The sequence below is a fragment of the Oncorhynchus mykiss genome, chromosome 17, assembly GCF_057628025.1.
Source record: "Oncorhynchus mykiss isolate SJ-2025 chromosome 17, ASM5762802v1, whole genome shotgun sequence".
Lineage (NCBI taxonomy): Eukaryota > Metazoa > Chordata > Actinopteri > Salmoniformes > Salmonidae > Oncorhynchus > Oncorhynchus mykiss.
Window position 1 is genome coordinate 57,559,870 of NC_143038.1, and position 72,089 is coordinate 57,631,958.

Below are 72,089 nucleotides of genomic sequence, written 5' to 3' on the forward strand. Positions count from 1 at the left end.
TTTCAACCACGTCAAATATGCATCCAAGGTGAACTGACATTTTATCAGAAACATATTGGGTGGTAAACTTCTTTGCTCCGTGAAAGAAGCAAATATGACAGAATTTGACCGATGTCAACAAGATTGAAGGATTCATTCTATCGATTTATGACATTATTTTGGTGAGCAAGGGTTAATTTAGTCTTCTATGGCAACATAATGGCAGGAGATAAACTGCCTGTATCTTATTATAGACAAGTTAAGAAACAAATAGCCTACCAAAATGTCAGAAATTACAAACAGAAACATATCTAAAACATTCTGCATACCTGTGAAAAAATCTTTCCGCAGTCTCTGACGACAACGCATTTTCCATATTATTAACGGGTCCGATGCCAGCCTCAGATTTTCACTTTATCACATTGCCTATAGTCGTGCGGTTGCAGATGGGTTATTAGCAACTGTAGGCAGGTGAACAATCAGCTGACCGCGTACCACTACTATAATGGTATATGGCTACGTGTCTGTTAGAAAGCACTCCACTAGATGTCACCCTCCAGCTTGCCTCATATTAGATACTGTATATTGACAGTTTTGCTATGGACCCCTTGCTGCATTAATAAATCACAACAATCGCATAATGCCTGGGAAAAGCTTTCTTGTGTAAAGGACAGAAAAAACATCCAATGCTCTTAAGGAAAAGGAGGAACATTATCAGTTATTAAGGTATACTATTGATCATTGAAGAGCACTGGTTGACGAGTGCATGTTTTTTTTTCAATCATACTGTATGTAGCCTACTTTACCAATCTACAATCTACATCTCACCAATCCAACCCTATTGGATATCATCCCATAACTACAGAGGAATGGCTCACCCTCTAAAAGCAGTTATCAATTTGAGATAAATTGTCCAGGTGATAAGAAGTGCATGCGGAGTTAACTATAAAAACCGCTTTCTCTGAACTGTCAAGAAAGAAAGCCCAGTGCTATTGCAGCATTCAAATCCCCCTTTCCCCGTGCTAGAAGAAGAACTCACAATATGATGGCCATGATCCACTGTATCTCTATATAGACGCAGGTCAGGGGTGCAGATACATGGTCATCACCTTTGCTCTATATAAAATATTATACATGGCCTAATCCCATGCAATAGAAGCGCTGTGCAGGACTAGTATAAGCCATCTACAGATCTGAAATCAGAAATATCTGACTTCATCCATATGTAGTTAATGGGAAAAGGTTCTATGTGGGGAAATTTGACATGGATGCTTCTCAAACTTTTCTCCAGTGATAATTCAGTTGAAGAGTTGTATTATTTTCTCTATGGAAAATCTTGGCATATATTTAAGGAAATATTGATCATATAGGGATCATTTCCCACTTAATCTACACTGGATGTGTGTCTCCTTGTTTAATTAACATACATGTATTTCAGACTTGTAAGTGTTTTCATTACTGTAGTTTTATTTCATGCAATGATGAAACCTAAAAGCAGACTTACTGTATTCTCACTGAAGTAAACGTTTTTTGAAAGAAGGAGAATGAAAAAAAAAGGAAACCCACACAGTAAAATGTCAGGTGAGTGTTCTGTTGTTATGTAGGCGACCCATGAGATACGCTCAGCAATCATTAACTTGGCAATGATTAAATACTTGTGTTGGAGTTTCACTGACGAGGGCTCTAGAGCAAACCATCAAACACCTATCATTCTGAAATGTTTATATGACTACCTCTATATCAGGTGGATAAAAAGACACTTCTCAAATTGGTTCTGTCTGTCTCTTGCTCTTGCTCTCGCTCTCTCGATCGCTCTCTCTTTTTTCTATGTTAACTCACTCTTCTTATTGAAAATAACCAATTAATTAAATATTGAACATTCTCTGCCCTTTTCATGTGTGATTGCTTTATCTATGCATTTCACAATTTGTTGTATAATTTAATTAATAAATTGTGCACATGTACTGTAATTAGGGCTGTGACGATACCAGCATTTCAAACCAAACTCTTTGGTCCTTTAAAAACATGCTGTATGTAAAATTTTGTGTGCTATAGCTTGGGAAATAAATAAATGTGACTCTGGAAGACAACATAATGATGATTGTTTCCAACATTAGGACTTTTTTCCTAAAGAAGTTAAATCTGCTTCATGTTTTGTTTCCTTTGCATGATACTAACGAGTATCGTTATACTGGTATCATCTTGGCCCAAACTGGAATATATGTCTGTTTGTCATGATCCTAAAGCCTTGAACCTGAGTGCAATTCAAATGAAGTGGGGGAAATCGAGGGGTGAGGAGCAGAGGCACCAGATTGGTTGTTGCAGGTAAAGCAATCTGCAAATACATGAATTATTTGGGGCTATCTCCTGTCCTTACAAACTGTTATCTCCTGTCCTTTCATACTGGAAAGGCAGAGTGGGAAGGGGGTTGGGATGTAGCGTCTCACACTCACTGACAGGGGGGAGGTTAGTTTGTGGTGTGTTGTGGGGGAGGGGGCACAAACAGAGGACCATGGGCCCCCCTTAAGGACTCTGTGGAATGTAATTGAGGCTCACTCTTTAACACACAAGCACCAAACCAGGCAAACAGATAATTCATGATAGCTGTGTTAGCTTTATGGCTGTGGTGATCTCTGTTATAAACACATCATCTCAGTTGAATGCTGTTTATCAAATACAAGTGAACTCCAGCAACATAATTTTATAGGAAAGGATCCATATCAAACTTTCTCTGTCAAGACTAATACATCTGTCGTTCTCAAGTGACAAATAATACTTCCATTTGTGTTTTGAGTTCATGAGCTTAAATACGCATATCAACTGCCTGAAGCAAATAGGTATTTTAGAAGTTAAAATCTGTATAAAAGTGGCTGGACTGCATACATTTCTGTGTGCTTGAAACTTGGGACACAGCTGAGGCTATGAACTTCACAGATTTTTTCAACAACACCCCTTTCAAGGCAACATCAAAGATGCATCGCCACACTGTATTTCAGGTGGGGCATTTTTTCCAGTATATATTCCCCCCTCCATCTTTAGCCCTGACTCCCTCCCCAACAGTTGAAATTCTACGCTGGTGTGCCTGAGAGATCACCATGGAGACAGATTCGGCACTATCTTCCGTGACTCTTCTCAGGAGGGCAGTTGGGCCTCCTTAGCCCCGTCAGTCTCCCATAGGGCGATTGCACTTCATAGTGTTTGCTACACAATTGCAAATTGTACCCTGAACACCGCTGTTCCCCATTCTCCATGTGGCATATGGATATTGGCCTGTTCTTGTGTTAGTGAACAGATGGATAACATGTATGAAAGTCTGAGGGTTGTGTGTGAGTGCATACTTGAGCTTGACTGCCAGTCACTGTGCAATTGTAAGGAGGCTGAGGAAGCACACATTTTGTATCATGCCTATTTATCCTTCTCCATGTTACTGCTCAATTTGAATTCTGTTGATTTTGTATTTTTGTTAATCTTTTGGAGAGGATTATATAAAAAGGTAAACTAAACCCACTTAGCCTATGACTCTTTGAAAATGCATACTTGGGAACCAGCAATGATTTGAGTGTAACAGATAATGTTGAAAAATGTGCATCATACAATCTCAGAAGAATATGTAGGCTTATGTTACAATTGCAGACCTAAACACTTCATTTGTCAATATCAGTATTTGAGGCATCAGAATTATGGCTATATTTAGAAAATAATTAAATTAAAGAGATTCCCTCTAGGGACTGTCACTTTTTTGCTAATGGAGAATAGCACGTCACAACGTCCACGCTCACATAAATCTCCATGGGCTACTTTGGTGAGCTATAAATAAATGCATGTTGATGTATTTCCCCTAATATAATAGCATCGGTATTGCTGGCCGTCTCATCTATATACTTATTTCTAGTCTACGTGTAGTCCATGTTCAGAAAGATCCACACGTCTTAATTCTGAAAGAGGAGGAAGACAACTACTCTACCCAGAAGCCCTATTGCTCTTTTGCAAGCTGGCTTCTTGCGCTTTGGGAGTGTTTCCCATTTAAACAAACACAGTGGTGAAGATGGCGGAGAGTTAATAGGGACAAGAAAGAAACTGGTGTAGCCTACTCAATGAATGTGTTGAAGCGGGTGAGTTTTTCCTGCTAGTAGCCGGTGTTTTGTTGGAAACACTGATAGGGTTTTAAAACATGTGGCACATTTTCCAGTTGACCTGATGTAGTTTAAACGCTTTTCTTGGAATAGGCAGAGGGTTCACCCGTAGCCTACAACCAACCTACCTTGTAGTTCTGAGCTTGTCCGTTTATTTTGGAATTGTTGGCAACATGAAGAGTGCTCTCTCTCCCTGATGATGTAAGTCCATATTTGTCTATTGGCTGTTTTAAATATGTGTGCATTCCTCGTGGAGGTTGCATACGGATTTTATGCTCATCTTTGTTACAAAGTTTATCAGAGGGGCGAATTGATAACATTACATTCAGAAACTATTCCATCTCGACTGTGAGTTAACTCTTCTATTTTGTAGGCAAGATACCTGTTTGGTATTGCAACGGTTCTGTTAAAGTCGAAGTAAATCTATTTTTTTAAGTACTAGTTGGCCCAAATATTTAGGCTCCGTTTTGATACTCTTTTTAAAATTAAGAACAAATATCCATAGTTTGATAACATTGGCCTAAAGCTGAATCTACTGTCGCCAACTAGCCTAGATTCCGAGGTTCAGTGTAGTTCTTTATGGTATTAATGGTTACAAGGAATAACTGTTTTCATCAGTCTGCTACTTCGTAATGATTGTGACAGTTGACGCATGAAAATAAACATCGGCAAAGCGACTCAACCTCAACATGACGTAGCCTAATGGTCAGCTACGATTGAAATGCAGCTAGTGTTAAAATTACAACTAACTTAAGTTGGACAAAACAGCGACATGGTGGTGGTAGTAGCCCGGGCCATTGAAAAAATCCGCACATTTGCTGTTATTTATGGTTCACCCTTGCTAGGTTAAGTAGCTATCTGTGATCAAAACGGCGAAGTTAATGACCTACCATAACGCCGTAGGATTGGATACGTACGTCAGGCCACCGGCTCAACTCTCTCGTAGGCTACATGCAACATTGGTACAGAATAGGCTATTTATGATACCATATGTCTCAAGTTCACATACATTTAATTTACTGCAGGGCATGGTGAGGAGAATGTTCGTGTTCATTCACGTGTGTGTGCGAGAGAGAGGGCTCATGTTTAAGCGAATCGACCGATTTTGTTTTGAAAAAATGGCAACAAAACGAACTACTGATCAGTTTGTATGTTGAGCATTTACTTTGAGGCAATAAGGGAGCATTCTTCGACAACTTGCTCACGTATTCTCGACAGACAATGGAGAGTGAGTAATTTCGCTTGAATTTAAAGGTCTAGGTGTGCAGTCTTTGCTTGGGGGCAAACCACGTGAATCACAAGAAACCTTTCTGATACCCACACATGTGCAGGAGGAGGACCTACTCATCCCAACATGCAAGACTCTCAATAATTGAATTTGCCCTAGAATAATTATTCAATCACAATCAAGTTTTGGGTGTTATTGAAGATGGGTTTCTACCTACCATACATGTGGCATGTAAATCTGGAGAGAACTGTGTGGACACACCTACAAATGAGTGGATTCACCTTTCCAACAAGTCAGTATGTCAAATTTCTGCCCTGCTAGAGCTGTCCCGTCAACTGTAAGTGCTGTTATTGGGAAGTGGAAACATCTAGGAGCAACAACGGCTCAGCCGCGAAGTGGTAGGCCACAAAATGGGACCGATGTGTGCTGAAGCACGGAGAGAGAGAAGAAAAAAATACATTGTTCTGTCCTCGGTTGCAACACTCACTACCGAGTTACAAACTGCCTGTAGATGCAATGTCAGCACTGTTTGTCGGGAGATTCATGAAATGGGTTTCCATGGCCGAGCAGCCACACACAAGCCTAAGTTAACCATGCGCAAGACCAAGTGTCGGCTGGAATGGGGCAAAGCTTGTCGTCATTGAACTCTGGAGCGGTAGAAACGCACTCTGGTGTCATGAATCACGCTTCACCATCTGGCAGTCAGACAAACATATGGGTTTGGCGGATGCCAGGAGAATGCTACCTGCCCAACTGCATAATGGACATGGTCAAGTTTGGTGGAGGAGGAATAATGGTCTGGGACAGTTATTTAGCAGACTGGGCCAGGCCTAATCGCCCAACACCAGTGCCGACCTTAATCATGCTCTTGTCGCTGAATGGAAGCAAGTCCCCTGTTCCAACATCTAGTGAAAAGCCTTCCTGGAAGAGTGGAGGCTGTTAGAGCAGCAAAGGGTGGACCAACTCCATATTAATGCCCATGATTTTAGAATGAAATGATTTTAGAATGAAATGATTGAGCAGGTGTTAACATACTTTTGTCCATGTAGTGTATCAGGTATGTATGGTGTCTGAGCTATGGGTGTGGAGTAAGAATTAGGCCACTGAGCTATCCTGACTAGCGAATTGTCTTCATGGTCTCATTTTAGGATTAGGCATATTTTATTTATCATGAATACTTTTTAATGCACATCTACATTGTCTACATCTTCTCTAGCAGTGCATATGTTTGTAGGAAGGGAACAGTGGCTGCTGTGTGAAACTACCCAATGAACTGCTGCTGCTACTCAGATTCTTTGCAAATTGAACCCCCCCCCCCCCCTTCTCTTTATCTCTCCCTTTCTCTCACACAGGGTGTCAGGCTGCGTTAACAATGAATCAATCTTCTGGGAGATTCTTTGACTGCAGATGGGTTGAAGAAGTGACTTTGATGCATGGCATTTTCTTTGTCCGTTTACTACTGTGTTCTCAATAAGTCATTAACTTATCGCTTCATCTCATGGGCGCAGGAACATCTCTCTGGTGTCAGAGCTTCGTAGCAGATGAACCAATCCATTGATTTCCATGACATATTGAGTGGATATTGTTACTGTTTGTGCATTGGCATTTGTCATTAGTAAGACTTTAGGGTTTGATGATGCATACTTGGCCTAATATTTAACTGTCATATTGTTTTTGCTCAGACAACTGTCTTCATCCTTGTCACTTCTGAAAGTATTCAGTTATTTAAAATCAGGTTGTAGGTATTTTGACTTAAAGCAGAAAGAATGAGTGGGGAAATAAGCAAATGCCTTACCTTTTGTGTGGTGGAGAGGTACTTTATGATAACTCCCTCCATTCTCTTTGTCAAGCTGAATTTCTGCTCCATTGATGTTTGAATAGATTGCTTTGTTTTTGTTTGTCGTCAGGGTTGTGACTAAGGGGGAAATGTAAAAAAAAAAAAAAAAAAAAAAGGTATTTGGTGGTCAACAAGTGAAGGTGAGGTTGTGTGTAGAATTAATCTTGTTAGTGGGGAGAGAAGAGCAGTGGCTGTGGGAGGGCTCTTGGAGACCCACTGAGCTGAAAGGAAAGCCTGATTGTTTCCCTAATTGAAATTTGATTCCTTGGCCTTTGTACCTTTTTTTGTGGGTGATGGTGAGGCGCTGGGTTTGAAATGAAAGCATAAGTGGTCCTTATTACCTTGTTATAAGTAGGCCTTTCCCTTGTGCAGTTTTAAGTTGAATGATTTATGTGTTCAATTTTCTTTTTTGGTTTAAATCACACTTGGGCTACAAAGTTTACACATTTACAATTTAGTAGACACACTTATCCAGAGACTTACGGGTAGCTAGGTATGACAACCACATCTGTAATAGTTAGTAAAACTGTTAGGATTTGTTTTTTACAGCTTTGAATGTTTTTGTTGGAGAGAGCGCTATAAAGTTACATTTCCAAGAAGACAAGCCCACATGACAACCTCAAGGTCATTAACTTGGTGACGGGAAACTCTCTGTGCATGTCAGCTGACATGCACGTGACATACCCGAGGGACCTCAAAGCCACACGCTTCACAAATACCTACAACAGGTTAGTTTGTTGAATCAACTAAAGCAAAACTCTTCTCTCTCCCCTGAAAGGAAAGAGCCCAAGATAGAACTGGAGTGGAGACTTCAGTTCCTGCTGATTAAATATTTAGGACTGACTTCTCAGATGGAGTGTGTTAAAGACCAGAAGAGTAGGAACTGTAGAGCAACTAAAACAGAGGTTTCCCCTTCAATGACACCAAACCCTGGTCTCAATCATTTCATACAGATTGCAGTGTGGCTCCGCTAGTATCACTTCGTATTCATGCATTCCCCTCTCGTTCAACTCTGAGGTAATACCCAAATGCCGGAGTAATTCTGCCATATGCGAGCCTGAGCCATGCACACTTATGAAAGCCAAACGTGCAGCCTGAAGTAATCATTGCACCCAATTCCAATTTATAACCACTAAGGCGTTGGAACAGTTAGTACTCTGTAGTCACTGCTGGTTGGGCGACAGAGGGAATAGCTTATGAGGAAGAGAGAGGGGGGCACAGCTCTTTTTTCCACCAGTCTTTACTTTCTCTCCCTTGGCTGAAGAATGCTCGTTAAACTGGTTCACCTGAACAAGCCAATGGGAGGGTAGCTCCCTGCCCTGGTTTTGTTACTATTGTAAAATGTTAGTGAGACTATTTGTGTTTTGTTTAGGGCCCCCTTTTATAAAGTCTGGGGGGGAAAAAAAGAGGAATAGGAAAAAAAGTTTGGTTTGTGAGATAAATGTTACCAGATGCTTTCTCTGTCAGGCAGGCAGTGAGGAGAGAGCGTGTCAGTTCTGGATGAACTTCTCAACTGCTACACGGCCACCTTGCTTTGATTCTGCCCAGTCTCTGCCCCTCCACAGTTCGGAGGAGAGTTAAGTCTTTCACCCTGAAGTGAGAGGCCTCTGCTATTCTGGGTCGATCAGCGAGCAGACTGCAGATTTACTACACTGTGTTAACACCAAAGCATGATAATACATTTATTGTAATGTTTTTCTGCAGTTAAATAGTCTTAATTGACTTCGGGTTGAGGGGACTATTGCGGAATAGATTAACATTCACTTAGCTGTCACTTATGCCCGTTTGTTACCATGATGTTGCACTTGTTTTATATGGTTTTTCGTTAAGCTAACACCCAATCCAAGGGTTGCTTTCCGATACCTGTCAATCCCTGTTTTAAGAGCAGTGCAGCACTGCTGTCATTTTCACAATACTCAGAGCAATGGGGTGACACACAAGTAAACCCATTTTGATTCTGAATATGGTGTTTGAGTCTTTGCTCTGCATTTATGCACCTCAACTGATGGGCACTACCAAGAGTAAGAGACTCTACCACTGCTTTGATAGGTCCCTGTGGTCAGAAGAGGTTAATAATGTGTAGATGGGAACCCAATTGCAAAAGAATAAGCTCCTGTTTGATCAGATTTTATTTTCTCTTTCCCATATTGATACTAGCCTGGCAAATTAAGCTAGTCTTTCCTTGTGTGTAAAAGAGGCACCCAACATTGAGGCTCCACCCTCATGCTTTATATTACCTAATGAAATGCCATTAACATGTGGAGACAACCTTTGACCTGGGTTGAGGTCAGAGGTTATCTTTCAAAGTACAAAACAAATGTTGTTTACCGCTTCACTTGTCCAAATGGGTGGTGAAAGCTGAATGTTTCTCTGCTGCCTTTTGAAGAACATTCGCTCACCCTGCCACAGGGCTTTTATACAGATAGTCAGGGGACAAGATTCAGAGTCCAGTGTTTGGGTCGTTCTGTGCTAGAACAGAGAACCACCATGGTAGAATGTATATGTTATACTTTTTTACAGTCATATAGTTTGTGGTGTTTTGACCTAATGAGAGCTGTGATTAGCTGGAAAAGCTTGACTTAACAGATGGAGTAGAGCGTGGTGCCGTTGAGTCAAAAACAACCACGTTTGGGTTGTCAGTAGATGACTGCTCAGCCGGGTGGGTTTATGAGTTCATCTTTGAATCTGAGTGTTCTAATACCCAACGTATGGCCCCCTCCCTCCTTTAAAAAGCTTGGTCCTTCTGACCCCTGTATCCACCCTGTCCTCAAGTCATTTAAACAATTTTAATTAGAGGTTGAATTAGACCGATTTTATGATTTGTCAACACCGATACCGATTACTGGAGGACAAAAAAAAAGCCAGTACCGATTAATCGGCAGATTTTAATTTTAGATTTATTTGTAATAATGACAATTACAACAATACTGAATGAACACTTAACTTAATACCTCAATAAAATCAATTTAGCCTCAAATAAATAATGAAACGTTAAATTTGGTTTATATGATGCAAAAACAAAGTGTTGGAGAAGTAAAAGTGCAATATGTGCCATGTAAAAAAAGCTAACGTTTGAGTTCCTTGCTCAGAACATGAGAACATATGAAAGCTGGTGGTTCTTTTTAACAGGAGTCTTCAATATTCCCAGGTAAGAAGTTTTAGGTTGTAGTTATTATAGGACTATTTTTCTCTCTACCATTTGTATTTCATATACCTTTGACTATTGGATGTTCTTATAGTCACTTTAGAATTGCCGTCCCTCTCCTCGCTCCTACCTGGGCTCGAACCAGGAACACATCGACAACAGCCACACTCGAAGCAGTGTTACCCATGCAGAGCAAGGGGAACAACTACTCCAAGTCTCAGAGCGAGTGATGTTTGAAATGCTATTAGCGCGCACCCGGCTAACTAGTTAGCCATTTCACACCACATCGTTACACCAGCCTAATCTCGGGAGTTGATAGGCTTGAATTCATAAACAGCAGAGCTGCTGGCAAAATGCACAAAAGTGCTGTTTGAATGAATGCTTATGAGCCTGCTGGTGCCCACCATCGCTCAGACTGCTCTATCAAATCAGACTTAATTATAACATAACACACAGAAATACGAGCCGTAGGTCATTAATATGGTTGAATCCGGAAACTCATCTCGAAAACAAAACATTTCTTTCAGTGAAATACGGAACCATTCCGTATTTTTATCTAACGGGTGGCATCCATAAGTCTAAATATTCCTGTTACATTGCACAGCCTTCAATGTTATGTCATAATTACGTAAAATTCTGGCACATTAGTTCGCAATGAGCCAGGCTACCCATACTGTTGCATATACCCTGACTCTGCGTGCAATGAATGCAAGAGAAGTGACACAATTTCACCTGGTTAATATTGCCTGCTAACCTGGATTTCTTTTAGCTAAATATGTAAGTTTAAAAATATATACTTCTGTGTATTGATTTTAAGAAAGGCTTTGATGTTCATGGTTAGGTACATGTTGGAGCAACGACAGTACTTTTTAGAATGCGCACTGCATCGATTTATATGCAACGCAGGACATGCTAGATAAACTGGTAATATCATCAACCATGTGTATTTATAACTAGTGATTATGATTGATTAAGTTTAATGCTCGCTAGTAACTTACCTTGGCTTCTTACTGCATTCGCGTAACAGGCGGGCTCCTCGTGAGGCTGGTGGTTAGAGCGTTGGACTAGTTAACCGAAAGGTTGCAAGATCAAGTCCCCGAGCTGACAAGGTAAAAATCTGTCGTTCTGCCCCTGAACAGGGCAGTTAACCCACCGTTCCTAGGCCGTCATTGAAAATAAGAATGTGTTCTTAATTAACTGACTTGCCTAGTTAAATAAAGGTGTACATTTTTATTTATTTTTTATCTGCAAAATCGGCGTCCAAAATGACCAATTTCCGATTGTTGTGAACTTGAAATCGGCCCTAATTAATCGGCCATTCCGATTTAATCGGTCAACCTCTACTTTTAATAGTGTTAATCTGACTCTGTGCAGCATGTGGTGTTGACCCAGTGCTGGACAGAAGGAGGGGAGTGAGACTGGCGTGAGTATAAATTGTGGGCTAATTGGGTTTGCGAATTGCGTTCACGTTGACCACTATTATGCTGTACTTTGATTCAGGACTTTACTGTTTATCTAATACAAGAAATTTAGTAAAAACATCAAATGTCTGACCCAGAATTGCAAATAAAAAATTGTTACACCCTTACGCAGTTCAGCTCCAATGACAACTATTGAGATGGCTTGACACAAATGGTCCTATAAATAAATGTTAGAGGTTTTATTCTTTAACCTCCACTTGTGTAGAATTGTGGTTCCCACTTCCAGTGGAGATGTTATGGAGAGAAATTGAACTTATTTGATCAAGTTGAGCACTTGCACCTATAAATGTGTTGGTGTTAATTTTATTAGTGGAGATTCAGTTTAACTCATGAGTAACCTGATCTGAGTAAGTCCAATCATCCTCTTATTTGAAAGCTACTGGTGCTTCTTTTTCTCTGCATAGCATTTCTGACTATCTGGCCGAGTGGGATTTAAAAAAAATATACACAAAAAATACAAGATTCAGTAAATAAAACATTTGTGGTGAAACTGGCATCAGACCATTTGAGTAGAATTCTTTGCAGGGGTCATAGTTCAGCTGCTGCAATTGGCTGAGGAAAGGTGAAATTAAAACTATGCTAAACTTTTGACCCTGCAGGAACGCCCAGCTCTGGTGTGGAACAGAGACTGTTCTCTTCCTGTGTTTACTCCACCGATTCATGGAGGGAGGAGCGAGTAAGGGGGAAATCTGCTGAGCTGCGGTCTGAAATGAATGTTGACTTTTCAGCTGAGCACCACACTGTGAGCACCACACTGTGAGCACCACACTGTGAGCACCCTACCTGGTTGGTGGGGGTATAACATTAGCACTCCTCTATACATTTTTATTGTTCATATCATTTACCCTCAATTCAAGAGTTGATGGTATAGATTTATGGATGTCTTTTGAAAATATGGTTAAGGTACCGTGTGCTTCTCTCTCCATAGCCTCTTCAATAGGAGACTGAGAGGATGCTGATATGTTATCTCAAAGGCAGAATGGGTCATTGTAGGCTTGACTCTGTGCTGTCAGATAAGTCTCTGGCCATTGATTAATGATCTCATTAGCATAATATTAGCCCTGTGATCATGTTTAGCCATCGTCGGTGTTCTATAGGTTGCAAGATGGTGTGTGTGTGTGTGGGGGGGGGATGGGGTAGTAGTTAATAACAACCTAACTAGCACGTTCAGAGACTGTAGTAATGCCCTAAGGAAGTTAATATAGGGGATTATGATAGTACACTTTCATTTGGTGTTTGTGTAGTGTGCTCGTGTCCAGTCTCGTTCACGCTCTTTGTCTATTTTAATGATGGAAGAGATGTTCCTGCAGGACTTCTCTTTGTCTCTCCCTCTGCTATATATATATATATATATATATATATATATATATATATATATATATATATATATATATATATATATATATATATATATATATATATATATATATATATATATACACACACACAGTGAGTGAGATTAATCTCTTCTCTTTGTCTTCACCTTCATTTATATCCCCCTGTTTTTCCTCCACTCAAAATTAAAGCAGGAAAATGTGTGCGTTGTGCTACTATGGCTCTGGGGATGGAGGGGGAGTGCCTTCTCGAGGAGAAGCTGCTGTGCTTTGAATGTCTGCTCCTTTCAGCTTTGAACTACCTGCACTGCAGCACCAATAATTCACTCTTCAATGTTGATGTGCACACACTCACCTCTTCAGAAAAAACATGCAGAGAAGACACACCTTCACTGTTGGTGCTATGTAGTGGGGTTGTGATTAGTTGAATATCCCTTAATCGTTGCAACTCTCTGAATAAGCCATTGGAGGTTAGTCTACCAATTGTTCCCTTTTCTTACTCTATGCTGTAAACAAGGAAGTACAGGTATGGTTTTCTTGTGTAGAATCTCTGCCCTCCCCTTCCTTTCAGTCCTTGCCTCCTGTTGATAGGAGTGTGGCTATCAACAGCGGTATGAGGCTGGTTTTGATCTGAATTTTAAAAAGAAACGGACTCAACGATTTCAAAGATTTTATTTTAAATCAGTTAGGACCTAATCTATGGATGTCACATGACTGGGAATGCAGATATGCATCTGTTGGTCACAGATCAGTAAACCAATCAGTATCTGGTCTGACCACCATTTATTTGCCTTATGCAGCGTGACATTGGCGTTTTGTATGTTGAGTTGATCAGGCTGTTGATTGTGGCCTGAGGAATGTGCGAAGTTGCTGGATATTGGCGTGATCTTTAACATGCCATCATACACAGTGATCCAGAGCATCCCAAACATGCTCAATGGGTGACATGTCTGAGTGTGCAGGCCATAGAAGAACTGGGACATCTTCAGCTTCCAGGAATAGGGCTGTGGCGGTCATGAAATGTTGTAATTTGGTGATTGTCAAGCAAATAACTGCTGATCTCACGGTAATTAACAAACACATTTAGCATCCACGCGTAGCCTACAAGCCACTGATGCAGACCTTTTTGGAACATCTACAATTTAAATAAGTCTAAATCCATGTAATATAGCATACACCACGATAAGTCAATGTATTGATTACAATACTCTTGAGTTGTCCTTATGTTAGGCCCTGATCTGGCTATGGCTGTGGGCTACGCTAGCTCATTTAGTAGATAAGATTAGCATTCAGTGGCATTATTTTATAGTATGAAGAATACAATTGAACATACAGTAGCTGAATAAAATATATATTTTCTCAATGATTTGAGGGAGAGCGCACATGCGGCTACTCTGTATTGCCTTTTGCATCCAGTGAACGTTGTGCCCTTGGGCTAAATATAATATTTATAATTCCCTTCTCCCGGCTGCATGCTCCGAAGTGCCTCTCACTCACATAGCTCTCTGATAGCTCAATTCTTATTAGCCAATGCCCGTCACGTGATCAGACGCATCGGGGACACAACTGTGAGCCTTATTCAATTCTGAGGCGCATTTTGAAGATACTGGAACTGTCCACATTTCGTTGGCCAACAAGATATAGGCCTAACGAACAGCAAAAACACTGGCCTATGATCTACTCTTCCCCCGTAGTACAAAAGTTGACCTATTCTGTGTAAGAACACAATATTCCAAACATAGTCTGGGACCGTTGTGTAACGCGATAGATCCCAAAGTATTACAACCACTAGCCTCAAATTATGCCAGAGAATTTAGCTTAAAATGTTGATAAAGGATATTTCTTCACATAAGCGCAGCAATGCGCGCACGGCAGTAGGCTATAAGCACGAATGTTCCAAAATACAATCAATTAGCGGGAAAACACTATTCTCAAGTCACTGCAGATGCGACCATGCATTTAATGATTGTATTATAAATCTGCATTTTTATGCTAAATTCTTCCCCCAACTTGAAACGCACTGTGTATGTTTGCCAGTTGAGCTCTACACCCGTTGTAAAGCGGATTAATTTTAAGTTATTTAGCCACTTGTGATACAAACCTTATCAAAACATATAGGCCTATGGGCTATGCTACATGTTGTGTGTATGACTATGATTTTTAAAGTTGAAAAAAAGACATACACTGTTTCTTGCCTTACTGCACACAAGCTGGGCGTGATTCACAAGTGATAGGTGACAATTTTAGCCCATCGGACTTCTTGATTTTAATCTTTACATATACTAAATAATGTGTGAAATTTGATTTAGAATGGACCCTTATCATACACCTCGAAACGGGCAGAGGAAAACATGCATGTAATCAATGCACTTAAATAGCGAATGGAGGATTTTATTTTTTTTGCCCCCCTGGTTCATTTTCATGCCAGTCAGATAGGCTTTACTCCCGTTGTAAAGAGAATCAATGTGCTTGACATTAGGGAAGTTGATAAATATAGTAGGCCTAGCCTATAGAAAGCTGATGGGATCCTCTTTTTAATACAGGCCATCACTCTGTTTTCTCATGCAATTGCATAGCCTATAGAAATGTTGCGCAACATGAGCTCATACTCTCATGAAGTGTTTGATTAGATTTTTGTTTACTTTTGCATTGATGTCAGTGTGATTAGTCCTGAGTACCAGGCAGTTAGCAAGTTTGGTAGGCTACTAATGACCATCAGCAGCATCAGAGCTTGGAGAAGCCTGATTAGCATGACTAAACTGTCACGTGGAATTTGACTGCCGTCATGACTCGTGACCGCCGGTGTGAATACGTTCACAGTAACAGCCCTATCCAGGAATTGTGTACAGATCCTTGGGACATGGGGCTGTGCATTATCATTCTGAAACATGAGGGGATGGCAGTGGCTGAATGGTACGTCAGTATCTCTGTGCATTCAAGTTGCCATCAATAAAATGCAATTGTGTTCATTGTATGGAGTAGGATAACATGTACTGGGGTATTTATAAAAAGCCACGGGATGATTTATCATAACAGTTTATTTTAAGTAATTTTTTTAATACATTTGAACAATGTCACAATATAACATTTTTGCAGACGATACCAGGCGTAGTGTCATGATACCAGGGTGGAAAAAAAATCTGTGGCCTAGCGTCCTGTTTGCCCTGTCTCTCGGATGCTTGTTCATGTTTTCGAAACGTTCTCCAAAAACCTGTCATTGAAATTCACACTTCTACTTAATACAACATATTGAATTTAGCTTCACACTGTTCTGAGTATAATCGAATACTGCATAGAATGACTGATTTGCTCATTTGCAAAAGCCTACCTATGATTTGGCTGGAGGAGTGGGAGGAAGGAATGTACATGCATGTCATTGTCATTAAGTGAAACGGCATGGAACCTTTACTCTTCAGTTAACACACACTCGATATCTCCCTCACAAACACATTGCTCCCAACTTTTAAAACATTAGGCACAAAACAGAATTTAAGGAGCACCAAAAGAAAATATTTTTCATATAGTTTAGGCCTTTGAGTCCTACCATTTTTGAAGCACATCTCATGCGTTGCAGACCCTTTTCCTTTCTGGCAGTGCCCATCAAATTTGCCTAAACCAACTGCCAACTTACCAGGTTGTTAGCTAGCTAGATGACAACATGACTGAACAATGTGTGCTGTCAAACCAATAATTAGTGACATGGTTTGTGAAATGTCTGAAATGCCTGTGAATCTCGGGGGGGGGGGGGGGGCAGGCAGGCATCTCGTAATATGGTTAATATTTGACTGTTTAGGCTGGAGACGAGCTGTTTCTCTGCTGTGAAGCTGCATGCCTGTCGCCAAGCTGTGCTCCATTTTCCCTCTGACACTGAGGCTGCATGACCGTGAACTTGCAAAGTCTACTCAGACTGGTATGTGCTCTTGGGTATAACAGGTAATGAAATTATACAATGCATCAACATTGCCCTCTGCGTGCTTTTCCAATGTAATAAATCTAACAGAAGACTCGTCTGGGTCTGCATCCCTGGTTGCCATCACGGCCAGATTATATATTTTAACTGACAGAGGAATAGACACACATGAGGAGTGAACGGAGAGAAACAGGTGAGTGATGGCTGGTAGGGGATGAGGCTGGCTGATTCCAGCTGCCACACGTGATATGTACATGAAGTGAAGTGGATATTATTGGACATGCCTGTACAAGAGACTAGAGGCTGGTGCTTCAATTCAACTGAGTTTATAAATAAAACTTGGTAAACATTTTATAACAGGCGCCAGCAAATTCTTTAGATCGGTAGGGCTGAAGTCTGTAGTATCATATGAAACTGTACTACAGTATTCTACAATGTCGGTATCATGTTTTTGTACTGTGATATTACCGTGGTACTGGTATACTGTGCAACACAATTCTATGTTCGTAGCAACTTTTTAAGTAAATAACTGCAGTCAACTTGTGTAATACGTTTGGAGATGCAATTCACAACTAGGGTAGCCTAGTGGTTAGAGCTTTGGACTAGTAGCCGGAAGGTTGCAAGTTCGAATCCTCGAGCTGACAAGGTACAAATCTGTCGTTCTGCCCCTGAACAGGCAGTTAACCCACTGTTCCTAGGCCTTCATTGAAAATAAGAATTTGTTCTTAACTGACTTGCCTAGTAAAATAAATTAAGGTAACTCTCTAAAATGTGATAAATGCTCTGCAATTGTGCATTTTTGGTTTGCATGTTAGTTACTTCCAAAATCAAGCATTTTACTTGGTAACAGCAAATAATCCCCTCCTGGATCAAGAAATCAATGAGTAGTATTTTTAGTTACTTGTATAGTTTAGGTCAAACTGTACAAAATGTTCGCTATGTGCTCGTTAGCATTTTAACACAACATGCAACAATTTCAGTTATTTTATATTAATATAAGGAAATCTAATTTATTTAAAATTGACTGATTTCCTTATGAACTGTTTAAAAATGAATAAATTAATTAGGTCTTAATCTGGATTTCATCTATGAACTGGGCAGGTGCGCAGCCTTGGGTTGGCCTGGGAGGGCGTAGGCCCACCCACTTGTGAGACAGGCCCGGCCAATCGGAATGAGTTTTTCCCCAGAAAATGACTATTACAGACAGAATTACTCCGTTTCATCAGCTATCCGGGTAGCTAGTCTCTGACGATCCCGTAGGTGAAGAAGCCGGATGGGCTGGCGTGGTTACACATGGTCTGCGGTTGTGAGGCCGGTTGAACGTACTGCCAAGTTCTCTATAATGACGTTGTCGGCTTATGCAAGAAATGAACATTTCATTATCTGGCAACAGCTCTAGCGGACATTCCTGCAATTAGCATGCCAATTGCATGCGGCCTCAACTTGAGACATCCGTGGCATTGTGTTGTGACAATACTGCACATTTTAGTGGCTTTTTATTGTCCCCAGCACAACGTGCACCTGTGTAATGAGCATGCTGTTTAAACAGCTTCTTGATATTCCACACCTGTCAGATGGATGGATTATCTTGGTAAAGGAGAAATGCTCACTAACAGGAATGCATACAAATTGTAGAGAAATAATCTTTGTGCGTGTGGAAAATGACTGGGATCTTTTATTTCTGCTAAACATGGGACAAACTTTACATGTGGGGTGTGGGTGTGACGGCTCTTGGGATGGACAGAGGAGGAGAGAGCAACCAGATTCAACTCCAGACTGTCCTGCTCTGAAGTGCAGACGAGGAACAGTTCAAGTTTTCCCCCATGCTTTTCTTGCATCAGGGTTTGACTGGAATTTGGAGCTGCCAATGTACTTCATAATAGAGGCTTTCCTAGAGTTTTTTTTATAGCTGAACTTTTTAGAAGTCTGCACATGTACACACACTTGGCATTTGTCTGCCTCGCTGCACTTTAGTCCCATTGTGCATCGTATTTCTTTAACTTTATCTCAAGTCAGTTTTCTGGCTCACTCGCTCTGTTTTCATGAGAATTGTATGTGTTTTCACAAATGGATGAAACGGTTGTTAGGATTCTGTGGTGAACTCTGGCACATTTACAGTGCCTTCAGAGTATTCACACCCATTTGACTTTTTAACACCTTTATAAAACTAATCAGAATTTTAAAATGGATTTCATTTTAGTCTTTTGGGTCACTGCCACGCACAATGTCGAAGTGGAGTTCTATTTTTATACTTAACAAATTGAATAAAAAATAGAAAGCCTGCCTGGGCGGCAGGTAGCCTGGTGGTTAGAGCGTTGGACTAGTAGCCGGAAGGTTGCAAGATCAAGTCCCCGAGCTGACAAGGTAAAAATCTGTTGTTCTGCCCCTGAACAGGCAGTTAAACCCACTGTTCCTAGGCTGTCATTGAAAGTAAGAATTTGTTCTTAATGGACTTGCCTAGTTTAAATAAAGGTAAAATAAAAAGTCTTCAGTCAAAGTATTCAACCCCTTTCAAGTTCAAGAGTTAACATGTGCTTAAGTCATGTAATCAGTTGCAACACTAGTGTTTAACATGCATTTTAATGACTACCTCATCTCTGTACCTCACACATGCAAACAATTATCTGTAAGGTCCCTCAGTCGAGCAGGGAATTTCAAACCGATTCAACCACAAAGACCAGGGAGGTTTTCCAATGCCTTGCAAAGAAGGGCACCTATTGGTTAAAAAAAAAGCAGTCATTGAGCATGGTGAGGTTTATTACACTTTGGATAGTGTATCAATACACCAAAGTGTTGTACAATCCAGGTGTGCAAGGCTCTTTGACTTACCCAGAGACTCACAGCTGTAATTACTGCCAATGGTGGTTGTAACATGAATTGTCTCAGGGATGGGAATATTTGTCACTGTATTTCATTTTCAATACATTGGCTAAAATGTCTAAACATGTTTTCACTTTGTCATTATAGAGTATTTTGTGTGTGTGTGTGTAGGTGGGTGAGAATATATTTAAACCATTTTGAATTCAGGCTGTAACACCGCAAAATGTGGAATAAGTCAATAGGTATGAATACTTTCTGAAGGCACTGAACATGGTTGTGAAAACACATCATTTGTAGATGTGCGCAAGTCTGTCTAGTTCAATTGTATAAAATGGATATGACACTGGGTTGACACGGGAGAAAAGTACCAGCAGTGTGAGCAGCAGCTATTGTATTGTACCTGTCGTCATCCCAAAGTGTGAGAACTCTTAAGCATGCTCCCGAGGTGGAGGTGGGGCTGGTCTTTGAAGAAAAACAGGAAGTAATTCTGTTTCCTTTTGCACTTGTCCTAAAATCCAGTAGATGCCTTTGTTTCTGTAAGACTGTGTGGAAGAGGAAGGGTGTGTATCTAGTAGGTGGGTGAGGGGGTAGCTATACATGGTTAAAGAAAGGCTCCAAATGTTTCTGCCACAATTTTTATATTTGAAGACAAAAGACCGATCCCACTCTCAGGATGGTATCATCAGTGGTTGATGGCTTGTCGGCTTAGTATGTTGTGATTATGTATACATTTGCGCGTAGCTGTGAGTGTGAAAGCTGTGGTATGGTAAGTCCGTTTGTGTGTTTTCTTTGTTTTGGGTGGGACATGTTTGTTATTTAGCCTGCATCTCACAGAGCTCAGATTACAGCCTTGATTTCAGGCTCTGTTGGAATGTCCCCGGCACCTCGCTATTCTGGTCCTGACCAAGGGACACTACAGCTCTAGAGCTCAGCCCAATGCTCTTCCTCCTCTCCTTAATATACCTCCTTTTCCTCACTTCTACTGCACCTCCCCCATCATATTCAGCTGCCTTCAGCTGTACCTTTTTATCTCAGTTGCTGTGGGAGACCCTTAGGATTTGATCTACGTGGAAGATCCCATAGGCACACAGTTTCCACGCTAGCAGTGCCTACTTTCTCGTGTGTCGGCAGGAAGTTGACCTATGAATAATGCAGGTGACCCCCTCCAATGGGGTCTAGGGGATGATGTGGAAATTAAGTGACTAGGTTACCAAGAAAACGGACCGGGGAAAGCTTACCGTTGCTTGGTACTGAGGGTATTAAAGATGCAGATGGAGCGAGAAAGGGACAGATGCACAGAATATGTAAATGTTGTGGATCGGTGGCCACATCCAGGAAGTGATAATGCAGGGGACGATGAGAGGATGCAAACAGGATGCTATCTTCTGTGGCTTCCTGTTTCTTTTTAGAATCGATGTTCCCATGAAGTTCTACCAAATATTAAACATTTTAATTAACCTCTCTGGGATATGTGGGATGCTATCGCCAAATTCAAATAAATTACTATAAAAATCACACTTTCATTAAATCACACATGCAAGATAGCAAATTAAAGCTACACTTGTTGTGAATCCAGCCAACATGTCAGATTTCAAAAAGGCTTTTTGGCAAAGCAAACAATGCTATTATCTGAGGATAGCACCTCCGTAAACAAAGAGAGAAACCATGTTTCAACCCTGCAGGCGCGACACAAAACTCAGAAATAAAAATATAATTCACGCCTTACCTTTGACGAGCTTCTTTTGTTGGCACTCCTATGTCCCATAAACATCACATGGTCCTTTTGTTCGATTAATTCCATATATATATATATATATATATATATATATATAAAAAATGTCCATTGATTTGGCGCGTTTGATCCAGAAAAACACAGGTTCCAACTTGCTCAACATGACTACAAAATATCTCAAAAGTTACCTGTAAACTTTGCCAAAACATTTCAAACTACTTTTGTAATACAACTTTAGTTTTTTTTTTTTACCTAAATAATCTATAAAATTGAAGGCTGGATGATCTGTGTTAAATACAGGAAGAAAACAAACTGAAGCATGCTTTCTGGTCACGCGCCTCTATCTAACAGTACCCTTCAAGTGACCCTTGTTCAAGATGGCTGTACTTCTTCATTACACAAAGGAATAACCTCAACCAATTTCTAAAGACTGACATCCAGTGGAAGCGATAGGAACTGCAAGAAGGTCCCTTAGAAATCTGGATTCCCATTGAAAAGAGTGACCTAAAAAAATCTAAATGGTTTTTCCTCTGGATTTCGCCTGCTACATAAGTTCAGGTATACTCAGATATGATTCAAACAGTTTTAGAAACTTCAGTGTTGTCTATCCAAATCTACTAATAATATGCGTATCTTCTGGGGATGAGTAGCAGGCAGTTGAATTTGGGCATGCATTTCATCCGGACATGAAAATACTGCCCCGTCACCTAGAAGTTTACAGGAAATAGAAGCGTGTGGGTTCTGTTCGAAATAGTATCAGCCAGCTAATGGGGTCGCTCATTACTGTAGTGCTTAGAAGGCGGGACATAGTCTACATTAAAACATCTCTAATAAAAGCAAATTGGTGAACAAACTCAATAGCCAAATTATCTTGCAGTTTGTTACGTTACAATTTTCAGGAGCCACATTGGGCTTGGTTAATTTTGTTCACCAACTCTCACCTTTTTATCTTAGTCCTGTCTGTCAGACTGACCGGTAGCATCCATTGACCCTTTACTGCTCAGTTTGTTTTTTTTGGTCAGAGAACTTGCTTTAGACCTGACAGTGTACAGTGTGTGAACTGGTCTCTTCTCTCATAACAGGCTGTGCTGAGACAGAGGTCATAGACTGAATGGATTGGGATTGGACACAATCAGGTGAAGGTGTGTGAACATGTGCAGTGGAGTCCATGCCATTTACACTGCACCTCATTCTCCAGATTCTCAATCTAGTTCAACAAACTTTGTAGGCCTATGTTGTCTTATAAAACCGTTAACCGCTTTCAATTCCTATCACTTTAAAACCTGCCCCGTACCTGGAACAAACATCTCCCAATCTCTGGGCAAGTTTCACATTGTCAGAAGTGGCTGATTCAGGATCATTTACATAATGCCAGGCGTGTTGTGACTTGTTCATGGTGGGCTTCTGTTCAGACGAGACGACTCTCTGAAATAGAAAGGGTATATCTGTTGTACATTTGTTTCCTTCCTTTTCAGAGTATAGGTCTGTTGAAAAGTTGAAGTAAAAGCGAACAACAAATGGAATGACCTAGCTTTCACCTGGATTCACCATGTCAGTCTGATTTCTTATTAATTAACGTCACCTGTTAATCCACTTCAATCAGTGTAGCTGAAGGGGAGAAGACAAGTTAAATAATGTTTAAGCTGTGAAACAATTGGGACATGGATTGTGTATGCGTGCCATTCAGAGAGTGAATGGGCAAGACAAAAGATTGAAGTGCCTTTGAATGAGTGTCAAGAACTGCAGCATTGCTGGGTTTTTCACACAACAGTTTCCTGTGTTTCAAGAATGGTCCACCACCCAAAAGACATCCAGCCTAATTGACACAACTGTGGGAAGGAAGCTTTGGAGTCAACATGGGCCAGCATCCCTGTGGAATGCTTTTGACACCTTGTTGAGTCAATTCCCCAACAAATTGAGTGTTCTGAGGGCAAAAAGGGGTGTGACTCAATATTAGGAAGGTGTTCTTAATGTTTTGTGCATGTATGCAAATATATTCAGTTTGATGCCACTGGGCAGCATGGTTGTCAAAATATTTGAGGAAACCAATATTCATATGCTTTACCAGCACCACCTTATGATATAGTGCAACGGAAAGATTTGTACAAGGAAATGAAACTTTTCACTGCAGTCTCCTATACAACCACTTTCTTGTTATTTTCCCCCTATATCTTGTATACAGTCAAGCTATATAGCTTGACCTTTTTCTTTCAGTACCGACAAGCGGGACTCTGCTCTTAAGGTAGGTGGGGGGGGGGGATGAGGGAAAGAGATTTTAGAGGGATGGTGAAAAGGAGATTGAACAGGGAGCATGCAGTGGAGACGTAGGGCTTAGAGACTAGGAGTGTGTCCGCGGTGGCGCTCTACAGGAGACTAGGAGTGTTTCTCAATGCATACTACTGTGCTCCTGGCACGGGAGGGTCGGTGTACGAGTCCAGATCAAAGTATGTGAAGGAGGAGCACAAATCAAATGCATACTCCGCTTCAACAAAGTATGCATAGAAATATATGACGCAACCAAGTAAAAAAATATGCACATTTTCTTGAAATCAATGGCGGCCATTGTTTGAGCTGAAGCGAGAGAAAATAAACTGACTTCGGATTGAAATCTTGCCCAATCACATCGCATACTGTATGTTGCCTGGCTACAATATTTTATCTTGATAAGTGAATAAATATGTAATTTGGGCATATTTTTTTTTTTACCTGCCTACAATGTTTTAATTTAAAATAATGTTACTAGGCAAGTCAGTTAAGAACAAATTCTAATTTTCAACAACTGCCTTGTTCAGGGGCAGAACGACAGATCTTTCTTTACCTTGTCAGCTCAGGGATTCGATCTTGCAACCTTTCGGTTACTAGTCCAATGCTCTAACCACTAGGCTACCTGCCGCCTCAATACCCACTGTAGTGTGCGTAGGTCCGGGTTCCCGAGTGGCGCAGCGGTCTACGGCACTGCATCAGAGGTGTCACTACAGTCCCTGGTTCGATTCCAGGCTGTATCACATCCGGACATGATTGGGTGTCCCATAGGGCGGCGCGCAATTGGCCCAGGTTTGGCCATGGTAGGCTGTCATTGTAAATAAGAATTTGTTCTTAACTGACTTGCCTAGTTTAAAAAGAAAAAACTTTTTTTTTTTACCCTTTAAGTCAATAGCGCTAACAGGCTAGCAACTTCTATTAGCTAGCAAGCCAGATTTAGCCACAAATAATTTAGCTAGCTACCCATGAAGAATTGACATCTGCATTAACATTAGTTAGTCATTTCTGCCATCTGGTTAGATTATGATTCTCACATACTTCATAACCATCAGCTAGCTACTGTAACTATTGTTGCCATTGTCCTGGCTGGAAGAAGGTTCAGTGAATGGGGGTGCAGCATGAGGTAATACAGTAGGGGGGGTGTGGGTGCTTCTCAAATGTTTTGTGTGTTCTCCACACTATCTGATCTTCACAAAAACGTCTTCGGAGAATGCACTTGGAGCATGAGCGTGTGGAGTACGGTGGTATGTATGTATATTGAGAAACCCCCTAGGAGTGTCAGAGGTGGTGCTCTACATGTCCAAGCCTGCAGTTTTGGACTGAGGTTGCATAACGGCTCTCATCCATTCTGCAGTTTTCCACTCCAGAATGATGAGTTCATAGCGTGTGTGTGTACGATTGTGTGAAAGACAGTATGTCTGTGTGCCAGTGTGCTTGCCTGCCCATTTCAGTTTGTGTGTGTGTGTGTGTGTGTGCCGTAGCCTACCTCTCAAGCGCTGGAACAATGAACTTGTTTTTTTTCTTTCTTTGTTGTGCGGGAAAGGGAAAGTAGTGGCCGTCTTCCTCTGGTGTGAACCCTGAGTGGGTCAAGGCCCGTCCAGGGGAGGAAAACAAGGGCAGTGTCTACGAAGAAGGGAACAGCAGCTGTAGAGGGAGGATTCGGGGTAAGAGAAGTGGACATGAAGGGAAGAGGTGTGTAGTGGAGGCAGGGGCTGTTGGAAACGTGAATGCAGTATAGTCTAATCTCAGGACCAACGTTTCTATTGCTTTCCATGAACACAATTCAGCTTGTCCCTGTGCTGGTGTTTGACTACTGTACTGCTAGAGGAGGAGGAGTAGAGCAGGCAGCAGCAGGCTGAACGCAGGATGACCCATTTCTCCAGAGGCTTTAAATCACATCATCAGTCCCTCACACTGGAACAGATGTGATTTTCCTCCTATCAAATGCTATGTAGGGAGACTTGTATAGCTACTAGCTAACTCGGCTTACTGTCTGAATCGCCTTTGTTAATATGTCAATTCAAAAGAAATAGCAAAGGGATTTTGGTAGTTAGTATATGGAATAATAGTAGTAAAGGACAAACCTCTTGAACAAGGTGCACGAAGAGGCCTAACACAGTGGGGGGGGGGGGGGGGCTCAGAACTGCTTTCAACTTAATCTTAAAAGTTGTAGTAGTAGAATGCACAAGGTGCAATTTCGAAATTGGCTAGTACATCAGTTTTCCTTTTGTCATATCAGTCATTGCATACCGTAGCTATTTATAACTTGTCAGAAATGTCCAGATCAACTAACCCATGTCAGCTAATGTTTTTTAGCCCATGGATTTTGTTATGTTTGAGTCACTCATATCACATGAATGCACATTAGCAATGGGAAAATGTATAGAATTGCAGGAAAATGACCTTTAAAACCTGCACTTTTTTTTTTTTTTTTTTGTGACATTAACAGTGCATGTGCCCATAGAAATAGATGTGGCGCACATGAGATGTTCCCCAATGCTGGAAGTGGGGCCTGAGTAAAAGTGTCTGGAAACCCTTCCTCTAATGCATAAATTGGAGCGGAATGAAGTACAATAAGCCAGTCAGTAGCACTGGTCACATGTCAGTCAGTGTCTGCGTCTCAGATCTGTCTTGTCTCCCCAGGTGCTGATATGTGCTGAGGATGAGTGGCGTGGCAGACAACTCCATGGCGCCCATGTGCTCCGAACGGAAACGCAAGATCTCCACCTGTGATACACCAGGCCTTGGGTGAGTCACTGTTGGGAGCTGTGCCTCCGTCTGCATCTCCTTCCTTTCTCTCTTTTTGTGTGTGCCTGTCTTAGTGTGTTTACAAGCAAAGAGTTTTCTTTCCTCACTAGCCTCTGTGAAATGCCCCTTTCCTTGGCTTCAATATCTATTTTTCATTCCCATGGATTTCTGTTCATTATGGAGGGATAGGTGTGGTTGTCATGGTGACATTTGACTGTACCCTCCCCCACCCTGCAGGTGTGACAAGCGCAGAAGGGAGCAGGAGAGTAAATACATCGAGGAGCTGGCCGAGCTGATCTCTGCCAACCTCAGCAACATGGTCAGCTTCAACGTGAAGCCAGACAAATGTGCCATCCTCAAGGAAACCGTCCGGCAGATTAGGCAAATCAAAGAGCAAGGTACCAGCTCCCCAATGCTCTACTGATGCCACTAGTGTGCTCTTAATATCAGCATGTTTTTGATTTTAGCTTAACAAAAAAACGTCGGGAGAACATGGTAAGTCATTCATAAATCATTGCTGTAGTATTTGCTCAGTGCATGGTTTTATGATTAGGAGGATGCCGTGTCAAACTGGGCTGTAGAGACTGTCAGTGATGAAGCTGTTAGGTGGTGGCTGCCTGGCCTGGACTCAGTCTTTTGTGTTTGGGAGAAATGAACACCTGTAATTGAGTCGTGATGGCTCAAGGCCATGGTGCTCCAGGCTCATGTGTCTGTTTGCACTGGAGTGGCAGGCCCAGCCTGGGAGACGGATGGGACTGGAGAGCAGGGTGGAAGGGGAGGGCTCTCAAGACAAGCGAGAGATTCCAGCACCATAAACCCCCCTTTGTCCTTTGTTGCTCTGAAGTGGTTGGATCGTGTAAGCAGTATGGTATTAGCTCCACCTAGCCTTCAGGTAAATTATGTGCAGTTTATACCGATGCAATCCACTCGGATTAGACCAGTGAGGAAGGTGAGAAGGAAGGAAAGTTATTGGATTGGTATCCACCCCAGGGCCACAGCTGGCTGCTGCTGCTTGGAGCGTTGTACAGCCAAGTTGCCATAGTTACAGGCAGTGAATGATGAAGGCCCTCTTTTTCTGTTACCTTTTAAGCACACATCTCTTGCCCTCTTTCTCCAATTCATTTACTCCTGTCTAATTTAGTTATACTCTTTCACCTCTTCCCTCACATTACTGTTAGCCTTGTGACTCTAAATAAAGAACCAAAATCTATTGTTCAAGCTCTCCCTTCCTTCCAAGTGAATTTCTCTTCGAATCAGAATATGTTGAACACTGAACTATATCATGATTTAATCTAATGGTATTTTTAGAAGTGTATAAATTTAGTTAATATTGCCTTCTGATGGTGGACAGTTGGTAATTTCTACTGTGACATGGTTGGCTGGATAACTGGTAGGCTAATTTCGGTCTCCTGCAAAACTGTTTTGCAGTTATGTTTCTAATTTATCCTCACAATTCCACAATTGATATCAAGCTGCATGTTTAGAGTTATGTCCTGCAATGTTGCACTATAATAACTGGATATACCTTATCTAATGTGAAGTGACTGTGGATCCTTGTCCCTCTGCAGGGAAGAGTTCATGCAGCGATGACGACGTCCAGAAGGCAGATGTGTCTTCCACTGGTCAAGGGGTCATTGACAAAGACCATCTGGGACCGCTGCTACTACAGGTTAGCCTGTGGACAGGGTGGGGGTCAAAGGGCAGTGGAATTAGGTTCACCTCCTTATGTTGAATCGGTGACATACAAGACTGTGAATACCTCTTATGTGCAGCTGGTCATAAACATTAGTATTGATAGTTATTGACAAACACAATTATCTCCCCCTGTTCCTCTCTCCTCTGCCTCAGGCCCTGGATGGGTTTCTGTTTGTGGTGAACCGGGAGGGCAGTGTCGTGTTTGTGTCTGACAACGTGACCCAGTACCTACAGTACAAACAGGAGGAGCTCATCAATACCTCTGTCTACAACATCCTCCATGAGGATGACCGGGAGCAGCTGCACAAGAACCTGCCCAAGAACAACAGTGCGAGACACACAGTCCCAATAAAACTTGAACATATGACATTTCACTTTTATTTAGTGGCACTGCAGAATGGCATGAAAGTAATTATTGTGTCCCTTTATCTCATCCAGCACCCAATGGTGGGTCATGGGGAGGAGAGGCACTGCGGCAGAAGAGCCACACCTTTAACTGCCGTATGCTGGTGAAATACGGTCACGGACAGAACCATCAGAACCATGGGCAGTCTGAGGGTCCCAACAGGCAGCGCTACGAGACCATGCAGTGCTTCGCCCTGACCCAGCCCCGTGCCATGATGGAGGAAGAAGGTAGCGGACTAGGGGCAGGACATCCTCAATCATGTGTAACAGTTAAATGTGTATTTTCTATTTATGACGCAGACCTGCTGTACTTCTCACATTTACTTTCTGTAAATGTATTATGGGAACTGGGACAGAAGTGTTGTAGAGCCTGATCTAGGTTTATTTGAGAATGATTGTGTATACTGACTGGGCTGTGGCTGTGTATGTCCAGACCTGCAGTCGTGTATGATCTGCGTGGCCCGTCGCGTCAATGCAGTGGAGAGGACTGAGAGGTTCAGCACCCGCCATGAGCTCTCAGGTGAGACGACTGTAAACGCACTACAGTCACGTGTTCATTCTCTATTCAAATGCTCGCGCCATTCGTTCAATCTGAGTAACCGAACACGCTCTCGAACTGTTGGGAATGTCTATTGATCTGCATATATTGAGGACTGGCCCGTTTTAGAACATGAATTTGAGTCTGGGACACACAGATAATATTTGTTTTTCAGAATGAAATAAGAATACAGTTGCAATGTATGTGACCCCTGCCCTTTGGTTGTGTTGTCTGATAGGTAAACTGATAGAGATCGAACAGCAGAGTTCTCTCCACACTACCATGCATCCAGGCTGGGAGGACCTGGTGAGGCGCTGCATGCAAATGTTCCTCCATCGCAGCGAGGGCCAGCCCTGGTCCTACAAACGTCATTACCAGGAGGGTATGTCTCTCTCTGCTATACTCTTCTCTTCTGGCTCCCTGCAATATAACCATGACTTCTCAATGTCTCACCTTGATACTGAGCAATACATGCACAAGTACAAAGCATATCTGCTCCTAATTTATAACAGACCACTATTAGGTGATAAGCATGTTGGTTGGTCAGTCTCATTTTCTGTTGTCATGGTTCTCTCCAGCCTTTCTGCATGGCCGTGCCGAGACGCCATCTTACCGGTTCTCTCTCTCCGACGGCACCCCGGTCACTGCTCAAACCAGGAGCGAACTGTGTCGTAACCACACCTCCAATGAGCCACCCACCTTCCTTTCTACCCACCTGCTACAGAGGTTAGTATGTCAGCTTGGTGCGCTCAGAACCATGGCATCACCATCACCCACTCAGTGTAGGATTTGACTGTTTTCTTTGTCCAGTTGTAGTAGGTCAGATTTAGGTTTTTACTGTATTGTAGATAGTGTTTTCCACTCCTGACCTCTCCTTTTCCCTGCCAGGGAGCAGAATGGCTTCCAAACCAACCAGGGGGGTGTGATGAGGCACCAGGGCATGGGCCTCCCCAACACCCAGATGAACATGGCTCCTGGAGGGGGCATGGGTGGCATGAATAGGGGCTTCGGCACGGGGGCAGAGCAGGGGCACATGGGTCAGAGAGGCGGGCCCCCGTATGCAGCTGGCAACAGGATGAACTGTATTAATCAGATTAACCCTTCGATGCATCAAATGAACTCTCAAAGGAATTCAATGAACAATATGACTCCGATGAATTCCATTAATCCAACAAACTCCATGCATCCAATGAACTCTCAGATGAATTCCATGAACCAGATTAATTCTATGAGTCAGATGAACCAGATAAATCGGATGAACCAGAGGAGTCAGATGAGCCTCCCTGGAATGCATCAGCAGCATCCTCAGCAGCAGCAGACACCGTTCCATGGAGCGGGGTACAGCATGGGGGCCATGACTAGCCCCCCCCAGGGCAGTCCAGGTATGAATATCCCCCAGCAGAACATCATGGGCTCCCCTAGAGTAAGGGGGAGCCCCAAAATGTGTGCTAGCCCCTTCTCCCCAGGAGGTATGCACTCTCCCATGAGCTCGGGTCACCCAGGGGGGTCTGGAGTTAGCACTGGCTTCTCCAGCAGCTCCCTAAATGCCCTCCAGGCCATCAGTGAGGGGGTGGGCACCTCTCTACCTGCACTCACCTCTCCCCCCGCACACAAGCCTGACAGCTCCCCAAGCGTCAACTCCACCCAGCAGGGACAAAGCCAGTGGCAGGGCGCGGTCTGTAAACCAGGCAGTTCAGACTCCAAGAGCCCGAGTAGCTCACTGGCCAGTGGAGGGGAGCAGCAGCAACACACCCCCACCACAGAGGGGACCTCAGACAAGCCAGACAGCCAGGCCAACAGGGAGGGCCCAGCCTGGGGAGAAGCCAACCGACGGGTCCCTGACAACAAGGGGGGCCATAAGAAGCTCCTGCAGCTCCTCACCTCCCCTACAGAGGAGCTGGTGCCCCATAACCCCCAGGCTGGCCCTGGCACCACCCCCATGGGCACTGAGGCCAAGGATGACATGCAGGGTATGCCCAGCCCCTCCACGGGTGTGTCGTCCTCCACTGCTGCAGTGGGACAGCAAGGCCTGGGAACAGGGGCTGCAGCAGCACACTTTGCCAACCAGTCCCTGCAGGAGAAGCACAAGATACTCCACAAGCTGCTGCAGAATGGCAACACCCCAGATGAGGTGGCCCGTATCACAGCTGAGGCCACGGGAAAGATCGCTGATGGTGGTCCAGAGGCTGGGCCAGGAGGTCCAGGATTGGGGCCAGGAGCGAGGGGGGCTGAGATGAAGCAAGAGCAGCACAGCCCCAAGAAGGAGAAGACCCACGCCCTCCTCCACTACCTCCTCAACAAGGATGACTCTGAAGGGGCAAGGAGAGATGTCAAGCCAAAGCTGGATGACCTAGAGGGGAGGGGAGCCTCAGGGGTCACAACCTCTGAACCCAACCCCATGGTGGGGAAGGTCAAGACTGAACCACCTGATGAGGTAGGGAGAGACATTGTGCCTATGGTTAATTGATTTATATTTATTCAGCAAAGAGCAGCTTGTTAACAGTAACATTTGTTTGTTTTCCTTCCCAGTTGGAAACCCTGGAGACAATTCTTGGAGGCTGCAGGAACGCCAGCTCTGGGTTTTATCCCGAGCCCGACTCCAGAGCAGGAAAAGGGGGAAACCAGCGGGGAAGTGGCCCAGACAGTTTGCATGGTAAACTAGCATGAGTTTCTGCTAATTCTGAATAGATAATTCCAGAAGTGCTAATATGTTGCCCATTTTAAATGACTTATGCAGCAAACCACACATCCTTACCATATGTAGAGTGTTTGTCCTTGGCCTGTACTGACCCTTCCTCTGTGTGTTCCAGATGGGGGGAGAGGAGCCATGATGTCTGCCCAGCGTGGTCCCCTCCAAAGGGCTCTGTCATTGGACGCTAGGCCCCTGGATGGTGGTGGAGGCCTGGCAGGGAGGAGGAACGTCCCCTGCCCCACCCTCATCAAATTGGAGAACATGGAGGCCCCTATCCAGCCAGGCATAACCAACGGTTTTCCAGGACCTGGAGGCATGGGTATGTGTCCACCACAGGGTGGTGCCGCCCAAAAAATTATTTACTTGCTCACTTACGTTGGGTTGATTGGTTTCAGCATGTGAATTTTGCCCCTTAACCTCTCAATCTATTGACCTGTCTAGCCTCTCCTTATTACACTCCAATTACACTCCGACAGCACTGCTGTTCAGTACTACAGTTAGATGTATTTAATTAATGGATGTTAACAAGACTGTTCCCTAGGAGGTATGAACAGGGCTATGGGGATGCCACAGCGGCCCTCCATGGCAGGGCAAGGTGACTGGGGGATGCCAAGGTCCAGTGGCAGTCCTGTGGGTGCACCAGGACACCCCTCAATGGGACGGCCAGGGATGGACTTCAACTCCAAGGGCATAATGAGAGGCCCCTTGGTCAACCGATCCAATAGTTTACCTGGCAACACCAGGTCTATGCTGAAGCAGCAACTCATGGAAATGGGTATGTAGTGTGTGGGCGGGGTGAATGAATATTACATGTAGTTTGGTTGAGTATTTATGACCAACTGTATGCGTGTTCATGTTTGTATGATTTGGTTCATGCTGAATTCTACTCTCTGTAGCTTCCAATGAGGTGAATATGGGGATGAGTCCCTTCAGTGGGCAGGGTCCTCCACCTCACTCCCCCTCCTGGCCTGACAGTGCCATGGGAATGGACAGACCACCCACTAACACAAATAGGTGAAAAACCATCATCATAAACACACACACATTTATACACACTCGCTGTCTGCCTCATTGTTCCCCCCTCATCTGTTTGCTCTCTCCTGTTAACCCAAACATAATTAGCACTTGGTCTGGAGTGTGTTGGCTCCTCTGTATACAGTACAACTGGTGCCTGTACTGTACTAACCCCCCTTGTTGTGTACCAGGCGTCAGTTTGGGAACCCCCTTGATGAGCTCCTGGTTCCGCCCTCCACCAGCCAGGGGCAGAGTGATGAGCTGGCGCTGCTGGACCAGCTGGACTCTCTGCTCAACAACACGGATGTTATCGCCCTGGAGGAAATCGACCGGGCCCTGGGCATCCCCGACCTCGTAGGACAGGTACAGTGCCTTGCGAAAGTATTCGGCCCCCTTGAACTTTGCGACCTTTTGCCACATTTCAGGCTTCAAACACAAAGATATAAAACTGTATTTTTTTGTCAAGAATCAACAACAAGTGGGACACAATCATGAAGTGGAACGACATTTATTGGATATTTCAAACTTTTTTAACAAATCAAAAACTGAAAAATTGGGTGTGCAAAATTATTCAGCCCCTTTACTTTCAGTGCAGCAAACTCTCTCCAGAAGTTCAGTGAGGATCTCTGAATGATCCAATGTTGACCTAAATGACTAATGATGATAAATACAATCCACCTGTGTGTAATCAAGTCTCTGTATAAGTTCAACATGGAGTCTTTTATTTACAGTGCCTTTAAACCATTTGACAAGAATCATACTGTTATATTGACCATGTCTAACCTCTCTCCTTCCCAGACTCATGGTCCAGAGCAGCAGCCACAGCCAGGTCCGGGGCGGAGGCCCCCATCAGAGCCCTTCACTGGCCCAGGACCAGACACCTCCATGGGGATGGAGCAGAAGCCCATGTATGGCCAGGGGTACCCAGGACCCCCCTCTATGGGCATGCAGTCAGCCTATGGGGGTAACCCCATGCAGGGCCAGTCCCCTGCTGGTTTCAACCACATGATGAACCAGATGGGGGGCCAGCAAGGCTCGGGGGGCTTCCCTGGCATGGGGGAGATGGGCCACCCCCGCGCCAACATGAGACCCCGCATGATGAGTGCCATCAAGCCCCTTAGACAGCAGCTGGTGCAGAGGTTACAGGGCCAGCAGGTATGAGCATATGGCACACGCCACTTCAAAGTTGCAGAAAAGGCTATATTTGATTGTGATGTCTAGATGTAGAGGCATGTGAACGCAGGCAGGTGGATCACCTATATGGATGGCAAATGTGACTAACTTTATTCTCTCCCTCTGCAGTTCATGAATCAGACCCGTCAAGGTATGGGCATCAAGATGGAGAATACCCCTACAGGAAACCCTGCGTTGCGGCCTGGGATGCAGCCCAGTATGGGGAGTCAGGTAGGTAGTCAAACCCCTCCCATGTCATGTTCCATAAAATCAACATCTGGTAGGGCAGACCACCCCTCTCTCACACACACTGATTAAACCCATTCTGTTGGCATGTCGGAAATCACATTTTATTGGTCACATACATATGGTTAGTACCTGTTTATTGCGAGAGTAGCGAAATGCTTGTAGTCATATCAGTGTTTTCCCCTGTCTGCTTGGGCAGCCTGGATTCCTGAATGCTCAGATGATGGCTCAGCGCAGCAGAGAGATGATGACACTACAGATGAGGAGACAGAGGATGATGATGCTAATGCAGCAGCAACAGGCTGCAGCAGGAGGCTTCAGCCCCCCACCTAACATCACGGCCCCTGCAGGCATGGACAACCCAATGGCAGGACCCCCCATGAACCAGCCAGGACAGCAGCAGTTCAACTACGGCGGGAACTATGGTCTGACCAGGATAAATTTCTATGTATTTATTAGCCTTGAAGCATCTCCTCCATTGGCTATTCTCTAAAATAGAGGGCTCTATACTCCTGTCCCTACTCCCTTTCCCATTCATACCATCCTGATAAGGAGTTTGCCCATTCAAAGGGGTTGTAATGTTAACTGTCCTCTTTCTAACTGCTATTTCTAACGCATCATTACAAGTATGCATTGTTCATTCTAAGACCTGGCTGTCATTACAGGAATGAGCCAGCAGGGGGACCACTCGTTTGTAGGTGCAGGCAGCAGCCCGCCCAGCAACATGATGCCAGGTTGTGTGGGAGGGCCTCAGAATCCCATGATGCAACACCACCCCCACAGCGGCCCCATGTACCAGTCAGCAGACATGAAAGGCTGGCCACAGGGTGGAGTTCCACGGAACAAGTATGTCTGATAAGCTAATTATAATGTGGGGGAAAAACATGACTTCCTGTTCTCCCGATCTTCTCTACTCTGTTCTTTCTGTGTTTCAGCTCATACCCCCAGCATCATCAGTTCACCCAGCAGGGGAACCCAGGCCAGTTTGGGGGGCCCATGATGATGAATGGCTCCATGGGCGGGCCAGGCCCGGTCAGTGGTGCTGGTGGAGCACAGATGGGCATGAACTCCATGGGAATGGGCCGGATGCCAATGGGACCTGAACAGGTAGATGGTTTGAAATGTGTTAATACATTAAAATAGTTAAAGGTAATAACTTCCTGGTAGTGGTTTGATAGCTCAGCCTGAACAGTGTGGATTTATTGTAACATCTGTCCATCCAATTTGTCATTTACAGAAATATTGCTGAAAACGTATGTAATCTATAAGAGCCCTCACCAGGAGGTCAGCAAAGACTGCAGTGCCCCACCTATGTGTCTGCAGTGTGGGTGGGAGAAGGGATGGCTAGGGGTCACCGGACACAGCCCCAAGATCTTCTCCCTCCACTGTTCTCCGGTTTGCGCGTGGAGGACACTCATAATAAGCCACAGTGAAAACAAACCAACTACACAGTGAGAGACTCTGGAATAAAGATACACCTCATACCTAATGCAGCCTCCCGTTGTAGGCTTGCCCCTCTCTGGGTGGCGTGTTTATGACTTAATTCAAGAAGAGGCCCTGCTTGTTCTTCCTGTGGGAGTGTCTGCTACACCAGAGGAGGCCGCATAGTATGTGTGCTGGGAAACAGAATCTATTTGATACAGGATGGGATACGGTACAACTAGCTATGGCTGCACTTTACCAGAGGGCTTCTATGTAAAAGGATTGTTGCAATATTTCTTAGTCATTACAGCCTTACTAGATTCAATGCATTCACAGCATTGGTTTCTTTTATCCTTTGGATATGCCCCTAAAAAAAATAAAAAATAAAAAAATTGGGGAGCTGTTAGCGCAGGTTATTTCTATATTATGCAGATTCAAGCAATACAACTTTCTTCAGATGGAAACTGAGTGTCAAACTCATAAGCAAACGGTACTGCAGTATTAATGTCACAATTTATTCTATGTGAATATGAAATGTAAATATGCTACAAAAGTATCCTACATGCTTTTTATAGATCACTTTTTTTTGCACAGAGTATGAGACTTGGTCAAATTCTAACTTGTGTATTTGTCTACAAGGTCAATACCATTTTAGTTTGCAGTTTATTTTAACGTTTTGGACTGATGAGTGAGGGTTTCCCACTTTCAACTTTGTCATTATCCTCTGAACATGTTTCTTCTAAGTGATAACAGCCATGTTTCTTTTTAGAAACACTTTTATTTGGATATGGTGCATTGACAGTTTGGAGCTTTGAAATTACAGTGAATGAAGAAAGGAAAGTCTCAAATGAGCAGAGCTTCCTGTCAAGCTGCTGTGTTGGCGTGTGTATGAGCATTATAGAAAAGAGGTGGGGTGGCGTTATTGACTAGGGACTGTTTATAATGTAGTTCTTCCTTTCTTTCCTAGCTCTCAGTAGTGTTTTATGTCCTTTGACTGTTACTCTTGACTCCAAGAAATGTACCTTTAAATCTTGCGCAATCCAAAGATATTTTTCCAGTTCTTTGTATGGTTTTTGACAGTGTACATTTTTATCTATGCTTGGTATATGCAGACAGTAACTAGGTACATATCGTCATATGATATTGTACTGATAGCATAGGGGACTGAGTACTGTTGTTCAGAAGCCAGTGGGTAGCTAACAGTAGCAGTCATATGTGGATGGGTGATTCAGTGACAGGTGAAGCCCTTTGCAGTGACATGCAACAGAATGAAATCCACCTCTTACTTTTTTTTTTTTCTTCCTGAAAATAACATTCTGTTTTGTCCAGTTTAATTACTTAATTGCATTTCTACATAAGTAATTTCCTTAAGTCAAACAAAGGATTCACCTGGTTATGTTAATTTTTGTAGTTTTCGTTTGTTTTACAGGATGTATATTCTGACGGGTTTTTTTCTCGATGTTGATAGGGCCATGCTATCCTCGATCCTTGGGACATCTCTAATGTTTATGGTTAGTGACATCCCAAAGGAACCTGGCTAGCATTAACTGATGTTGATATTGATGTAAATACAAATTTCTATTTAAACACTCATGGCTCCAACAGTTGTCTTTTGTCCACAATTTATTAATCAAGAAGAATTGAGGGTTGTCTGAGGCATGGCTCATCTCTGGATCTTGAGACAGGACACCAAGAACTTTTCATAGGGTGGAACAAGCTGGAAAAGACAGCAATGGAGGTTAATCTTGGCCTACTCTACCAATGGATTGATGAGCATATGTAAGTAATGCCTCATTTAGGCTGCGTTTAGATAAGCAGCCAAATCCTGATTTTAAAAAATCTTCCAATATTTGTTCTTTTGATCCTTTAACATCAGATCTTTTTCAGAGCTGATCTGATGGGTGAAAAGACCAATTGGTTAATTTTTTTTATCAGAATTGGGCTGGCATTATAACACATGTGCACCAAAGGTTCAAATCAGGGTCAAATTGCTTTGTCCTTCTCATGGTGCAATAACACCAGAGGGTGGCGCTCAAGACACTCCACCTCAAGCCTAATGCTATTATTACTTATCTGGGGCCCGGCCCATGATTTTATTTATATATATATATATTTATTTATTTATTTATTTATTGCTTCAATTCGCATTCACTGGTGTATTTCACAGGTGCAACCCAGGTAGAGTGTGTGCTGAACAAAAATATATAAATGCAACATGTAAAGTGTTGGGCTGAAATAAAAGGTCCCAGAATTGTTCCACACACACAGCATATTTCTCATGTTGTGCAACAATGTGTTTACATCCCTGTTAGTGAGCATTTCTCCTTTGCCAAGATAATCCATCCACCTGACAAGTATGACATATCAAGAAGCTGATTAAACAGCATGATCATTACACAGGTCACCTTGTGCTGGGGACAATAAAGGGCCACTAAAATGAGCAGGTTTGTTACGCAACAAATCAAATCAAATGCATTTATATAGCCCTTCGTACATCAGCTGATATCTCAAAGTGCTGTACAGAAACCCAGCCTAAAACCCCAAACAGCAAGCAATGCAGGTGTAGAAGCACAGTGGCTAGGAAAAACTCGCTAGAAACACAATGTCATAGATGTGTCAAATTTTGAGGAAGCGTGCAATTGGCATGCTGACTGCAGGAATCTCCACCAGAGCAGAGCTATTGACAGATAAAATAGTTAATTTCCCTACCCTAAGCTGCCTCCAACGTAGTTTTAGAGAATTTAGCAGTGCATACAACCAGCCTCACAACTGCAGACCACATGTATGGCGTCATGGGCGTGCAGTTTGCTGATGTCGACGTGAACAGAGTGCCCCATGGTGGGGTTAATGTATGGGCAGGCATAAGCTACGGACAACAAACATAATTGAATTTCATCTATGGTCATTTGAATGTACAGATATACTGAGGCCCATTGTCGTCCCATTCATCCCCCACCATCACCTGATCTTTCAGCATTATGCATGGCCCCATGTCGCAAGGATCTGTACACAATTCCTGTAAGGTGAAAATGTCTCAGTTCTTCTTTGGCTTGTATACTCACCAGAAATGTCACATGTTAAGCATGTTTGGGAAGCTCTGGATCAGCGTGTTCCAGTTCCCTCCAATTTCCAGTAACTAAGCAAAGCCATTGAAAAGGAGTGGGACAACATTCCACAGGCCACAATCAACAGCCTGATCAACTATGCGAAAGATGTCACGCTGCATGAGGCAAGTGGTGGTAACACCAGATACTGACTGGTTTTCTTATCCCCACCTCTACCTTTTTTAAAGATATTTTTGACCAACAGATGCTTTTCTGTATTCCCAGATTAGGGCCTGATGATTTTATTTAAAATGTGTGATTTCCTTTATATAAACTTACTCAGTAAAATCTTTGAAATTGTTGCATGTTCTGTTTTAACATTTTTGTTCAGTATATTTTACAAGAAGGAATTTCGAATTAAATTTGTTTGAACCGTTAAGTGTAGCTCACATCCCAATAACATTGCATAGTGGTTGTTTTACACAAATGACAGCTGTGGTCTGATTGCTGCCTTCACTTGGTGCCAGTTTATAGCATGTCAATTAACCATGAACAAGACAGACAGTTGATGTAATTTCAGTGGACTGCAGTCTACCAAGTGGCCACATGGGTGCGGTATATTATAAGGTATTCCAAAAAAACATAGACAAACAGGCTACAATAATGCATGCATGCCTAAAGTATTCAGGAAAGATACAATATAATTTTGTTTTGTGATGGTTTGGCATTAAGGCAAACAAATGTTAAGCATATATTACTGTGTAAACTAGACCCCATCTGTAGCCTACAAAACCTTCCCAGTCAGAACCCACAAGACTGGTTCAATCAACATTTGTTTCCACCTCATTTTAATGAAAGTACGTTGAACCGACGTTGAATTGATGTCTGTAGCCTGTAAGAGGGCTCTTTAACTTTCCTCTGACAAAATGAACTGACTTTTCAATCATACAAACAGGAATGTATTGGAAAAATAACAGAAAACGTGGCATATTTCATCCACAAGTAGGCTAAACATATATTACCAGATTCAATTTAAAATGGTCTAAATTATTTAGAGTACTTATGTTACAGTATAAACTTACTATTACTATATACTTTGTCTCTGTGTGGGAATAGAATCTATAACAGTGAGTCTCTTTCTTGGTAGAGCACCCCACCCATCTGCGGCCTGGTTTGTGGATTACTGTTTGTTAATGTTTCAATCAGCTGTGTTGAGGAATGTGGAGCTATTTAACCTGAACTTCCCCAGGTGTGCCGAGGCGCCTCTCGGTCTGGGCCCAACCGCCTGCCCCTGCCCTTTTCACAAAGCTATAACACACACACACAATCCCACACTGGCCGTGTCTCAGAACGCAGGGGCTGCAGCTGTGCGCATCGCAATGCAGGGAAATGGGAAAACATTGCACCAGGGAAATCTTACAACGAATTTTCTTTCCAAAAACAATTTAACCCCTGCCCTGCCGAAATAGAAAATGCTAGTGTAGAGGATCCTCAACTAAAACACAATTTACTTTTAGCATGTTCCAAATTGCTATTACATTTTTTTTTTTATGAATAGATGTTTCCAAATTACCAAATGCTTTCCTATTACTTTGCTAGTCTGTTTGACAATTCAGCACATATTTTCTGCTAGATATCATTGTCAATATCCATCACGACCTCTTGACTCAAGACTTCTCCATATTATTTATACTGTATGCTAACTTGTAATTTGCTGTTGTAGGACTCATTAACTGTTAACTGCCTCAGCTCCTGAAATGACTTAATTCTGATAGAAAAAAAAGCCTGTGCACGCACATATGAACACTATATGAATCTATTATGCCTAACTGAATGTGATGTGGAATGGGAATGATCTGTGACACACATACCATAAAAGCCATGTTTAAAAATAGTTTTGTTTTAATAAAAACACCATTTAAGGTACATTGTATACAAAAATAAACATTTTTTTTCACATAGTGTGACATTGTAATATACAATACAGTTTGTCGCTCAGGAATCTGAGAAAATTAACTTTTCTTTATAAAATGTTGAATTTCTACATGTTTCACAAAACTTCTTGAGCAACTACACAACAGGCAAAGCTGTTTGCAGTAACTGCCATGGTCCCCTGGCTAACACAGTCTATTCAGACCCAATCGTCTCTATGAGATCTCGAAATGGATCGAATGCCTTGAGTGACAGTTCCTCGCTTCTTTAGAATGTCCATCGAAAGTATTTTCTAGCATGGGAGTTTGCAACTTTCCTACTTGGCTCAAGGTTTGGTAGTGATAAAATGTCACATAATGTAACCTTGTTCATTCATCGTGGTGGTCGCTCTGGAATGATGGGGCAATACTCCGAGAGGTCTAGCGGCACATGATTCTGTCATCCGAGAATCCATTCTGGAAATAGAGAAAATAAAAATGTTTAGGTCAGTGTTTGCAGTGAAATGACTTGCCTACTGAAACTGAACTTTACGCAGTTATAAACAAACCAGTGTACGCACAGTTATACTATTCGTATTACTACTTACAGTTAGGGCAGAAGGGAGACACTAGGTAGCTCTTGTAAAAACGAATAAAGACGTGTCAGAGTGATATTTACCTCGACGGTGATGCTGGCCAGCTCTGCGTTCAGGGTTGTCAGAGGTGTGCGGGGCACGCTGCTCTGCTGACGGTTCTTTTCCGGCTCGTCCAGTTCAACCTGCAGGTCCCATATGTAGTCAATGACGTGTTGGAGGATCTCCACCTTGCTGGCCTTCTTGTTGGTAGGCAGAGTGGGGACCAGCTCCTTCAGCTTGCTATAACAGCTGTTCATGTCCTGCAGAAACACGGTCATCTGCTCGTCCAGCAGCGGGATCTTACATTTGGAGATGGAAAGGCTCTGGTCGGATAGGCACCGCACCATGTCCTTGCCTCCAACCTTGCTCTTCAGTGCACAGGTAGGTCCGACAACCTTCATATTGGCTGATGTTGTAGTTTCCAAGGATAATGAAAATATGGTGCGTAAATAGATTAGCGAAGGCTCCAAAAGTCTTGTTAGTAGTCTTGTGAATGTTGTCTCAGTGATGTTGACAGTTCTCAACAACGCACGAGAGTACAGCTTTGAATTTATAGTAGACTATTTGGGGGCGCCCACAACTGTCCTGTTTGCAGAGCGAGGGCCAATAGCACCGCCGTTTTAGCGCTAGAAGGACGGTTCACAAATGCGTTCTTGGCCAATGGGAGCGCGCGCTGGTTATAATGATTTACATTCTGTTTGAGGGATGCCGTTACAAATCGAAACAAATTTCTGTATTTTTACGGGTGAGATGTGGGAATCCAGCTGTCCATGGTTTAGGGACTCTGCAGGTGTAGAGTTCCTGGGGACACTCAAGGGTATGGGTATGTGTGCTGTGTTTGTGAATGTGTGTGGGATGGAATTGATTGGATGGCTGATGGTAATAACCATAACGCTTGAGATTTTTCTCCCCCAATAACCGTTGAGTGCACCACAGGCACTGTTATTAAGGTGCCATAAACGTATACCTAGATAGACTATAGCTCTATAGGCCTAACACTCACATTCACAATTTAGTCTAGCAGTACTTATTTTTTATAACGGTTTATTTATACATGGCTGTTTTTGGTGCCCTTTCTCCTGTTAACATAGATGGCAGAGAATCTGTTGTCTCTTTATTGGCTACTTACAAACTGCACTTTTTAGCACAGACTCTTTTTCCTCTCGTGAAGGGAAGTTCCTGTGATCAACTTCACGAATTCCTTCACATGTTCTCCGTGTGTGCTCAGCCTTGTATGCACATTGAAATTGCATTGCTCTGAATCTTCCCCCAGATTGTCCAAACAAGCCGAGGCAGACTGGCAGGCGCCAGCGCCATGACGTCACCCATTCATCCGAGCCTTGACGCCTGTCAGCCTGGCGCCGAGCGGGCGGTCGCTATGGAGACCTCAAACAACAGGCTCTCATTCCCCCATTCACCTGCATAGCGCGCAAACCCTGAGAACAAACTGGCTGCAGTGATCATCATTCATTTATCACCTTAAGTCACTCTGATGATATTACCGCCCCACGCACCTGCAAAGACTATTTAGGGAAAGAAAGCTAAAGATGGAGAGCTGTAAAGTGAAAGCATGCATTTGTACCGCATTTTTACCAAATTGATAGGATAAGTTGTGGCAGCATTCCTTCACATGGAAATATGTATATATGCAGGAGTCTGTCTCTGTGGATGTCTCATCACATGAACACACCAGCAACCAGCAAAATGTGTTATATGAAATATGCAGCTTTTCTCAAAGCTAGAATGTCCAAGAAAAAGTGATGTATACATTAACCAAGCTATTGATTGCAAACAGTGTTTTATAGTGCAATTATATGTCATGCAACATTTTAAGACCATATGCGAAAATAACTATAAAGGTTTTTTTTTTTTGGTTTTTTTTGTAAATGTTCCCTTAGTTTTTCTAGGTTAATTTGCTTATGTATATAATTGCAATTGTTTTTAAATATTACATTTATAAACTAAACCCATTGTTATAAGGATCCAAATAAATGACCCATATGAGTAAGCAACCAGCCTCACAAGCAAAAAGGATGACTTAACTTTGTTTTTACCAGAAATAATAGTTAACAAGGAACCTTTTTTTTTTTTTTACTTGCTGCAGTAGCCCCTAAAACTAAAAAAAAATATATATATATTGCCCTCTGTCCCAGGTCGCAGATGACATGGCAGAGGGAGAAGGGGGGGCAGCAAGAACAATAGGAGTGCGGTGCAGGGATTGTGGGAGAGAATCTAGACTGGAGCCACAGTGTCTGGAGCGCCCCTCCAATCCCCTCATCCAGCTTTTGTTCAGCTGCAAAAGCTATCAGCACTTCCTACTGACACCAACAATAACTCCACACAGCTGGGCCCTTTTCAGCCTGTTTGCAGCACATCAAGGCAAGAGAGGGAAGAGGCAGAGGAGGGAAAAGAAAAGTGAAACATATTAACTCCTGATTTTAACTGACAGAATAGCAATGCCTCCCACCATCACCCACCCATCCAAAATTCCCTCTTCCATGGCCAGTTATTCATTGTAGTTAATGCTGGAATGCAAACTGACATGTAATTGCACCAATGAATTATAATGATTTGTGGTAAAAATTTGATCCCACATTGTATTTCATCTTTGTACATTGTATTCTGTATGTATCAATGTCAACACATGCAATCAGATTACTTGATGATGGCAGCTGATGACGGAGACACTAGCATCCTTTAAACTTCTTTCTGGACAAGACAGCAGCCTTTGACACAGTGAATCATGAGATTCTCATCAGCAGACTTAAGAACTTTTTGGGATTCTCTGGCACAGCACTCCAGTGGTTTTGCTCCTATCTGACTGATAGACAAGAATTTGTGACACTTGGAAATTATGAACCCAACCCTGCCACAGTCACTCAAGGGGTCCCACAGTGCTCTGCTCTGGGGCCACTCCTGTTAACTATATACATGCTGCCACTTGATATACTAATCCAAAGATTTGGAGTAAACTTTCATTTTTATGCTGTTGAAAAAGGGGACACTGAGACTGTAACAACCAAACTGACAGAACTGTCTAGATGCAACCAAGAGATGCATGCAGTTGAACTTCCTAAAACTTAATTGCAGCAAAAGAGAGCTTGTGCCCTTTGACTCTAAGAGTGGGGCGGCAGGGTAGCCTAGTGGTTAGAGTGTTGGACTAGTAACCGGAAGGTTGCAAGTTCAAACCCCCGAGCTGACAAGGTACAAATCTGTCGTTCTGCCCCTGAACAGGCAGTTAACCCACTGTTCCTAGGCCGTCATTGAAAATAAGAATTTGTTCTTAACTGACTTGCCTAGTTAAATAAAGGTAAAAAATAAAATAAAAAGAGTGCACAGAGTAAGATGAGCACTTTCTACATTTTAACCACCTGTATAACATTGCTTGAATCAGGTTATTCTTGTCCACTGCAGATGCTGAGAAGCTTGTCCATGCCCTGGTGACATCTCAGCTTGACTATTGTAGTGCACAGCTGACAGAAATCGCAGTAAGGCTTCTGTCTCGACTCCAGATAATCCAGAACGAAGCTGCCAGGATGCTCTCACAAACTACACAAAAAACTCACAGCACCCCTGTTTTATTCAACCTCCATTGGCTTCCTGTTCAATACAGGATCACATTTTAAATTCTGCTGCTGACCTTGTTTTTTCTACTTTTTGATGTATTGTTGCTGAATTTTGTTTGTGTTTTACAAATAAATTATTATTACTATCAAAAAGGCTGGCATGCAATAATTTCAGTCTGTCACTCAGAAGGAACACTGTGTACAGCACAGCAGTGTTTTCAACAGTTTGTGCCAGTACAGAAACTTCCCCCCCACAGCTTTGTCATTATACTGTAAATTGTCCCATTTGTAGAGGGGAAGTGTATTGGCTAATACGCCCTCTTTATCACTACAGAAAGTAGTTCCACAAAAGCAGAGTATAGGAAGTAGTGAGGGGAGAAGTTGGTGTTCAGAGGGAAAAGACCATTCCAGTAATGTTTTAACCATGTTGCTGCTGTTATTATTACCATGGAACAATAGCTACTGCTCAAAGGGCTTCCTGAAACATGGACCTTCTAAAACAGTGTTGTCAAACTAATTCCATGGAGGGCCTAGTGCCTGCTGGTTTTTGTTTTTTCCTTTCAAATAAGACCTAGACAACCAGGTGAAGAGAGTTCCTTACTAATTAGTGACCTTAATCCATCAATCAAATACAAGGGAGGAGCGAAAACCTGCACAGACTTGGCCCTCCGTGGAATGAGTTTGACACGTTTTCTAAAACTATGAGTCAACAATAATTATGGATATCATTGTTGGTTGTGGACGTCACACTTAGCAATAATCATTCAATCATGTAACATGACATAATATAGTAGAATTTATTTTATAATGTAATTTAACTTGAGCACTCACGCACCAGCGCGCACACATGCACACACACACACACACCATCTCCCTACAGCTGTGAGATTAGTTTCCAGTTCCCAGTCTGGCTCTTCCTATTTGGTCGATAATGATCACACCTGTGCAGGTATTTGGAGAAGAGGGCCGTCATTCATATGGGAGTGGTGCGGTGTCACGTATACAGAATGTGTGATGTGATAGTGAAACGCTGTCATGGTTTTCTCATAGCTGCCTCAATGTCAAATGTATAATGTTGATAGTGATTGAGACACCTTAGGAGCAGGGACAATAATGATGATAATATGGAGGGAGTGGGGGGGCTGAGTGTGTCATTTCTGCTTACTCAATGGGTTTGTTATGATTGGTTCCCTCCTATTCCCTGTGGTGACTGCTCGTCTCTGCCATGGCCTGCTATGCCCTGCCCTGCTCTGGCCTGGTCAGCCATGGCGTCCCCCTGGGGAGACTGGCCTCTAATGAGCGCCTGGCCGTGGGGAGTCAGTCACATCCTGTCCGATGACAGGGCAGCTCCTGTTCACAGATGTGTCATCAGCAGAACAGGCTTGCTGCTGTAAAGTCTGGAGGCGTTTGAACAGTTACTGTGTGTGAGGCTATTTATTTTCCTGAGCTCCACAGGCTTGTCCTGCTCTGAACTGTAATACTCTGAGAAACAGGGGCATGTTGCAGGGGGAGGTGGTGTTGCTGACAGCTGAGAGGACGAACAAAGTTAGTTCATGGCTACGTTGCTGTTCATCCTAACAGTCTATTAATTGACATCAATATTGTCAGATCTCTGGATTATAAATGTAGCGAGTTGTATTCACTGATCGTAAGTGCTGTGGCTATAGATGTAGAGATCCATCCAGTCCCACAGTTGTCTAGGACTGTGTCCTTGGCCCTGGCTGCCCTCTCCCTCACACTCAGGGACAGGCACATCTTTGGCCCTCTGCATCCAGCAGCAGCTTCTGTGCCTTCGCGTTCACAGTGGGACCAGCGGACCTCGGCCTAACCCCCTGCCTCCGCCTGGTTCCCACACACACTATCAAAGCCCTTTAATGGCTTCTAATTAGCTCCCCATCTGCTGGTGACGGCGCACTGGTGGCATGCAAAAGCACCCATTGAGAGCATCGGCATTGTGCTCTGGAATACTTTCCACTCCAGTGGCAATTGTCTGGAGAGAGTTTTAGCCAGGGGGGAGTGTTCTACGGTCAGGGGTTTGGGGGAGGGACAGACAATGGGAGACAGTGTTACGGCTTGTTGCAAATCTAACAACGCCAGAGTCCCTTCCATCCCTGGACATCCTCTACACCCCCCCCCCCCCCCCCCCCCCCCCCTACCTACCTCTCCTTTCCTTCTCACAGTTTGGTCTCTCTAAAGTGTTCTACAAGGAGAAGGTGCTGTTCTGTGTTCCGTTTTGAGTATAGGTAATAAACCTGATAAGGTGTTCCGATTCATTACGCATACGACTCTCCAGCTCTACCGCTCCACAGGGGAAACAATGACTCTACCTCTTTAGAAACTACGATGTCTTCTAATGAGGCCTAGTCATTAGAAGCTCCTCTAGTGGCCTGCTATGCTATATGTGAATAGGGCCTGTGTTTGGGCTACATGGTCCTCACACAGACAGACACAATGACAGACAGACAAACAAACATACAGTGTGGCCCAGCCCAGGTTCAGTAGATCCATTAGGGGGAACCAGCTGTTCACAGCGGGGGAGGACTATGGGGACCAGGGCCCACTGCTGCTGGGCAGCTGTCACCAGCAGCAGGGAGATGATAGGGGGCAAACTGCTGCTGAAAATAATCAACTCAACCAGCCAGCATCCTCTGCCTCCCCAGAGCAGAGCCCATCCTCACCTCAGACTGCCTAGCACATTGAACTGGACATGGAGAGTTCCAAGTCATCTAGCTTACGATCATACACACTGGGACCTGATCAAATCTGTTTTAAATTATATGGCAGAGATATACACTGTTCACGAGTGTGGAGTGTTGTTCAGGAGCATCAAGATGCTGAATTAATAACAAGATGGAATGCTTTGTGGTGGAGTATAGGCATGTACTCATAATTGAGAATATTTAACCTTTAAGATAGAGCCTTTATTTCAGATGATGCGTGAGTGCCTGTGTGTAGGCTGTGTGTGTGTGATGAATGGTCAGTCACCTGACCTCTCTCCCTATTACACACACATCCCCACAGCTGCACAGAGGCGTCCAGTCAGCACAGCCAGGGGACATGGGAGCCAAACCCTAAAGATGGAGCCTATACAGTGGCAGCTGGGGAGCTCACAAAGCCCCATTCAGAGGGCCCAGGGCTGGGGACAATGGCTGGGCCAGGCTGAGCCCTCTCCTCCGCTGTTCCACCCAAAGATTAATACTTCAGATCGGCTTCCCGGTGGCAGGCTCAGCTAAAAGGAGAGCCCTCCTGTTTGTCAGTGGGCATTGTGCAAGTCGCCTGAGAACCAACCTCTTGGATTGGCTTGACAAATGAGCTCCGCCATTGACAGTGAAAAGATTGTCCCACCACTTTTGTTTTGATTGTGGCATGTATATAATCAGGCTATTTGGGTGTTGTTTTTTTGTTTCTCTCCCTTTAGGCACTTGACACTTCTGCACTTTCGAAAGGGCAATGATGAGGCTTCCTCTGTTGTTTATTGTTTTGTTTATCTAAGCTATGTTGAATGAACATCACAATCATGATGGTATTGGATGTTGGAATTCATACATCCATTCCATTCATCCCCCATCTTTTTCTGAAGATGCGGTACAGGAGCCACAGGTTTGAGCATGAGTCTCAGTCAACAGACTTACATTGTTATTGCTTTGTATTCTATGCAGGCTTCCCCATCTACCTGACCTAAACAAAGTGTTAGAAAGAACACCCTCAGTGCGGGAAGCTCAGTAACATAATACAGTGTTAGGTGAAGTGGTGTGATGTGAGATACCAGGGCACAGTGCTCTATGGGAGGGTCCGCCCTCAGCCTGGGAGTGGAGTGCAGGTGTTTAGCTCCCAGCAAGGCACCATTTCAGGTTTGACTAAAATAATCCCCCCCACCTCCCTCCATGTAGGAAACCATAGGTGTCCACTAAACAACGCGCAAGTCAGTCGCACACCTGTGCTCACAGGAAGTTGGCTAATCTGTTTACATCAGAACAGTTCAATGCACAGTCCTAGAAAATATTTAATCAGGAGAACTTGAGGCAAAGAAATGTTGTCGTTGTTAACTATCAAAGCTATGTTAAGAGTTCAACATCTAAACTATGCTTCTAGTGGCATCTCCTTAAGCTTTCTTAAGATTATTTACAACAATAAAAAACAATGTTATAACAGTTCAACATATGACTCGAGAAGTTTGAACTATTTTTTATATCGAAACAGTTTGTGAACTACTTTGGTCCTCTAATTGATTACAGTAAAGGATGTCCCGTCTGTCCCTGTGTGTTGAGAGTATTCTCACGATAAAGGAATTTGACCGACACATAAACACAGACCCCCCTACAAGCCCCCTAACCCCCTCCCTACAGCCTCATTCTCTCAACGTCTAAACTTAAGACACTACTCTGTTTCCCTGTCTCCCCCTCTCCCTCTCCTTTGACTCCCTGGTCTCCCCTACTCTTCCCTCTCTCCCTCCTCTCCCCCTCTTCTATCTATAGCACCACTCTCATAGTCATGCCGGCAACAGCACCTCAAGGATGCTCTTGGTTCACACGTTGTCTAAGGCACGCTCAGCTAGGACGTCACTCTGCTTCTCACCCAGCTAGGGCCCACTTCCAGGAATCTGCTTGTGTGAAACTTAAAGGCAGCAGAAGGCGCCCTAGTTTAAAGTTATTTCCCTGGGATTGTTTCAGGGAGTTAAGGAAGGGGGATAGAGTGTGTGTCTGGGTTGTACACGCTAGTGTGTGTGTGAGTGTGTGTAACAGTGCGTATGTGTGCACGTGAGGGGAGGTGTGTAGGATTATAAAGAGGAAGTAAATGGGAAGTACACACTTAGTGACAGAAGGGGAAGGAGACATTCCTTCGCAGGCCCTTCCCCTCCTCCTCCCTCCTCTCCTCTCCTCTGTCGCTTGCAGGCCCTGGGAAAATCAAACAGGTGGTTTGGCTCTGGCAGGAAAGCTGGCTGGGTCTGGGGTAGGCAGGCTACAGGCTGCTGGGGGCTATCAAAAGCTTTTAGGCCCAGCTTTAGGCTGGCGGTCTGAATGGCCCTCCGCTTCATTATCATGTGAATTCTGGGAACTGCCTTGGACCCCCAGTAACACCAGTGAGCTGCCCATATGGAGTTCGCTTGGCAACTAGGGAGCCCCTTGTCTCCTCACCCCTCACTCTGCACCCCTCCCTGCGCTACCCTTCTATTCCACCACTCCTGATATCAAAGGAGGACAAGAAGGAGAGAGACACTGAGGGGCCCAGCAGCTCCCCCTGTAACCCCCTGGTGGGCTGGACCACACAGACTAATATTGGACAGGCCTCATCATGGTCGTTTGACGCTGCCTGCTGCCCTAGAGGGAACTTTAAGGTAGTGAACCTCTGGGTGGATTTAGCATCCTGACTTATTCTAGTTGTAGCTATGATTGACAGAGACACTGTGAGCCTCCTCTCAGTGTGACAGGGTGTCCAAAATCAATGGGAATTTATTTATCATTTCCCATATCCTACTCTGCGAGAATAAGAGTGTAGTGTGTAACACAACAGGGTCAGTGGAGTGTGGCAACCCAAACCACACACTTTGACCTGTCTCAGCCAGCCTTCATTGTTTGTGTGTAACACATTTACAAAACATTGTGTATCGAACATTAACACAATTTGCTTGACGACTCAAACTGAGAAGAAATCCACTCGGCACAGACGTCAATTCAACGTCTATTCCATGTTGGTTCAACGTAATTTCACTGAAATTACATGGAAACAATGTTGATTCAACCAGTGTGTACACAGTGGGAACGTTCGTAGGCGTAGCTGAGCGTTTGGACGAAGCAATGTGGTTGGATAGCCAGGCAAAAACACAATCACAAAGTGATCCAATTGAGCTTGAAACAACAGGCTATACTTACTCATAAAGGCTATACTTACTCATGTGACTAATCTAACATTGTGATGAATGTAATTTTCCTAGACGATACGGCCACTTCCATTATCTATTGTAGTGGAGACATCATTCATCAGTAACAACATACCAGGGCAATGCTCTGCTCAAGAGCCACCTGTGGTTGAAGGGCAGGAAGGAAGTCTCTAAACAGTATGTCACATGTACCACATGATTTCATAATGATGCAGAGAATGTATATTTTTTTATATGCTGAACCTTGTTTGTGTGTGTGGTTGGGTGTGTGTGTATGGGTGGCGCACATGTGTGTGTAATCTCTTGGCTTACTTCCCTGCTTGCACCTGTGTAAATGGGCAGAGGCATGGAAAATGCATGGATGGGGTTTGGGAGAGTAGGGGAAAGATTTGAGTCTGATCCTAGTTCAGAGGAACTCCCCTGATGACTCATGTTCTTGCACATGGAGAGATTCACTCCCTCTGCAGCAGTGCAGCCACATGCGCAATATTATTTCACAACATCTTCCCTGTCCTTGGAAATTCCTCCCCCTCTCCCCTTCCACCCTCTCACCATCCTGGCTTCACTGAAACACCCTGAGTAGGAGCAGCTGCAGGTGTTACGCATGTCCTCTTCCCCTCTTCCCTGGATGTGCCTGTGCTGTGAGAGGCTTTAGTCAGTTAATAAGCTTCTCTATACCACAAAAACCTTACAACACATACTTGAGGCTGTCATCACCCTGCCCCGCCCTGTATATAAACACACAGCTTATGACATCCTTAAAGGCCTAGTGCAGTCAATAACGTTATTTACCTGTGGCTTTTTAAATATATTTCCACACTATGAGGTTGGAATAATACTCTGAAATTGTGAAAATTATGATAATGACCTATTAGTGTAAGAACTGTTTGGAAAGACCGTCTCAAATTCCAGCCCATCATCAGGTGGTATAAATTAATAGACCAATAACAACTGATGGATTTACATGTGTAAAATATGTCTAGTGAGATCTATGTCTCTTTAACATCATATTTTCAACTTTTCTGTTTACAATAGCCTTGAATGTGGTGTGGCCAAAGCCACATTCCGGGTTCATGTGTGAGTGCAGCTATTAGCATACTGTAAATACATAATATATAGACAAACAAAATAAGGATGTCAATTCAGGCTGTGTAGGATCTTCTAATCTAAACAATATTGCACATAGTGTACACTGTTGATTAATACAATGATTCACAAATGCGTGGTATTTTAAGCCTCTAATTTTCTACAGGGCTGACAGAGAAAACATGCTGTCCACTGGTATTAAGGTAATTGAGGTAATTCTTGCAGGGACATGTTGTCTCGCCCTGACCTTAGAGATCCTTATTATTTTCTATGTTTGGTTTGGTCAGGGTGTGACTCGGGTTGGAAAGTCTATGTTTTCTATTTCTTAGTTTTTTGCCGAGTGTGGTTCCCAATCAGAGGCAGCTGTTTATCGTTGTCTGACTGGGCGCCACCGAAGTGGGGGGAGCCTCAAGTGAAGCGGTGTCTATGTCCAGCACCGGAGTCCCCACCGAGAGTAGATGCCCACCCGGATCCCCCCCCCCCCCCCCTATAGGTTCAGGTTTGTGGCCGGAGTCCGCACCTTTGGGGGGTGGTACTGTCACGCCCTGACCTCAGAGAGGGGGTATGTGGTGTAGATGTCTCCAACCCTACCTCCGGAGGTAGTGTGGTAGACATCGCTTAAAGAGATTTGAATCTGTATCCGTCTCTTTACACTACACAAGTATCTCTCTTGGACCTAGTTTGTGTCGTCAAAGTAGTGTCGTATAAAGAGGCTCAAGGAAAGTTTCAAACCTCTCTGCCAATAACAGATAGTTTTCACATTACATACACAGTCTTTTCCTTGATGGCCAAAAATCAACATTTTTGTCTTATCTGACCAGAGTACCTTCTTCCATATGTTTGGGGAGTCTCCCACATGACTTTTGGCGAACACCAAACATGTTTGCTTATTTCTTTCTTTAAGCAATGTTTTTTTTCTGTCCACTCTTCCATAAAGCCCAGCTCTGTGGAGTGTACGGCTTCAAGTGGTCCTCTGGACAGATACTCCAACTTTGCAGCTCCTTCAGGTTTATCTTTGGTCTCTTTGTTGCCTCTCTGATTAATGCCATCCTTGACTGGTCTGTGATTCTTGGCAGGTTTGTTGTGATGCCATATTCTTTCCATTTTTTAATAATGGATTTAATGGTGCACTGTGGGATGTTCAAAGTTTCATATATTTTTTAATAACCCAACCCTGATCTGTACTTCTCCACAACTTGGTCCCTGACCTGATTGGAGAGCTCCTTGATCTTTATGGTGCCACTTGCTTGGTGGTACCTCTTGCTTAGTGGTGTTGCAGACTCTGGGGCCTTTCGGAACAGGTGTGTATATATACTGAGGTCATGTGACACATAGATTGCACACAGGTGGACTTTATTTAACTAATTTTGTGACTTCTGAAGGTAATTGGTCGCACCAGATCTTATTTAGGGGCTTCATAGCAAAGGGGGTGAATACATATGCACGCACCACTTTTCCGTTAAAAAAACAAACACTTTTTTTAAACAAGTTATTTTTTTCATTCCACTTCACCAATTTGGACTATTTTGTGTATGTCCATTACATGCAATCCAAATAACAATAAATTAAAATTAAAAGGTTGTAATGCAACAAAATAGGAAAATTGCCAAAGGGGATGAATACTTTTGCAAGGCACTGTATCCCTCCCATTATGCTTGTCCAATTAAGCCCTTCACTCAGACCACTTCTAATTGCTAAGAAGCTATTTTAGTTTCTTTTTGACCATTTTAATTGAAAACAATCACAGTAAGGTACTTAATTCTTACCCAGAAATTATTTAAAAAACGGTTGCATTGTACCTTTAATACCGTTTTTTTCAAAGCTTTCAAGGCAATTTTAACAAGTCTATGGTACATTTTTGCAACTCTTAGTACAAAAGTCAAAACAGATATACACAAATAATACATTATTTGATGAAATTGCTTTAGAAAGGGAAACAAGACAGGGTGTCCCCTCTCACCCCTCTTGTTTATAATGGCAATTGAACAGCTTGAAGAAATAATTAAACAGGACCCAAACATAACAGGTATCAGTATTGGTAAACATGAATATAAACTAATCTTATTTGCAGACGATCTCCTGATATACCTGAACAATATTGAAAACTCAATGCCCCCTTTGCTAAAAATGTTTTCAGAATTCTGCTAAAATCTCAGGATATAAAATGAACATGGAAAACCCCTGAAATATTGGCAGTAGGAAAGAGAAAAACAATAACTCGTGTTTTACAGCAATCCTTTAAGCGGACCACAAAAAAATATGAAATAATTAATAGGATGAATAACAAGTGAGCACAAATACACAGTGCATTCAGAAAGTATTCAGCCCCCTTCCCTTTTTCCACATTTTATTACGTTACAGCCTTATTTTCGAATTGATTCAATATTTTTTTACTACTCAATCTACACACAATACCCCAAAATGACAAAGCAAAAACAGGTTTTTATAAATTAAGAACAGAAATACCTTATTTACATAGGTATTCAGATCTTTTGCTATGAGACTCGAAATTGAGCTCAGGTGCATCCTGTTTCCATTGATCATCCTTGAAATGTCTCTTCAACTTGATTGGAGTCCACCTGCGGTAAATTCAATTGATTGGACATGATTTGGAAAGGCACACACCGGTCTATATAAGTTCCCACAGTTGACAGTGCCTGTCAGAGCAAAAACCAAGCCATGAGGTTGAAGGAATTGTCCGTAGAGCTCAGAGAAAGGATTGTGTCGAGGCAGAGATCGGCAGCATTGAAGGTCCCCAAGAACACAGTGGCCTACATCATTCTTAAATAGAAGAAGTTTGGAACCACCAAGACTCTTCCTAAAGCTGGCCTCCATGCCAAACTGAGTAAACGGGGGAGAAGGTCCTTGGTCATGGAGGTGACCAAGAACCCGATGGTCACACTGACAGAGCTCCAAAGTTCCTCTGTGGAGATGGAAGGTTCTCCCATCTCTCCAGCACTCCACCAAGCAGGCCTTTATGGCAGAGTGTCCAGACGGAAGCCACTCCTCAGTAAAAGGCACATGACAACCCGGTGCCAGAGTCTTTAGGTACCAAAAGGCACCTAAAGACTGTCAGACCATGAGAAATAAGATTCTCTGTTCTGACGAAACCAAGATTGAACTCTTTGGCCTGAATGCCAAGCGTCACGTCTGGGGAAAACCTGGCACCATCCCAACAGTGAAGAGTGGTGGCAGCATCATGCTTAGGTGTTGTTTTTCAGCGCAGGGGCTGGGAGACTAGTCAGGATCGAGGGAAAGATGAATGGAGCAAGGAGATAGATCCTTGATGAAAACCTGCTCCAGAGCACTCAGGACCTCAGACTGGGTCGAAGGTTCACCTTTCAACAGTGACCTTTCAACAATGACCCTAAGCACACAGTCAAGACAACGCAGGAGTGGCTTCGGGATAAGTATCTGAATGTCCTTGAGGGGCCCAGCCAGAGCGCGGACTGAAACCCGGTCGAACATCTCTGGAGAGACCTGAAAATAGCTGTGCAGCGACGCTCCCCATCCAGCCTGTTAGAGCTGGAGAGGATCTGCAGAGAAGATGGGAGAAACTCCCCAAATACATACCCAAGAAGACTTGAGGCTGTAATTGCTGCCAAAGGTGCTTCAACAAAGTAGAGTAAAGGGTCTGAATACTTCAGGGTCTGAATATTGCAGTTTTTTTTATTTTTATAAAATTGCAAACATTTTGAAAACAACAGCTTTTGCTTTGTCATTATTGGTTATTGTCTGTTGATTAATGAGGGGGAAAAAACAATTTAAACCATTTTAGAATAATGCTGTAACACAACAAAATGTGGAAAAAGTAAAGGGGTGTGAATAGTTTCCGAATTCCAAAATTATTCAAGCTAATTTTATTCCATTACTTAAATTGAAGACTTATTGTTTTTATCAAAGATTCTCTGTAATTAGTATTACGAGATTAAACTGATTAATCATGTAACGGTAATTAACTAGGAAGTCGGGGCACCAAGGAAAATATTCAGATTACAAAGTTATAATTTCCTGATAACTTTTCATATATTTTATATCTGATCAATTAGTCTTCGAATTAATGAATGATTTACTTTACCTCACGTTAGTCTCATTCCAAACGTCGTAAATTGTTGGTTATCTGCACGAACCCAGTCTTCACTATGAGTCATCCATACATCAATTGTCTTAAATCATTTATTTATTAACTAACTAAACAATCACAGAAGTGCACACACAAACAAACAAAGTAAATATGGTTACAAGGAAATGATAGCGGAGTTTCCCTAGTGGGATAAACCGGTATCGCGGCTTGGTGGACAAAAGGGGAAGTGGGGGTCAACTGAGATGAGACACTACAAAGTTGATAATTATAACAATTGAAATGCTAATCCTTGGCACATGAACGCTCACTCATTCGGGAACAATTGCAATCAATGAATATTTACACTCAGTGTGTCATCGGGATCTTTGTTGAAAAGTTAGTTTCTGTTGGAGAGTTTTCGTCCTCTATCTCTCTGTCGCGGTTAGAGAGAATTGTTCAGAGTGACATTCATTCATGTTGTTGTAGAATGGATGTTTCGGCAGTTGTCGTTCTTCGCATTCAATGATACCGAATTCCTAGCTGCAGACTAGTAATTAATATCAAAGACTTGTTCTTATTCCGTCGGTATCGATAGTCTAAGAGTTTAACCACGTGGTATGGTTAAAAGATTCAGCAATGGTCTGCAACCTTTGTCCTCCCGTGATTGAGAGAAACATGGTCTACTGAGAATTTCTCAAAATTGGGGTTTTATTCAGAATTGCAGAAAAGGGGCTGTCCCAGGATGCCTGACCCTAGCTGCACTCATGGGCGGTCCTCTGATTTAGTTAAACTCAAAAGGGAATTGGAGTTTCCTTCATTAACCAGTCCAATATCACATTACACAATTTTACAAACAGTATCATCCTCACTCATTCATCTTATACAACAATTAGATGTAAACCTCATATCTGAGGCTATTATATAAACAGCGTTAAGGTAATGGGGCCACGTCTCCCATGAGCTTCCCCAAGTTGTAACAAACGGACCAGTTCGTAGCTAGGTTCTCCACCGATCTTTTATACCTTCTCCGGAACATAAATGTTGTTCGGACCTCAAGTTCTGTGAGCGGGAAGAAATTCCTTTGTTCTCTATGAAAATTCACTCTTATCTCTATACTGTGTGGCCATGAGGAGATCCTCTCCTCAGGAATTTACGACCTCTCTCTGACCCCAGCAGTCTGGTTGTAGGAGCAGAGAGCGGGGGATGGTGCTCGCTGTACCCAAAGAGGGCAACGTCATGACATAGGTAAAGCACTGCCTTATCTCAGCTCACTGGTCACCATAACAGCACCCACCCATAGCACACGCTCCAGCAGGTATATCTCACTCGTCCACCCCCAAAGCCAATTCTTCCTTTGGCCGCCTTTCCTTACAGTTCTCTGCTGCCAATGACTGGAACGAACTGCAAAAATCACTGAAGCTGGAGACCCATATGTCCCTCACTAGCTTTAAGCACCAGCTGTCTGAGCAGCTCACAGATCACTGCACCTGTACATAGCCCATCTATAAACAGCCCATCCAACTACCTCATCCCCATACATTATTTATTTACAGTGCCTTGCGAAAGTATTCGGCCCCCTTGAACTTTGCGACCTTTTGCCACATTTCAGGCTTCAAACATAAAGATATAAAACTGTATTTTTTGTGAACAATCAACAACAAGTGGGACACAATCATGAAGTGGAACGACATTTATTGGATATTTCAAACTTTTTTAACAAATAAAAAACTGAAAAATTGGGAGTGCAAAATTATTCAGCCCCTTTACTTTCAGTGCAGCAAACTCTCTCCAGAAGTTCAGTGAGGATCTCTGAATGATCCAATGTTGACCTAAATGACTAATGATGATAAATACAATCCACCTGTGTGTAATCAAGTCTCCGTATAAATGCACCTGCACTGTGATAGTCTCAGAGGTCCGTTAAAAGCGCAGAGAGCATCATGAAGAACAAGGAACACACCAGGCAGGTCCGAGATACTGTTGTGAAGAAGTTTAAAGCCGGATTTGGATACAAAAATATTTCCCAAGCTTTAAACATCCCAAGGAGCACTGTGCAAGCGATAATATTGAAATGGAAGGAGTATCAGACCACTGCAAATCTACCAAGACCTGGCCGTCCCTCTAAACTTTCAGCTAATACAAGGAGAAGACTGATCAGAGATGCAGCCAAGAGGCCCATGATCACTCTGGATGAACTGCAGAGATCTACAGCTGAGGTGGGAGACTCTGTCCATAGGACAACAATCAGTCGTATATTGCACAAATCTGGCCTTTATGGAAGAGTGGCAAGAAGAAAGCCATTTCTTAAAGATATCCATAAAAAGTGTTGTTTAAAGTTTGCCACAAGCCACCTGGGAGACACACCAAACATGTGGAAGAAGGTGCTCTGGTCAGATGAAACCAAAATTGAACTTTTTGGCAACAATGCAAAACGTTATGTTTGGCGTAAAAGCAACACAGCTGAACACACCATCCCCACTGTCAAACATGGTGGTGGCAGCATCATGGTTTGGGCCTGCTTTTCGTCAGCAGGGACAGGGAAGATGGTTAAAATTGATGGGAAGATGGATGGAGCCAAATACAGGACCGTTCTGGAAGAAAACCTGATGGAGTCTGCAAAAGACCTGAGACTGGGACGGAGATTTGTCTTCCAACAAGACAATGATCCAAAACATAAAGCAAAATCTACAATGGAATGGTTCAAAAATAAACATATCCAGGTATTAGAATGGCCAAGTCAAAGTCCAGACCTGAATTCAATCGAGAATCTGTGGAAAGAACTGAAAACTGCTGTTCACAAATGCTCTCCATCCAACCTCACTGAGCTCGAGCTGTTTTGCAAGGAGGAATGGGAAAAAATGTCAGTCTCTCGATGTGCAAAACTGATAGAGACATACCCCAAGCGACTTACAGCTGTAATCGCAGCAAAAGGTGGCGCTACAAAGTATTAACTTAAGGGGGCTGAATAATTTTGCACGCCCAATTTTTCAGTTTTTGATTTGTTAAAAAAGTTGGAAATATCCAATAAATGTCATTCCACTTCATGATTGTGTCCCACTTGTTGTTGATTCTTCACAAAAAAATACAGTTTTATATCTTTATGTTTGAAGCCTGAAATGTGGCAAAAGGTCACAAAGTTCAAGGGGGCCGAATACTTTCGCAAGGCACTGTATATACAAAATACCAAAATGGTATTCTAACACACCCAAACCCCCAAAATTGAGAAAAATATGGAAAATATATATATATATAGACATTTACAAAATAACATGGGTAGCTATTTACACACTTTCAATATTTGGAAGACCCTCAGTCCTCTATCAAATCAAATTATTGATATAGCCCCAGCCTAAACCCACAAACAGCAAGCAATGCAGGTGTAGAAGCATAGAAGCAAGGCAAAAACCTAGGAAGAAACCTAGAGAGGAACCAGGCTATGAGGGGTGGCCAGTCCTGGGGGGGGGGGGGGGGTTCCCCTATGGGATCGCCATAACAGGTTAATGATAGTAAAGACACGACATCTAGCAAAGACTTGTAGATGACCTGGAGCCAGTGGTTTGGTGACGAGTTTGAAGCGATGGCCAGCCAAAGAGAGTGTACAGGTCTCAGTGGTGGGTAATATATGGAGCTTTGGTGACAAAACGGATGGCACTGTGATAGACTGCATCCAATTTGTTGATTAGAGTGTTGGAGGCTATTTTATAGATGACATCGCCGAAGTCTAGGAACGGTAGGATGGTCAGTTTTACAAGGGTATGTTTGGCAGCATGAGTAAAGGATGCTTTGTTGTGAAATAGCCGATTCTAGATTCAATTTTGGATTGGAGAAGCTTAATGTGAGTCTGGAAGGAGAGTTTCCAGTCTAGCCAGACACCTAGGTATTTGTAGTTGTCCGTCCAGAGTAGTGATGCTGGACGGGCAGGCGGGTGCGGGCAGTGATTGGTTGAAGAGCATGCATTTAATTTTTACTTGCATTTAAGAGTGTTGGAGGCCACGGAAGGAGGGTTGTATGGCGTTGAAGCTCACCTGGAGGTTAGTCAACACAGTGTCCAAAGAAGGGCCAGAAGTATACAGAATGGTGTCGTCTGCGTAGAGGTGGATCAGAGAATCACCAGCAGCAAGAGCGACATCATTGATGTATACAGAGAAGAGAGTCGGCCCAAGAATTGAACCCTGTGGCACCCCCATAGAGAGGTCCGGACAACAGGCCCTCCAATTTTACACACTGAACTCTATCAGAGAAGTAGTTGTTGAGCCAGGTGCGGCAGTCATTTGAGAAACCAAGGCTGTTGAGTCTGCCAATAAGAATGTGGTGATTGACAGAGTCAAAAGTTTTGGCCAGGTCGATGAATATGGCTGGACAGTAATGTCTCTTATCGATGGCGGTTATGATATCGTTTAGGACCTTGAGCGTGGCTGAGGTGCACCCATGACCAGCTCTGAAACCAGATTGCATAGCGGAGAAGGTATGGTGGGATTCGAAATGGTCAGTAATCTGTTTGTTGACTTGGCTTTCAAAGACCTTAGAAAGGCAGGGTAGGATAGATATAGGTCTGTAGCAATTTGGATCTAGAGTGTCACCCCCTTTGAAGAGGGGGATGACCGCTGCAGCTTTACAATCTTTGGGAATCTCAGACGATATGAAAGAGAGGTTGAACAGGCTAGTGATAGGGGTTGCAACAATTTCAGCAGATCATTTTAAAAAGAGAGGGTCCAGATCGTTTAGCCCGGCTGATTTGTAGGGGTCCAGGTTTTGCAGTTCTTTAAGAACATCTGCTATCTGGATTTGGGTGAAGGAAAAATGGGGGAGGCTTGGGCGAGTTGCTGTAGGGAGTGCAGGGCTGTTGACCGGGGTATGGGTAGCCAGGTGGAATACATGGCCAGCCGTAGAAAAATGCCTATTGAAATTCTCAATTATAGTGGATTTATCGGCGGTGACAGTGTTTCCTAGCCTCAGTGCAGTGGGCAGCTGGGAGAATGTGCTCTTATTCTCCATGGACTTTACAGTGTCCCAGAACTTTTTTGAGTTTGTGCTACAGGATGCAAATTTCTGCTTGAAAAAGCTAGCCTTTGCTTTCTTAACTGCCTGTTTATTTGTTCCTAACTTCCCTGAAAAGTTGCATATTATGGGGGCAATTCGATGCTAATGCAGAACGCCACAGGATGTTTTTGTGCTGGTCAAAGGCAGGTCTGGAGAGAACCAAGGGCTATATCTATTTCTGGTTCTAATTTTTTTTTAAAGGGGCATGCTTATTTAAGATGATAAGGAAGGCACTTTTAAAGAATGACCAGGCATCCTCTACTGACGGGATGAGGTCAATATCCTTCCAGGATACCCGGGCCAGGTTGATTAGGAAGGCCTGCTTGCTGAAGTGTTTTAGGGAGCGTTTGATAGTGATGAGGGGTGGTCGTTTGACCGCAGACCCATTACGGATGCAGGCAATGAGGCAGTGATCGCTAAGATCTTGGTTGAAGACAGCAGAAGTATATTTAGAGGGCAAGTTGGTTAGAATGATATCTATGAGGGTGCCCGTGTTTACGGATTTGGGGTTGTACCTGGTGGGTTCATTGATAATTTGTGAGGGAGTGAGGGCATCAACCTTAGATGGTAAGATGTCCCAGTTTAGGTCACCTAGCAGCACGAGCTTTGGAGATAGATGGGGGGAAATCAGTTCACATATGGTGTCCAGGGCACAGCTGGGGCCGAGGTTGGTCTATAGCAAGCGGCAACGGTGAGAGACTTGTTTCTGGAAAGGTGTATTTTTAAAAGTAGAAGCTCGAATGTTTTGGGTACAGACCTGGATAGTAGGACAGAACTCTGCAGGCTATCTCTGCAGTAGATTGCAACACCGCCCCCTTTGACAGTTCTTTCTTGTCGGAAAATGTTATAGTTAGGGATGGACATTTCAGGATATTTGGTGGTCTTCCTGAGCCAGGATTCAGACACGGCTAGGACATCCGGGTTGGCAGAGTGAGCTAGGGCAGTGTATAAAACAAAGTTGGCGATGAGGCTTCTAATGTTAATATGCTTGAAACCAAGGCTTTTGCGGTTACAGAAGTCAACAAATGAGAGCGCCTGGGGAATGGGAGTGGAGCTAGGCACAGCAGGTCCTGGATTAACCTCCACATCACCTGAGGAACAGAGGAGGAGTAGGATGGGTACGGCTAAAGGCTAAAATAACTGGTTGTCTAGTACTTTCAGAACAGAGAGTAAAAGGAGCATATTTCTGGGCACGGTAGAATAGATTCAAGGCATAATGTACAGACAAAGGTATGTAGGATGTGAATACAGTGAGGGTAAACCTGTGCATAGAGTGACGATGAAAGAGATATTGTCTCTAGAAATATCATTTAAACCAGGTGATGTCACCGCATGTGTGGTAGGTGGAACTAAAGTGTTAAATAAGGCGTGTTGAGCAGGGTTAGAGGCTCTACAGTGAAGTAAGTCAATAAATACTAACCAAAACAGCAATGGACAAGGCATGTTGACGTTAGCGAGAGGCATGTGTAGCCGAGTAATCATAGTAGTCCAGTGAGTGGCTTCAAGTAGCGTGTGGGCCTGTGCTAATAAGCTAACAGAAGGGCCTTGGAGGGACGTTGCGACGGAAGTCTGTTGTGGCCCCCTCGTGCTATTACGTCAGCAGACGGATCAGCAGGGCTCCATGTGGTAAACCATGGCCAAATTGGCAGAATATGTTTAGTGGCCAAAGAGTTTGTCTGGTGGGCCTCTTAAGCTAACAGTCCGATGTGCTCTGGACAGCTAGCAGGCTGCTGCTAGCATGCTAGCAGATGGGCATTCAGGGGACGAAGCGACGACGGAGCCAGTTGAGAAAAACCCCATCTGGCGAATCACGTCGGTGGTCCAGTCGTGATGAGTTGGTGGGGGTCCAAGCAAGTTGGCAAAAAGAGGTATTGTAGCCCAAGGAGTGGCTGATGGACCTATTTGGCTAGCCGGGAGATGGGCCTAGCAAGGATAGCTCCAGGCTAATTGGTTCTTGCTTCGGGACAGTAACATTAGCCAGGAGTGGCCACTCGAATAGTAGCTAGCTAGCTGCGATGATCCAGGTGAAGAAAAAAAAGGTTCAGAGCTTGTGGTAGGAAGCCGGAGATATGGAGAAAAATGAGTCTGATTTGCTCTGGTTTGAGACGCGCTGTGCAGACTGGTGAGAGTTGTCGGTGCTAGAGGTGGCTGATGACCGCTAGCTTTGGCTAGCTGACTACTAGCTAGTAGCTAGTTAGCTGGCTAGCTTCTGTTGGTGTTCCGGTTCAGGCGACGGATCAGCAGGGCTCCGCATGGTGGGTATAGTATATTGGCCAAAGAATTTGTCCGATGGGCCTCTTAAGCTAACAGTCCAATGTACTTTAGACAGCTAGAGGGCTGTGGCTAACTAGTAGCCAGATAGCTGGTAGCCAGTTAGCTGGCTAGCTTTTGATGAGTTGATGAGTTCTTAAGTATAAAAACTGCAGATTCATATCACATTGGGTGAGGCGGGTTGCAGGAGAGTATATTCAGTCCGTAGATAGAAAGTGATATTAAACTATTAAATATATATATACGAAAAAAAACAAGGAAAAATTATGTTTACACAGGAAAAAAAACACACGTCCAACTGCTACACCATCTTGGAAAACAGTGATTAAGTTAGTTGTTGTTTAGTTGTTAGTTTAGTTGTTGTTTGTGTGTGTCTATCTGTAAATTGTTGTTCTGTGTGTTTGTTAATATTTGGCTTGAGAAAAATAAATACATATATTTTTTTAAAGCAGTTCCCACTGGGCGAAAACTGGTTGAATCAACACTGTTTCCAAGACATTTCAACCCCCCAAAATCTATGTGAGGACGTTGAGTCATCAGTTAATCAACGTAAGCACATTTAGAATTTTTCTCACCCAACTTTTTAACTTTTAATCCACTGACTTGATGACATTTTTTGTTGATTTCACATTGAATTCACATTTGGTGAAAGCTCAACCAAATGTAAACCAAAACTAGACCTTGAACTGACGTCTGTGCCCAGTGGGTTGTTTAAAAACTCTAAGCACATTTTCAATTGACTGAGTACAACAACCAAAATCATACAGTCACTTTTTCACCAGACATAACTAATCAGTGTTTCATCTAGAAATACATGTTTCACATTGCAGTACATGTTCATATAAAGTAATTACCTTTCACAATACAATGCTCACATTACTTATAAAATGATGATCTTCTCTTTTGTTAAAATACATTTTACTATTACTTAATTCAACTGCTCTTAATTGATAATCAACGTTTGGTAAACCTATAGATTTTAAACTGGCTTGTATACTACAGATTTGGAGAACTACATAATGAAAATGGAGGTATTGTCACGTTCTGACCTCTATTTCCTTTGTGTTTGCACCAGATAGGGCTGTTTTGAGTTCTCACGTTTCTTGTTTTCGTTAGTTTGTTCATGTATAGTGTCTTCATTAAAATACAATGAACAACCACCACGCTGCGTTTTGGTCCGCCTCAACTTCACAACAAGAGAATCGTTACAGAATCACCCACCGCAACAGGACCAAGCGGCGTGGTAACGGGCAACAGCGGCACAAGGAGGAATGGACTTGGGATGATGTGTTGGACGGCAAGGGTTGCTACACATGGGAGGAGATCCTGGCGGGAAAGGATCGCCTTCCATGGGAACAGGTGGAGGCAGCGAGGAGAGCAGAGGCAGCCGGAGAGAGGAGCCGGCGATATGAGGGAACACGGTTGGCAAGGAAGCCCGGGAGTCAGCCCCAAAAATGTCTTGGGGGGGGGCTAACAGGGAGTATGGCTACGCCAGGTAGGAGACCTGAGCCAACTTCCTGTGGTTACCGGGGGGCTAGAGAGACCGGGCAGGCACCGTGTTATGCTGTGGAGCGCACGGTGTCCCCAGTGCGGGTGCACAGCCCGGTGCGGTACATTCCAGCTCCGCGTATCGGCCGGGCTAGAGTGGGCATCGAGCCAAGTGCCATGAAGCCGGCTCTACGCATCTGGTCTCCAGTGCGTCTCCTTGGGCCGGCTTACATGGCACCAGCCTTGCGCACGGTGTCCCCGGTTCGCCTGCATAGCCCAGTGCGGGCTATTCCACCTCGCCGCACTGGCAGGGCGACCGGGACCATTCAACCGGGTAAGGTTGGGCAGGCTCGGTGCTCAAGAGCTCCAGTGCGCCTGCACGGCCCGGTCTATCCGTCACCACCTCCACGCACCAGCCCTCCGGTGGCAGCTCCCCGTACCAGGCTGTCTCTCCGGCCCATCCTTGCAGGGGCTCTCTCCTCTCCAGCGCTGCCGGAGTCTCCCGCCTCTCCGGCGCTACCAGAGCCTTCCTCCTCTCCAGCGCTGCCGGAGTCTCCCGCCTGTTCGGCGCTAGGAGAGCTACTCAGCCCAGCGTTGCCGGAGCTTCCCGTCTGCCCAGCGCCGCCAGCGCCGCCCGTCTGCCCAACGCCGCCAGCGCCGCCCGTCTGCCCAGCGCCGCCAGCGCCGCCCGTCTGCCCAGCGCCGCCAGTGCCGCCCGTCTGCCCAGCGCCGCCAGTGCCGCCCGTCTGCCCAGCGCCGCCAGTGCCGCCCGTCTGCCCAGCGCCGCCAGTGCCGCCCGTCTGCCCAGCGCCGCCAGTGCCGCCCGTCTGCCCAGCGCCGCCAGTGCCGCCCGTCTTCCCAGCGCCGCCAGTGCCGCCCGTCTGCCCAGCGCCGCCAGTGCCGCCCGTCTGCCAGGAGCCGCCCGTCAGCCAGGAGCCGCCCGTCAGCCAGGGGCCGCCAGTGCCGCCAGTCAGCCAGGGGCCGCCAGTGCCGCCAGTCAACCAGGGGCCGCCAGTGCCGCCAGTCAGCCCAGCGCCAGCGCCGCCAGTCAACCAGGTGCCGCCAGTCAGCCAGGGGCCGCCAGTCAGCCAGGGGCCGCCAGTGCCGCCAGTCAGCCAGGGGCCGCTAGAGCCCCTCCGCCCGGAGCAGCTGCCCCTATGTCCCGAGCAGCTGCCCCTATGTCCCGAGCAGCTGCCCCTATGTCCCGAGCAGCTGCCCCTATGTCCCGAGCAGCTGCCCCTATGTCCCGAGCAGCTGCCCCTCTGTCCCGAGCAGCTGCCCCTCTGTCCCGAGCAGCTGTCCCTCTGTCCCGAGCAGCTGTCCCTCTGTCCCGAGCAGCTGTCCCTCTGTCCCGAGCAGCTGTCCCTCTGTCCCGAGCAGCTGTCCCTCTGTCCCGAGCAGCTGTCCCTCTGTCCCGAGCAGCTGTCCCTCTGTCCCGAGAAGCTGCCCCTCTGTCCCAAGCAGCCCCTCTGTCCAGTGGGGTCATTGAGAGGGGTGGGCATGGTGAGTAAGCCACGGAGGCCGACAATAAGGCGGACTAAGACCATGGCGAAGTGGGGTCCGCGTCCAGCGCCAGAGCCGCCACCGCGGACAGACGCCCACCCAAACCCTCCCCTATAGGTCAAGGTTTTGCGGCCGGAGTCCGCACCTTTGGGGGGGGGGTACTGTCACGTTCTGACCTCTATTTCCTTTGTGTTTGCACCAGATAGGGCTGTTTTGAGTTCTCACGTTTCTTGTTTTCGTTAGTTTGTTCATGTATAGTGTCTTCATTAAAATACAATGAACAACCACCACGCTGCGTTTTGGTCCGCCTCAACTTCACAACAAGAGAATCGTTACAGGTATGTAAAGTAGAAACATAAAAATGATGATACCTACTTGAATGTCCTACTATGATGATGACTGTTAAGATTTTACTTCACAGTAATATATTTTTTAAATCTGATATTGACAAGGTCAGAGATGTAACATATCAAATCAAAGTTTATCAAGTTAAATCAAATTGTATTTGTCACATGCACATGGTTAGCAGATGTTTATTCAAGTGTAGCGAAATCCTTGTGCTTCTAATGCCGACAGTGCAGTAATATCTAATAAGTAATCTAACAAATTCACAACGACTACCTTATACACACAAATGTAAAGGGATGAATAAGAATATGTACAAACAAATATTTGGATGAGCGTTGGCGGTGCGGCATAGATGGTATAGAATACAGTATATACATATGAGATGAGTAATGTAGGATATGTAGACATTATTAAAGTTGCGTTATTTAAAGTGACTAGTGATCCCTTTATTACATCCATTTATTAAATGTATTAAAGTGGCAGCCACTCAATGTTAGTGGTGGCTATTTAACAGTCTGATGGCATTGAGATAGAAGCTGTTTTTCAGTCTCTCGGTCCCAGCTTTGATACACCTGTACTGACCTCGCCTTCTGGATAGTAGCAGGGTGAACAGGCAGTGGCTCAGTGGTTGTTGTCCTTGATGATCTTTTTGGCCTTTCTCTGGCATCGGGTGCTGTGGGTGTCCTGGAGGGCAGGTAGTTTGCCCCTGGTGATGCGTTGTGCAGTCATACACATACACAGATTAGCAGATGTTACAGCAGGTGCAGCGAAATGCTTGTGTTTCTAGCTCTTACAGTGCAGTAATACAATATCAATACAATACGATACCAATACTCAGATTATCCAGAAAGTCCAAAACAAGAAAGAAATGCATCCTCTATACAGTAAACATGTATCCAATACAAATTTGCTGATGTCTTTTATGGGAGGGGGGGTCACACTGCTTTACTAAAATTGCATTGGCCGATACAGTACTGTAATACTGTAATATATGTCATTTACATTGCATTTAAATAAAAATAAATGTAAAAAAAAATAGCAGACACTTTTATCCAAAGTAACAACAGTCCACACATCTTGGTATGTGACCCCCAGGGGGAATCAAATCCACTCTGGTGTTGCTAGTACTATGCTCTCATGAACTGAGCTATGTACAGGACGTACAATACAATACTGAGCTATGTACATACGTACAATACAATACTGTAATACAATACACAATTACAGTACAATTGGAAGATGTATGAGTGTGTGTACCACCCTCCTTCCGGGCATGGATAAGGCATGCAATGATTTCAATCCAGACCTATGTCAGGCTTGGATTCACCATGCCAAAAGCTTTTTCCCCAGGTGCATGAATAATGAGGATATTTACAAGGATTTTGAGAAGAACCTAACCATTTAACTCCGTTTTGTTTGTAGCTACATCTTGTTTGGCTATCTTTGTGTCAAGTCACTCTGGTTCACACTGACCATGGTGTGTGCAGAAAGTAGGCCATCACTTTTTCCTACTGATCTGTCGATAGCGCCTTCTAAATTCAGGGCACCAATGTAGTTGAGAAAAGTAGCAAAACGTTTGTAGTTCTCGATGGCTAACGTAATATCTTTCAGAAACGGTATGGTAGAAAGGACTGTCAACACATACTGAACAGCTCACGTTATAGACAGAAGTGTGCTACATGGCAGACCAATCCAAATTCGTCTTCTGGTATGTCCGGCCCATATATTATCTCAGCCAATCATGGCTAGTGGGAAGGTTCCTCCCTTTTTCCATGGCTAAACCAACTAGGCTCGTAATTTAAAATGTTATTCGTATTTTGATAAAAAACACGTTTACGTTCAAATGCTGCTCCTGTGCAGTAGTGACGTGCAGCATATACCTACTTTCCTGAGACGAGTCACCTACGGCCAAACGCTCAAGACAGGCTTGATGCAAACTACTGCATGCTAAACATGATGTTGCTTTAATTTCTTTAATTTGATTACAGTACACCTAAGTTGTAATGATATCGAAACAATACATTTGTATTATTGCATTAATGACCGTAAAAGATGTCTTAAATTATCATACTTTTGATCGAACATTAATAGAAATTATGGAAATTATATGTTCAGTCAATTTTAATCGGAAGTGCAAGTGTATTGCCTATTGTGAAAACAGTGTAATGTGCTGTAATTTACAGCACTGTAGTATTTTACATTCAAAGGGAAATTTAGCTTTTTTAATTACTATGTTGAGCAGATTTGATGTTTTTGGTGATGGTATTTCACAGTCGACTTATATTTTGGATGGTTGTGTGGTGAAAGATGCCTTCAAACTAAATTAATGCACAAAAAAAAAAATTTAATATGAGACTTACTGCATTACAAATGTTACCAGTTTGGAGTTTTGTACTAAGAGTTTTGAAAATTCACCAAATACTTGTGAAAATAGCAACAAAGCGAATGAAAAAATCTGTAGCAACAATGATAGTACTGTCATCACAAGATACTAATAATGATGATTCACTTGTGCGTGCGGGTGCGTCTGTGTGTGCGTGTGTGTGTGTGTGTGTATGTGTGAGGGCATGTGGACAGATAGGAGTCTACTTGTGCTCGAGCACATGCCCCTTTGCCCTCCGATTCGCCAAGAGCCTTATTTGGGGGCAGTTTTTATCATTGTTGTTCAAGTCGCCTTGACGTCATCAAGTTCACCACCGTCCTCTCCCACCCCACCCCATCTGTTGGTTGCTTGCGACTGTTGGTATGCCATGTACAGAGCTCGCACACACCCGGATGCAGCCACCGGTCGAGTGTGTGTAGTAGCAAGCTACCTAGTTTAAATATCAACAGTACTGCCACAGCCGTTGCAGCATAACATTTGATTAACACAATTGATAATGCTTGATTTACTTACATCATCATCAATATTCAGCCTGGTTGGCTGATAGCCTACGTGCAGAAGAGAGGCAGAAAGACATAGAGAGGAGTAGCTCCATCTACGACCATCCGACCCAACTCTATCCCTTCTTCAGTCGGGAGCTGCACAAGTGTGTCAGGACAGCAGCATCACAGGTAGTCTAGACTCTAGCTTACCACCATATGTACTGTATACACTCAAATATCCACACAAGCCACTAGACAGACAGCCATATTTGAGTTAGAAGATTATGACTATTCTATTATGAAGTTATTATTTAAGAGCACTGAAGATTAATCACAATCAGTTAAAACAATTTTTTTAACAAGCTGACTAGCAGACGCCGGTGGTGACCCTTTTTCATTAGCACCTTCCCCCTGAAATGTCTGTGCACAGCCCTGTTTGTGTGTTTGTCTGTCTGTGTGTGTGTCTGTGTGTGTGTGTGTGTGTGTGTGTGTCTGACAGTGTGTATGACAGTATCTCTCTAGAGGACTGCCAGCACTGGTCCAGCTCTGGTCTAGGGGAGTGCTGCTCTGTTCCTCCCCAGTATGACGTGTGTGTGGCACCCGTAACTCATCGCACAGCTGCCCCTGGACTCCCACCCACCCTGGAGGAGTGGGCTCAGTCAGACCAGGTAACAGGCCAGTGGCGACACCACAGTGTTTACAGCAAAACTAATGATGTCTGAGGAATAATACACATTCTACTATAGCACTACTCACTGGTACTATTTCACAGCACATACAACCTGTTGAACTGTTGAACATGCACATCATGGATCAATCTCCACTCAGACTCCACTCAAATAATATTTGAAATATCTCAATTACTTTCACATACATTCAAAGTAAGTATTTTTTTTTAAAGTATTTAGATATGTTTGATTTGAAAAGACAAGTAGTTGAATATTTGTATGTATTTGGAAATACTCTTGGTAAGTATTTGAAAATTCTCAAATACACTGACTCAAATACACTCATATCCATTTAAACCAGGTATTTGAAAATAGTACTTGAAATAAGACTTTGAAAATGCTCTCAAATAAAATTTGGTCGACTATTTGGATTTCACAAATTAACATTAAAATACTCAAATAAAAGTACTTTTGGGCTTTTGAAAATACTTGTATACACAAAAAAAGTGTTTTAAATACCAGATACTCAAATACACATGTATTTAAACTCAGTTCTGCTCATAATAACACATTCTTCAAACTGCTTCACCTTCACTAGAACATGGTACTGTCATGTCTCCGTGAGGAGGGTTATTCAAATTGCTTCTATTCACACATTATGATCTCTACTTTAGCGTTTACCAGTGAATGGCATTTTGTTATATGCAAGTCCAAATAGCCTATAGAAATTCATATGGAAAATTTAACTTTTCATTCAAGAGAGTAATTTACCAAACCCAGTCCTCCCGCCAAAACAGAAGGAGAATGAGCCTTGAATAGAGAGAGATGAGAGTTGAGTGAGGAAAGAATGAGTGAGGAAAGAGTGAGTGAGGAAAGAGTGAGTGAGAGATGGGGAGAGAGAGAACAGATCCTTTTCTGAGGGGCCTAAAGACAAGTTTCCCTCAGATGTTGGGTCTTCTTCAGATGCTAATGGGAAATGTCTATTCCCAAGCAGACCTTAGCATAACAATGCTATAGAAGTGAAAGAGCTAAACCTCTGCTTTCTTTAGGAAGCCAAAGCTGTTCTTTATTATGGACTAATGCCCTTCTCTCTTTGTACAGAGAGTGAAAGCCCTCTGGAACGCGATGGCAAGGTGATCACAGCGCTAACTGAAATTAGATTGAAACAACACATTATCCACCCAAAAATACCACTTTAACTCAAGAAATGACCAAATATAGCATTGTGTAGAAAGGCAATGCCAGATACACTTAATTTTAGACAGAGATTGTTTCAAATATTATCTGGCTTTTGTTTTTAAAATCTGTGGTGAATTATGTCTATTGGAATGCACAAACCCAAATGTTATGACTATATGTCTCATTCAGACGCCAAAATTATATCTGAAATTCAGAGCTTGAAGCATTTTTGGAAGACTGACCTTGAGGATTACAATAGAATGCTTTTATCAGCTCTGATATGAAGAGTTCATGGGTTTCCTTTATGTTGCTTAAAACAGGTGAGCCTTCATTCAGGTTGAATGGTGGTAGGTATCATTTTAGAAATGTTAGTAATCCTGTCTGTCAAATGTCTCAATGTTGTTTCAAGTTATTCTCCATGGAATTCTGGGCTATTTATTTATCCTTAAAAAGTTGTTTTTTGAGAGGCGGTTTCATAGTGTTTATAGCATATAACAAAGCCTATATATTATAATCCCACACTCAAGATGTATGGATGTGTTATTCACTGACATTTTACTGGCCCGAGGGAGTGGTTGTTAATGTGATTTTATTTGTCGACATTGAAGAAGGAGACAACAGAAATGGTTTGATTAGAGGGTACGATCCACCAGTTGTGTTGGGAGACTTCATGTCTCTGGAGAATATGACGTAACCTGACATGGGTCACATGGGTAACAGTAACACAATTAGTCTTAATCTCTTTTTCCTG

At 43.5% G+C, this 72,089-nt stretch overlaps 2 protein-coding genes and 1 long non-coding RNA gene across 12 annotated transcripts; 2 read left to right on the forward strand and 1 right to left on the reverse strand.

Annotated features, from left to right (window-relative positions):
- The first annotated feature begins 3,767 nt into the window (after window positions 1-3,767).
- On the forward strand, window positions 3,768-37,383 carry LOC110494547 (nuclear receptor coactivator 3). Of its 10 annotated transcripts, XM_090206019.1 has the most exons (23): window positions 4,005-4,091; window positions 22,682-22,741; window positions 25,405-25,525; window positions 26,505-26,609; window positions 26,847-27,007; window positions 28,178-28,278; window positions 28,458-28,632; window positions 28,743-28,937; window positions 29,143-29,229; window positions 29,486-29,629; window positions 29,826-29,973; window positions 30,136-31,681; window positions 31,777-31,900; window positions 32,058-32,258; window positions 32,481-32,714; window positions 32,836-32,953; window positions 33,145-33,316; window positions 33,752-34,108; window positions 34,256-34,357; window positions 34,572-34,797; window positions 35,038-35,218; window positions 35,308-35,479; window positions 35,610-37,383. In XM_090206019.1, the coding sequence occupies exons 4-23, from the start codon at window positions 26,524-26,526 to the stop codon at window positions 35,619-35,621; spliced, it is 4,542 nt and encodes a 1,513-aa protein (XP_090062145.1). In that variant the 5' UTR covers window positions 4,005-4,091; window positions 22,682-22,741; window positions 25,405-25,525; window positions 26,505-26,523; the 3' UTR covers window positions 35,622-37,383. The 10 variants fall into 10 exon arrangements, with proteins under 10 accessions (XP_021425367.3, XP_021425371.3, XP_090062145.1 ...); XM_021569695.3 differs by lacking the exons at window positions 22,682-22,741; window positions 25,405-25,525 and adding an exon at window positions 4,206-4,313; XM_090206022.1 differs by lacking the exons at window positions 22,682-22,741; window positions 25,405-25,525 and adding an exon at window positions 4,206-4,313 and having other exon boundaries at window positions 32,484-32,714.
- A 3,335-nt stretch (window positions 37,384-40,718) lies between these two features.
- Window positions 40,719-41,997, reverse strand: LOC110494548 (DNA-binding protein inhibitor ID-1). The gene is made up of 2 exons (XM_021569697.3): window positions 41,428-41,997; window positions 40,719-41,225 (listed from the first exon to the last, which is right to left on the reverse strand). The coding sequence occupies exons 1-2, from the start codon at window positions 41,782-41,784 to the stop codon at window positions 41,190-41,192; spliced, it is 393 nt and encodes a 130-aa protein (XP_021425372.1). The 5' UTR covers window positions 41,785-41,997; the 3' UTR covers window positions 40,719-41,189.
- Window positions 41,998-42,065: 68 nt separating this feature from the next.
- LOC118940492 (uncharacterized) lies at window positions 42,066-45,102 on the forward strand. The gene is made up of 2 exons (XR_005037069.2): window positions 42,066-42,200; window positions 42,657-45,102. It is a non-coding gene; the product is annotated as an uncharacterized LOC118940492 (long non-coding RNA).
- The last annotated feature ends 26,987 nt before the right edge of the window (window positions 45,103-72,089 follow it).

Excerpts from the sequence above, each read along its gene's own strand:
- LOC110494548 (XM_021569697.3), bottom strand. The coding sequence starts at position 41,784 with ATGAAGGTTGTCGGACCTACCTGTGCACTGAAGAGCAAGGTTGGAGGC. Across the intron at positions 41,226-41,427 it reads TGGCCAGCATCACCGTCGAG|AATGGATTCTCGGATGACAG; the intron begins GTAAATATCACT and ends CTCTATTTCCAG.
- LOC110494547 (XM_021569692.3), top strand. The coding sequence starts at position 26,524 with ATGAGTGGCGTGGCAGACAACTCCATGGCGCCCATGTGCTCCGAACGG. Across the intron at positions 28,938-29,142 it reads TGCCATGATGGAGGAAGAAG|ACCTGCAGTCGTGTATGATC; the intron begins GTAGCGGACTAG and ends GTGTATGTCCAG. Across the intron at positions 32,715-32,835 it reads GCAGCAACTCATGGAAATGG|CTTCCAATGAGGTGAATATG; the intron begins GTATGTAGTGTG and ends TACTCTCTGTAG.